Below are 72,089 nucleotides of genomic sequence, written 5' to 3' on the forward strand. Positions count from 1 at the left end.
GAGCGACATGCAAAGACTATTTATTGGCGCAACAATTATAAAATCCACTGGCATGTCAAACATTTCATTAAGAAAAATTATAAAGTGAGTATGAAAAGGGCCACAGCTCCAATAGCCAAAACTATGCCTATTTACCCTTCTCAACATGCATAGCTTTTATCTCCCTTCTGCATCTTTCTCTCTACTTAAACACTAAAGGTGCACACGGTTCGGTTTGAACCGGATTGGGAGTGTTTTGGAACCAAACCATTTATAACGGTTCCACTATTTTGGAAACCAAACCGAACCATAATACTCATGGAACCGAACCAAACCAAACCAAACCACAAAAAACCGGTTTGGTTCGGTTCAGTTTGTCAGTTCAGTTGATTTCCTTTTTATTTTATTTTAATTCAGAGGAGACAAAGTTAAAAATAATAATAATAAAAAAAAATTCAACTAACATTGATATAACAGGCAAAAAGAATAAATTTAAGAAGAAAAAAGGAAAGAAAATTGAGATATATTTGAAAAGATAAATTTGACTTTTTAAAAAATAAATTTAAGGAATTTAAAGAACAAAAGAAATAAAAAGTTAAAATAATTTTAGAATTTAAAATTTTAAGGGGGACACATGAGAAACTTGATTTAAGTTTAGGGTATGATATATATATATATATATATAACATAATAACGGTTCGGTCCGGGTTGGTTTGGTCCAGCAGAACCCTAAACCAGGACCGGATCGAAAAATTACGATTCCATAATTTTGGGCCCAGGACCGGACCAAACCGCTATACAACTAGTCCAAACCGCCCAATTCAGTTCGGTCTGGTCCGGTTTTTCGATTTACCGAATTTTTTGAACACCCCTATTAAACACCGCACAAATTCCTCACGCCTCTTCCCTTCCCTCTATTTGGACTTCTCCTTTCTTTCCATCCTCTCTTTTACTTCCCCACTTCATTCCCCCATCCTTTTTCTTTCTTCCTACTATCTTCAACCCCAATATTCTTAGTTTACATTTTTCTTGTTTTAATTGAAAGACATTTTTTAAAGACAATGTAATTAAGCATCGTGAGAGGGGTTCTTTTTTCAGCTAGTGAAGAAAATATATTGAGTAAAGGTCTTGACTTATCGTTAAGGTTTCTGTATTATAACTTGGAAGTCACGAGTTCTAAACTGAAAATAATCTCTCTCCGAATGTGAAGGTAAGAACCCTCTTGAAACTTCTTTGTGATTAGAGTCTCGTAAGTTATTTTAACAAAGAAAATATACATTCTCCACATGAAAAAATATATTTTCCTTATGCTATATGTTCACTCTACACATAGGCACTAAATTTGGCCCAAGTCCCATGGACCAACAGGGAAGGTCATTCTTGCTCTCGGCATTCAATTGCTTACATCTAAAGGACCGAATGCAGTCCCTTCAAGAGTTTATTTTGTTGGACCAAATTTAACCTTGGTAGAACCCAATGAATGAATTTGAATTGGTCTCTATGAGTCGTAGCACGCTCATATATTGACTATCGTCCCTAGGTCAATTTTTGGGCAGAACATTAAAAAGGTTGCAATTCCATATCCCAGCCACAATTTTCTCTATGATTCTTGAAAGAGGTTCACCTTTATTCAGATCCCCTTTTAGAAGTTATGGAAAAAATTAAACATTAATTCTTGACTTAATGGATGTGGCAGCCGTTTGAAATTATATATATATATATATGTATGTATGTATATCGGTCATGGAAAAAAAAACTAAAATATATACTCATTTTGCACCTAGAAACTTGAATCATCAACCTTTAACTTTAAAAGACAGTAGATATACACTAGGACATACCCTAACAAAAAAAAAAAAACTTGGATACGTCCAAATATGTAGTCTCAAGCAAGCTATGTAGTAGGATCTGTATCCAATGTCCTTGAAAGATAAACTGGTGATTTCCAGGATTATCGTAATTTTGCATGATTGTCTTAACTGATGTTTAGTTTCTGAATTTGTTTTCAATAAGGATAAAATTTATATGGCTGTTCTAGGAAAGTAAACACAAAAATTCATCATATTCTAAAACTAGCTTCTAGTGTAAGAATGAAGTGTCAGTTTTGACATATTATGCATAATATTTTGTTTTCTATACAAAAAGCGATAACAATGTAAAATCCACATCACTCCTTTTAGCAGCTATGTTTTTACATTTCATCTATGTTTTTCCGGATGGTAGCGTTTTGTAGAGAAAAATTTTGAACCTTATTCACTTGCATCAAATGTTTATATACTATATCTAGATATATAGAATAGAAATAACATTTTTTTTTTAATGCATAATAATAACTCTGGATTTTTTTAATGGAATTTATTGTCAAAGATGAATAACAATTGTGATTTTCTTTTCTTTTCCTTTTTTCCTTGCGGCCACATTTTCTTTGTGGGCCTCTCTTAAATAAGGGAAAATGTAGATGTGATATTTCAAAAATTCCGTGGGATGTCAAATCTTCCCGAAAAATATTTTAGTTGATTATTTGTTTTTTATTTTGTTATTATTATTTTCTTTAATGGGCTTAGGTTTTATGAGAACCTATATCATCTTTGGGTTTCTGAAGTTTGTGTTTATTATTCTCTAACCAGCTGGTTTAAATGAAGGAATTATTCTAAATTTGTATCGGGTACTTAGCTTAATGTAGCTCAAAATAAATTTATAATGGAACTCTCCTTGTACATGGTAGGACTTCCATACAAGTAAACATGGAGAGAACCACCCCGTAAAAGAAAGAGGCTTGTGCCTAAGGACCAAACCAGAGTGGAGAACAACATTGATATCTCTTAACCTCAAGGCTTGTGCTGCATTAATAATAATAATAATAATAATAATATTAAAGAAAGATGATTTATACTTTTAATTGTTGCCATATTACAAGTGTAAGTCATTTTGTTTTATATATACATTTTCATATAAATTTTTTTACACTTCTTTATAATTATTAGTATGTAAATAAACTACTTAATGTCATTAGTGCACCAATAGTTTAAGTTATCTCTAAATTAATATAATACTGAAGTTGAAGAGGCCTCTCTAATTGACATTTGAAGATTATATTACATCTCTCATTTACTAAAATTATGAGTGGAATATTAAACACGGCCTAAACATGTTTATCATTGTGAAATTGTGAATGAAAAAAATATCTATATGATTATCGTATTAGGTTTACAATTATCAGTTACTTTATTTATTGAGTATTGTCATAATTTGAATGTAACCTTTTACTTAAACCAACTACCTTTTAAGAAGTTTTTAATAATCATTCCTCATCTCTTGCATTGTATATATATTTTGACTAATATTATTATCTTATATCATTGTATATTCACACGTAGGTGCACGTTGGGCGAGGCCCAGTCCAACCCAAAAACTTAGATTGGTATTGAGTTGAATTCACAATTTTAGATGCTTGAGTTCGAATTGGGTTGGAAACTCTCAACCTGAGCCCACAACCTCCTATAGAAGGAAAATCGTGGAGGGAGGGAGGGAGAGAGAAATATTTTTGTAGATAATTAATATTATTAATTTTGGGTAATAGATACCATTAATTCTGAACAGAGACAAATTCTCACACGCTCACATATATATATATATACTCCATATATTTACTAAATTTGAAATATATACACTGATTATATAAAGCTATTGTATAAGCCTACCAAGTACCACCTCTGGCGCCGCTGTTTTCCTCCTCCTCTGCCACCGCTGTCTTCCTCCTCCATCTCTGCCTACTAACGTGTGTGGGAGTGGGTGTTGGGAAAAAAAAAAAAAAATGATGTAAAGAAAGGGTGTTGTTTGGTTGTGAATTTTTTTTATTTTTTTAATAGATCTTTAAATTGATTGATGCCGAAGAGAATTGAATGATGCAGAGAAGTGGTTGTGTTGTTTGGGGTGAGTGGTGAAAGAATAAAAATTTTTATTTGGTCAATTGTTTTTGAAACTCAAATTGATGATTTCAAGTCTTTTTATTTTTTATTTTTTTGGAAGAGTAGAAAAAGGGGCTTAATGTTTTTGGGGTTTGATGAGATCCTTTAAATGTTTGGACGGTTAGAATTAAGCTATAATTTTATTTGAATGGTCAATTGTGGTGCATAGGTGTAAATACATAGGTAAGAGAGACATATTTTAAAATAATAATAATAGTAATAATAATATGTCAATCCAATTAATTCCAAATTAAAAAAATACACACTGCCTTTTCAATATTTAAAAAATATCTGCAATATATACATATTCCGCATCTGCAATGATATTTTAAAAATCTTTTTTAAATTAAATTCAAATAGTAAAAAAGGGTAGGAAAAAAATTAGGCCTATTGTTTTGAAAAAAATAAAATGGATTGACCTGAATAACCCATTCAATCCGTGAATATTCAGGTTGAAGTCCATAAGTTGAAGCCCAGATTTGTGTTACTTCGGAACGGCCCAACCCAACCCAAAATCGGGTTGAAGTCGGGTTCAGGCTAGGCTCGGCTGGGCGGTTTCAAATTGCATCCCTACAGTAGTCACATGGATATATATATATATATATATATAATATAATAATAGAAAATATTGAGAGGAATAAACATTTATATTGTTTTTCCTACATGAAAACGCATTTAATTTTATGTCAACTTTTGACACAACCTAGAAAACATGGGCGATATGTGTTGTCATGTTAAACATATTCCCGCAAGACTCTGATTAAGAAAAATACGTGTCCAAAATATAAAGGGCCAGTACAATGGGAAAATATGTGTCCAACAATATTTATCCTACATGACATGGTGGCCCCTATTTAGATGCAAACCACAATTCTTAATTCCATTTATATCTCAGTCCCCTAACTCTTTAAATTCATATTTGCAACTCAGATTCAGATTTTGAGTTAGACATGGGTTAATTCGGGTTCATCCAAATGATCAATTTCCACACTTAAAGTTTAATGTATTAATTTTATATTGAAATATTCCTAACCACAATTTTTTTTAAAAATAATAATAAAATTGCAAATAAATTCTAAAGAAATTAATTTGTTAACATGCAATAAATTGAGAATTAAACAAAGGAAATAGAAAAAGGTAATCAGATTTTGAATATTATATATAACATATTTAAAATAAATTAAAATCTAAAATAATATTAAAATCAAGATTCGGTTAGGTTCGTGTTGATGACACTTGACCAAAGAGAACCCTAATTAATTTTGAATTGATATTTTTCAATCCAATCACAAACGGTGACCCAAACTCGTGAAAATCAGACGTTACATAAGTTGAATTTAGGTTGACTGATCCAAGTTGCACCCTTACTTATGTTCTATTATACGTGGCAATAGAACATGGTGGCACATACAGTAAATGAAATGTATATAACACTGCTAGTGATCTTTTTAATGAAAAGGAATTAATAATAATTATAAATGTAGAAACACTACTGATAAAGTTGAGAGATTCATGCATGCCAAAAGCACAAATACTCGGTAATTAAGGATTGAAACCTTAATAACCAAAGGATTTAGGACCACTATAGATGTTATATATAGATTATTTGTATACTTCAATATATTCACATTTACCTTTATAAAAATAATAAATAAAAAAAACTAAAGTAAATTTATGTACTTTTCTTGTTATTTAATTGAATATAGTTTTCTTTTCTTTTCTTTTTTTTCGCTTCCTTTGCTTAGCGGAAGAAGAAGCACATGACTGCATGACCGCAAGATGAATACTTCTCTCGTACAAAATTTTTAGGAAACAATTCAAATAATTTTTTATAAATGTTATGCAAGAAATAGTTATCAAACATGTTTTGTTTCGGAATAAATTATGTCAAAAAAAAAAAAAAAATACTCTTTCTGGTTCATATGAAATAAAAAATGAAAAATAGAAATGATTGTTAAAAGTATGAATTTATGCTTCAAAAATTTTTTTGAACATCATTTTGTTATAAAAAATTACATCCATACCATATGACCTCTGATTACCGAACCATTACTAAATTTTTATTTTTTTTGCTTGGTCTATTGAAATTTTTTTAGTTGTTAACAGGGGCATAATAGGTATATTTTCTCACAGTTTCACATTTGTAGCGGTGCGACGGTGGTTGGGAGGTGAATTCAAAACACGTGGTAAAACAAAAATCACTCTTTATATAAGATAGACACGTATCACAATCAAAATAACAGCTGTCAATGTGTCCATAAACTTAAACAAACAGCTGTCAGTGTTGTAGAAATCGGAAAGATGATATAAGCATAAAATATTATCCCAATATGATACAGTACAAAAATCTCTCTCCCCACTTATCTTCACTCTTACCGCTTACACACCAGTCTCAGCCATGGCCTGTTCTTCCTCCATCACAGGCGTCTCTTCCGTCATCAAAGCTACCACTCCAGACCTCTCTGGAAGCACCAACGCTACTACTCCACCACTTAACCAAAAAATTGAAGAGTTAAGATGTAAAGCAGACATCTCACCTGAAAGAGAAAAGATTGCCGAAAAGAGAACCAATTCTCAACCTGCTGATATAAAAAGTGCTAGTAGTATCTCTGCAGCTGAAGCATGCAACATCTCTCCACCTGGAGTTGATATCACCATCTTTCCTGATGTATTTCCTTTATGATCAACAAAAGTCTAATCCTGATGATAAATCTCAACTCCCACACGACTCACCGGAAAGTGGAGACACCCCTTCTACCACCACCACATCTGGTTGATGCTTCAAAAATAGTTGTATATATTTTTTCTATATGTTTTTTTTTTTTTTTTTCAAAGTGCTGTATTGTGAAAAATCAATAAAGAATACGTCTTTTTATATTTTTAGATCCGAATTGATCGTTTAGGATATGCTTGGTTGGAGTGATGGGAGGAAAGAAAAGAAAAGAAAAAAAAAAAAAATATATATATATATATATATAGAGAGAGAGAGAGAGAGAGAGAGAAATAAATTTGATGGTATACATGTTATACAAGTGACATTATTATATCATTTTTTTATGTTAGAGAGAAATAAATTTGACGGTATCCATGGGAAGGTGAGGAGTTCCAGTTTTAGGCAAAAAGTGTTGTTTCTTGTTAATGTAAAAGATAATACTACTAATAATAATAATAATAATAATAAGTAAGATTTAGTGAATATTTTTTAAAAAAATTCACAAGTCCGAACTCAACAAATTTAAAAAGTCAAGAAACGTGTTTTTCGGATTAGGATCTTGAACTATTTTCAGTTAGTTTTTTCAAATAAAAAATTAATTAATAATTAGATTAAACCAAATGAAAAAGAGAATCGTTCCCAAGGACCTTCATTTTTTCAATAATTCAAATAAAAGAAACTACAGTCTGGGGAAAAAATAAATAAAAGAAACTAACATAGCACGTAACAAGTCATACAAGTTCAATTTGTACCAAAATTCTTGAGATTGAAAATAAATAAATAAATATTCTTGCTTGAATGAGCTCTGCTTCTTCCTCAGTCATTATACTCTCTTTATCAGTGCACAAATTTAACAATGTTGGATTCAAAAGTTTCTTTTATATGTTCACATTTTGAAAGTCTGAGAACTTGAAATTATATCATATGAAATAAACAAATGATATAATTTTTAATATTTTCGAAGGATATTTTTTCAAGTAAAGACATTGTTTCACAAACTGACAAGCAAATTAAATCAAAGAACAATCTAGTCGATAATATTTTATTGGAATAAATGAAATGAAACAATGCCAATAATTGTATGATTGCACCAAATATAGTAGCATGGCCCCTCATGAACCGAAAACACAATAATAATAATAATAATAATATATATTTTTTTTCTTTCCCCTGGCAAGAAAACAAACGCCGTACAACATTTACAGGCAAAAACATCTAGCATACCATATCACCAAAACACATGAAACATCATCATTGACAAAACCATCCAAACCAAACTAACACCCTATAGTCAAGATCAGAGCTTGACAAACTAACTAGAAAGTGTTAGTAATGGTGGGAGTACTAGCAATCACAAGTAAAGTCAACCGAGTAGTAAAAGACTGAAAAGACTCGGAATGATAGGAATCACCATGGGGAGTCCTAGATTTGCCAGATGACTCAAAACGCAACCCGACCTCGACACCAACAGAGTCCTTGTCAACAGCGATCGGCAAAAAACTGTCAACCAAAGCTTTCTATTTCTTCTCCCCCCTCAAACGGCCTCCCTATGATCCTCTCGAAGAAGACTGTCGACGCTTACTACCTTTACGAGCCGGGGAAGAGCCCTGACTCTGAGAAATAGCCGAAGAGTCGGAAGTCGAACCAAACATTGGCTTCACATGACTCTTCCCTTTCTTCCATGCTTTGGACATCTGATCCCAACGTTGCAGCGGAAGTATCCGACCCTTAATGGGAGAAGTAACAGGATCAGAAGCCATAAGTTCCTCATTCTGTACTGATGCCACATGACTTTGGGAAGAAGAACCAGGTATGAGGCCCCCTTCCATCGGATTAGCAAGCACATCAATAGGACCATCACCCTTACCACTCCCTATATTAGGTCACGTAAAATAGTCCCAGTTGGAAAAACTCCCTGACTAGAAGAACACGCACCAATACCCTCGCCAATATCCAATTTTGACTGTCCACCAACACTAGACAAAGCAACCACATCATTAGCAGATAAACCTCCCATTTGGAACCTTGAACCGAGAGGCGGCCCATCAACCAGACCACAGGAATTTGATTTCTATATATTAAAGTGACGCAACCCAGAAAAGGACTTAGACCCCCTAGAAATAGCCTCACCATCAACATCCATCACCCAAATCAGACGTCTCACGATCAGAGCTCCAAAGATCTTTCCTTATATAACCTTCCACCCCCAACCAACTCCCATACTCCATTAGATCCCCAGGTTCCAAAGAAACCCCCAACATACATGATTTCCAATGATGTCCAATGATAACACAAACAAAACAAAAGGTGGGAAGTTTCTCATACTGTATTTGCACCCAAGACTCCACTCCCAGTGGATCTGTTAAAAGAAGATGGCGCCGAAACGGTTTGGTTATATCCAACTCAACTCTAAGTCAGAGAACACGGTTGTCAGTGCCCAATGCTTCTATAACATCACCTAAACCTTTATCACGCAACTTTACTTTCAAACATTTACCAAAGGTACTACCAATCCTTTGCATATCAAGAAGCTGAATCCAGAAAGGAGAAACTTGAAAAGGTTTGTCTGAACATAATAAACCGTCCTTCCACTCCTTAAGCACCACAAGATGCCCATCAAAAAGCCATGGACAGCCAGCAATAATGCGTTATCAAATACTGGCATCAGGGATAAACAACTAAAACAAATTACATGCCACTTTGAACACTTACATCCTCTTTGCCATAGACTCCTGTTGTTTTTCTTTGGACCACAGCATATCAATAATAAAAAATTGGATCATCTGGTAATTCAATATAAGTTTATGTGTGTATAATTATATAGTATTTTTTTTTTCCAAAGTTAGTTATATAATATTATATACTTATTAAATAAATAGCAGCAAAAATGCAAAAACAGATACATATATAAATGTTATACATACAAAATTAACACTTCTCAATTTTTAAATCCTAAGATTGTTTATTATGATTAAAAAAAATTTCTCTCTAGAGTTTTTCTAGGGTTTCCTTCCCTTTTCGAGGGTTTTCTACTCTGGTTTCTCCTTTCGGTGAAATTGAGAGTTTCTTCTTTCAATCTTCTTGCCTTGCACAGGGGATTTGGATTCTTGGGTTCTTGATTTTTGTCAAGTTGGTTTGTTTCTTATTATGGAGGATCGTTAGCCAATCAATTGGATTTCTATACACTCTTCGCAGAGGAAGAGCAAGAAATCGTGATTACCGATTCGGTCGCTTCTGAGGGTCTCAAGCTCTGCGCTCACAGTCTGGTTGGCAAACTCTTCTCTCATAAATCAGTGAAGTTTTTTGGGATGCGGAAGGCACTAAGTGAAGTATGGGATTGTGAACGTCTTCAACTGTATCAGATTAAAAAATTTATGTTTCAATTCCTTATTCCTTTGGAGGAAGATAGTGAGCGTATTTTGCACAATCAGCCTTGGAGTTTTGACGAGGACCTTATTTCAATCCAATAATGGTTTTCGGAGTTCCAGTTTTATCCAGATTCCCTTTAGCATGTTCCTTTTGGATCTGGATCACCAACGTTCCCTTAAATCTAACTACTGAGGCCCCGACATAGGAATTTGCTTCATCCTTTCTATCTTGTGAAAAAGTAGAAGTTCGGGATCTTGGTTTTACTGGTGGAAGATATCTCCATATTCGGGTGGGTGTTGATGTCTCCAAGTCATTTCGTCGCGGTCTCAAAATTGTTCATGAGGGCAAACAGAAATGGACAAAGTTACGTTATGAACGTCTTCCTTCCCTCTGCTATTTTTGTGGCCGGGTCGGCCATGCGGTGCGAGGATGTCCATTTAAGCTTGATTATGATCCAATTGAGGATCATCAGTTTAGCTGTTGGTTGAAAGCTTCGAGCTTGGTAGGGAAACTCATTAAGGCTCACTGCGGTTCTGGATCTACTAGCTCTTCATCTGGTCTGTCACCACGATCTACTGCTATAGCCCCAGTCTTTTTGGTGCCTGACAAACCCTCCAGTGTGGCCAACAGTGCTTATAGTGACTCTCTCAGTTCTTGTTCCCTAGTGGTTGAGCCAATTCATACCCCGGATAGGTCTGTGCTCTTGTCTACTGTATTGGGGGTTGATCCTTCAATTACTAAGGCTCCATGTTTGGGAAGTGGGCTGGTCTTATAGGCTGATCTGGTCCCGGCCTATTGGACCTCATCTGATATTCCAATCTTTGATGGGTTTCCCTCTATTAGGCCTCGGGCCTGTCCTATTGTTACAAGGCCTATCCCAAGTGAGGTTTCTTTGCATCAAGGTCAGGATCATTGTTTTTCTCTTATTCCAGACCCAAGCCCACTATTGTATCCTGCAACTATCCCTAATCTTCACTTACCAGAGTCCTCCTTACCTCTTTCAATTTTGCTCGATCATCATTGAGCTGGTGAGCCGGATACAGGTGCGTCGGCTACCAGTTTCTCTTTTGGTCTTTCTCCCAGTTTTGAAGAGCGTCCGGCTTCGCCCAAACCTTCGTCGTGGAAGAAATGAGTTCGTGCAGCCAGTGTTCCTTATAGGGATTCTCTCACTCCTTCCCCCAAGTGTAAGTTTGCCTCACTTACGGTCTCTCCTCTGTTAGCCTCGAAGAAAGCTAAAGGGGCGGTCTCTATTATTGCTATCCGGAGTTCTTCAGTTGTTCTCTTAACTCCCGTAATCCAATTAGGTGATGGACGCCAGCCCTAAATGGCCCCCAACCCCTCAATGAAGGTTCTGGTGTGGAATTGTCAGGGTTTGGGGAACCCCTTGACAGTTTCCCAGTAGAGGAGGTTAGGAGGTTAGTTCATCTCCCCCCCCCCCCCCCCCCCTTTTAATTTTTCTTTCAGAAACCAAAAATATGGGTGACAGGGTTAAAAAAAAATTGTGTTTTATTGGACGGTTACAAATCCTTTATGGTGCTTTCAGTTGGTAGAGCAGAAGGCTTGGCCCTCTTTTTTGTCCAAAGAATGGTCTGTTTCTATTGTGGATTTTACCGATTTTCATATTACGTGAAAGATAGTAGGAGGCATGGGGGATACCCCTTGGTTTTTCACTGGGGTTTATGGGTTATGTACAGAAAAAGATAGAGCCTTCCAATGGCATTATATTCATAGTTTACAAGTTCAGTTGGGTCAGAATTGGATTGTGATGGGTGACTTTAATGTTATTTTACATCGTGATGAAAAGAGGGGTAGTCATCTGAAGCAAGGCTGGATGTTAAAGGATTTCAAAAATTGTGTTGAGGATTGTGCTCTTTTTAACATTCGGTTTAAAGGCTTCCCCTTTACCTGGCGAAATAATAGAGAAATTGATAAACTTATTTTAGCTCGCCTAGATCGTGCTTTAGCTACTGATTCTTGGTCTTAACTTTTTCTTTGTTGCATGGTTCATCATCTGACTGCTCTTATGTCTGAATGACTCTCTCTCTCACTTTCGGCGAAATTTTTAAGTTGACGCTCGTTGGGTGAAAGAAGACGAGTTTAAACCACTTGTGGTCAAAGCGTGGGAGTCTCCTATCCCTAATGCTCCCCTTCCTCGCATTCAAAATAAACTCTTTCACTGTCAGTCTGATATTCTTCTTTGGCGACGGGGTAAACATAATAACTCCCAGTCAAATATTCATCGTCTTGAACAGGCTCTTGTTTGGTTAAAGGAAAGTGTTGATGGGTTTGATAAACATGTCTGCTTTTGGATGGAGCAAGAATTAGGCACTGTTTGGCGTGAAGAAAAGATGTATTGGCTTCAGAAATCCCAAATTTATTGGTTGCAACAAGGCGACAGGAATTCTAAATTTTTTCATTGAAAAGCCAAAGTCTGTCGCCGCAAGAATGAGATTTTTGGGTTGAAAGATTCTATGGATCAGTGGTGCTATTCAAAGGATGATATTCATCGGGTTGCCGAGGATTATTTCCAAGACTTGTTTGTTGTAGTTCCTGCTTTGGGCGATCACGAGTTTTAGAGTACAGTGCCCCCACTTGTTACCCTGGCCATGAATGTTATTTTATTGCAAAAAGGTACTTTTGAAGAATTATAGGTTGCCCTTGCTTGTATGGGTCCTTATAAAGCTCCTGACCTAGATGGTTTGACTTCTTTATTCTTTCAGTCTAATTGGGAGGTTCTGAAGGGCGATCTTCTCCAGGGGGTTCAATGATTTTGTTAAGGGTGGTTCGATGCCTCATTCTCTTAATTCAACCAACCTTGTTCTTATCCCAAAGGTGCCCCATCCTACCTCTATGTCTCATTTTCGCCCTATTGCTTTGTGTGATGTCTCATACAAGATCTTTTCTAAAGTGCTCGCTAACACTGAAACCTCTGCTCCCTCTTCTCATTAGTGAGACTCAAAATGCCTTTGTGCCCAACCGTCTCATTCATGATAACATTTTACTGGCTCATGATCTTCTCTATGTTCTGAAGTGCAAAATGACTGGGGATTTATATTTTATGGCCCACAAGTTAGATATGGCAAAGGCATATGACAGGTCAGTTGGGCTTTTCTGGGAAAATTTCTTAGTCACTCGGGTTTGATCAGCGTTGGGTTAATTTGATGATAGAGTGCATTAGTTGTGTCTCGTATTCAATTTTGATTAATAGTGAACGGGGTGCTAATTTTATTCCCTCCAGAGGTCTTTGGCAGGGGGATCCACTGTCTCCGTTTCTTTTTCTCTTCTGTTCTGAAGGTCTTTTTCCACTGTTCAATGTTTCTGCTCGGCCTTCTCAATGTCTGGATCTTAAGGTAGGGAGGGGTTGTCCTTTGATTTCTCATCTCTTGTTTGCGAACGATGCTCTTATGTTTTGTTGAGCTAGAGATATCGAGGTTCAGCGGGTCAAAATTATCTTGGATCCGTATACCGCTTTGACTGGTCAACTGGTTAATTTGGCAAAATCCAGCTTGTTTTTTTCTCCTAATACTTCCTCTTCCCAGAAGGAAACCTGTAGGCTGTTGTTGGGTATTCACACTGTGGACTGGCATGATACTTATCTTGGTTTACCCTCCTTTTTGGGTCATTCTAAGACGGTGGCTCTTAATTTCCTCTCTGCAAAGCTTTCTGCCAAAACAAGTTTTCTAAAGGGTTCAATGATGTCTAAAACAGGTCACGATGTCCTTCTGAAATCCGTTCTCTTAACTATTCCAGTCTTTTCCATGCAATGCTTTCGTCTTTCGAAGAAAAATTGTTAAGTCTTATCTAGTCAGCTTCTCAACTTTTGGTGGAGTGGTGTGGAGCGGTCAAATAAAATTAAATGGATTAGTTGGTCTAATTTGTGTAAATCAAAGGATAAGGGTAGTTTGGGTTTTCATGATGTTGAAGCCTTTAATATGGTGCTTTTAGCCAAGATTGCTTAGCGAATGGAGATTGGCGATAATTTGATGATTTTCAAGACCTTAAGCCTAAATATTTAAAAAACTGTAGTTTTGTGGAGTCCATGGCTCGGTCTAGTGCTTCATGGGTTTAGAAGAGTATTTCTTCGGTGAAAGAGGTGATTCGGAAAGGGATGAAATGGCGCGTTGTAGATGGTGCGAGCATGAATTGTTGGGTTAATAATTGGTTGCCAGACCCTTTGAATCCTGCTGTTTCTTTTCAGCAATGTGCGCTGAATTTTTCTTTGGTTACTAATTTGTTGTTACCTTCCCTGCAAGGTTGGAATGTTGAGTTGGTGGACCGCTGTTTTAATCATCAGGATCGAGACTTTATCCTTCAAATCCCATTGAGTTCTTTTCGGTGGAGGGATCATAAGGTCTAGGGTGTCTCTTTGTATGGTGGCTTTTTTGTCAAAAGCACCTATCAAATTGCCTTAACTCTTCTTTACCATCAGCCTTCTATTCCCTCGGAGACCTGTTCCAGCTTTGACACCATTCTGGCATTATGTGGCGTAACGTGTGGAAAATTAAGGCTCATCGTAAGATCATTCTATTTCTATGGTAGTGTATGCATGATCGAATTCCGGTTAATTCCCAGCTTGGGATTCGGGGTGTTTCTTCTCCTCCTGAATGTCCTCTTTGCGGTTCGAAGGTGGAAACTATGAATCATCTACTATATTCTTGCGCTTTTGCTTGTTTGGTTTGGAAATTATGTACGCTTCGGATTGAATTCTCTTCTTCAGCTCCAACTGTGTGGAAAGAAAGATGGTTTAATTTATGTGCCCGTTGGACGCCATCTGCTGTTTCAGTTGATTGTACGAGTTTGGTGGCATTTGTCTGTTGGTTTATTTAGAAATGTCGGAATGATTTCGTTTTTCAGCGAAAACATTGGGATCCTTTTGATGTGGCACAATATGTTTTTACTGCCTTTCAGGAAGTTACCAGTCAAAATATTCTTCTGTTGTTGTCGGTTCCTACTGTTTCGGTCCCGCATCAAAAATCAGTGTTTTAAACTGATTTTTGATGCGGCTTTTAATTCATCTCGTCATTTTTGTGGGGGTGGGGTGATTCTTCGGGACCACCTTGGTCAGCCTATTAAAGTTGCTTCTTTTTTCATGATGAATATGTCTTCTCCTTCGTTGGCTGAATATCTGGTTTTGAGGGCCTCTCTCTTACTTTTGCATCGTTGAGGTTACAAGAATGTGGTGGTTGAATAAGATTGTAAAACTGTTATGCAGTTACAAGAATCAGTGGAGTTAGGTGATGATTTTTCATGATATTTGTCCTTTGCTTTCCTTTTGTTTTGGTTCATCTCTTATTTGGGTTCCTCGTGAAGGAAATGGTGTAGCTCATCTTTTGAGCAAGAAGGCTCTTGAAACCGAGTGTGGTGATTTGGAGTACAGTTTATGGCCCCCGTGGTTGTTAAATGCTCTTCTCCCTTCATGTTCATTTTCTTCTTCTATGGTCTAATCTATTTGTTGTCAAAAATAAAATATAAAACAAAACAAAATTTAAATCCTAAGATGCCAACCTAATGAATCATACGAGTAAGGCTTATATATCATAATAAAACTTACTGAAGGATTGGAAGCTATACCTTATTATTTTGACTTTGACATCTACCATCCTCAAACCTCCTCTACTTGCAAAAGCTTGGACGATAGGTGACTGTATTAAATCCTACATACGTTTTACGTTTTCTTTTGGGTAATAAACCTTGAACGCAGTAAACTCCTTTTCGGTTGGATGACAACTGAAGACATCTTCTGGGGTGAGCTAGTAAAGTAATTGGGTTGGAATTGACCATGGAGTAAATCAATTGTACATGAACGAGCATTAAATATTTATTTTCTTGCTAAGTCCGGAGGTAAACTATGTGAGATATTATTTTGTAATTGGCAATTATTGGAAACAAAATAAGTCCCTGTTGAGTTGTAATTCGAAGTTACTATATCAGGATCGATAGCGACTGCGGAATGGAAAGGTTGTTCCAAGTTACCATAACTGAGATTACTCGAGAAAGATAAAAACAACACATTGGGAAGGAATTTTAAAAGGTTAGGACACATTCTACACTTGGTATTTATTTCAAAATCTTACTATACAATGTTTTCAGCCTTAGTAAACCAGGAAGTTCAAGTCTAGCATACTTGAACCGGTTCAAAGTCTTCAGTTGGCCTCGAAATAAACTTATGTTATACTTGAACCAGTTCAGCCCCTCTGAACCGGTTCAAGGAATCATGTTCACAGTACAGTTTCTGTTTCCTTTCCTGATTTGTTTTCAAGTTGTTCTACAATTGTACCAAGTCCTATGCACGTTTTTTTCCATATTTTCAGAGGGACTAGGACATTCTAAACTCTATACAAACCTTATCATACAAATAGGTTTATTTACAGCTTTTGCATTATCAGTTTATTATTTTTAAAAGCCTTAGGAAGATTTTTGTCTCAGAAAATCTTAGAGATTTTTCCGTTTGTCTTTCTAGAAAACACATATATTCACATAGTGATTTTAGAATTGTGTTGTTCAAATCCTGATCGTAATCATACAGTTGCATCTAAATCGATCAGACAAAAGCATATCTACTTCTACATCAAATCCAGAAGTTGAAGAACAGAAGTAAAAAGCGATTTCACTTTAAAAGGGTTGAAGCATTCGAGGAGTGTTGTCTGATCTACCTACTACTTTTCTACAAAGATCAAGCATAAGCCTGAGGTCAAGTTGATGTTGGACAGGAAGTCGTAAAACTAAAGGATTGTCAGCAATTGGTGTTTGGTGGAACGATAGCGTGTGAGCCAAAGTCAAAGTTCAGTGTACTTTGTTTCAAGTATGGTGGATCAGTTTACTTTGGATTACGCAGTCCACGAGATTTTTCCGACACAAACAGTTAACGTATTTTATCAATTAGGGTTTTCTCGCTAAAAATCTTAGTGTCATCTCTAACTTTACTTTACTTTATTTTATATTGTATGATATTAATTTATTAGTTGCTAAAATAGAGAAAATTAGAAAAACACAAGATCTGTTTTTAAATAATCAAAACTTTCTAAATATTCCGCTGCGTACGACGCACAAACTGGCATTTATCATGTTGAGCTGGACTAGTTATAAACTCTTTCTTCATAGTGAATTTCTTGGCCGAGCCAAGTCCTGAAACTTTTTGATTTACCATTGGGGTAGGTTTTTATTCGTATGAGGTATGAAAATCTCTAACTCATTTATTTTACTGCACATATTAATCGTTTATTTATGCTATGCGATTGATATATGCTTGACTGTTTATTAGGGATGGCAATTCGTGTTCGTATCGTGTCGATATAAATGTATTATAGTAAATAGGTAAACCCAAACCCAACTCATTTAATAATTGTGTAAAAAATTCTTAATATTAACCCAACCTGTTTAATGACTTGTTTATCAAAATGAGACATTTAATATTTAATCAAATACTAAATAATAGGAAAAATTATCATAATTAACCCAAATATTTAAAATAAAAAGAAAAATCATAAGACATAGACAAGGTTTATGTTGAAATGACTTAACTATTTATAATAATTGAGTTTAAATAGGTAACATATTACATAGGTCATATTCACGATTATAATATGTTGAGTTAAATGGATCATAAACGGGTTACGCGGTTTGAACCCCTCAACCCTAACCCGATACGGTTAAGTAAATGAGTTAATCGTGTCGACCCTTTTATGACCCAAATCCGTTTATGGCAAATCCAAACTCTTTTAACTCGTGTCGTATTGTAGTGTCGTAATTTGTCAGCCCTACTGTTTATCATTAAATCATCTCACATATGAGCTTGAATATTTAAAAGTAATTAATCAAATATAACCTATTTTTAGATAAGTGGCAAAATCAATTAGGGGCAGATTGATAGTTTATTTGTTTGTTTATCAAATTTATTTTAAAAGTCGGGTGCTTTGAATCAATCATTGAATAAGTATAATAAATTCACCAATCACATTTAAATTAATATATGTGTGATATATTATCTTTCGTATTCAAAAATAAAAAATAAAAAAATTACTTTTAAACATTCAAGCACAAATTTTTAAATCTGATTTTATTTGTTTGCTTATTAAATCAAATAAAAAAGTAATTAGGAGTAGATTGATCGTTTATTTGTTTGCTTATTAAATCAAATTTGTTTGTTTATTTATTTAAATCTGATTTTATTTATTTAAGAGTCATGTGTTTTAAATCAATCATGAAATACAAAACATGCTAGATTCACCAATCACATTTGAATTAACATATTTGTGATAAAAGAATTGTGTGAAGTTATGTAAAAGTCAGAATAAGCCAAAAAGTGAGAATCAACCTATTCAACCCCCTCTCGGTTATATATATATCAAGATCATGTTCGATACGTTATTGATTGTGACCGGTTACAATCTTAATTGAGATCTATTCAGGATTCTTTGTGAAACCCGTGATGGAATGGGGATGCAACTTTTGATCCTTTATCGTGTGGAGGAGGTGGAGGAGCAGTTTTTCGAGATTCCTCGGTTTCAATAAAGTGGCGGTGGTTGGGCAATTTCAAGCTCAGTCCAATTGTTGCTGAGGTGGTGTGCTTGAGGAATGCAGTAAACTGGGCATTGAAGACAAATAAGGTGATGGTGTGGTCTGAAGGTGATTCATTGGTGGTCTGTGATGCGATTGGAAATGAGAAGCAATGTCCCGTGATCATCCAGGCCATTGTTTTTTATATCAAGGCAGGGCTCAGGAGATTTTTCTCATTCGTGTGTTAGTCATATTCGTAAGCATGGCAACGAGGTCGCCAAAACAATGAAAAAATTCTCCAAAAGCCATGTGTGTGATGATGTTGAGCTTGTGCACGTTCCAAATCACATTTTATCGCTCGCTTTGAGGGACGTTCTTGAATGACAGTGTGTGTTTTGTTAGTTTGTTTGCCAAAAATAAAAATAAAAATAACCTAATACTAATGACAGACCTTTGCACCAGGCTGCGTTCTGTGTCATTTATACTTTGCTTCTGTGGTAGTTACGTAACTTCCCTTCTGAATTTGACTATTCGTGCATCACAATTATTGCTATAATTTACGCAATTACTTTCCAATGATAATCATATGGTACAAACACACTAATTACTAATTTATTCTAAAACAGCGTGAACTTTCAATTTCTTTTTGAACTCCCGAACCCTCCTTTCTGGAGGCGAGTTTGTACCAGCGGAGCGGGGATTATTGTCCATTCGATCATTTTTATTTTCTTATAAATCCATAAAATTATAATTTTACGAGAAGCTCTCTAAATAAAACTTGCAAATTTCCCCTCTACGTCTAATTTATGTTAAAACACCAATCCAGAATATTTTCATGACAACCATTATACCGTTTTCTAAATCTTTTATGTTTTAAAATTTATTATTCAAAATCTGAGGCCACTTTCATAATTTCATATTCATTGGGTTATTTGCCAAGTTTTGAAAAGTTGAGTAGTTTATGAAAGTGTCAAAGTTCTGGGGATAATACATGTGTAGGCAATATTCTAAACAATATTATCAAAAGTTCTTTCCACATATATATACAGACAACTTGAGCACGTATTTGATTCATGTATATGTGTCTATATATATATATATATATATATGTTTTCCACTGGGAAATTACACATGCACCCACTGGCCCCTACTACTAGGCTTCCTACGTTCTATGTATTTTCCTCAAGTAACAGGATAGTCATAATAAATACAAACGAATTTCTGACTTCAAAGTTGGGAGTATTAACTAGGGGTATAAACGTATTTTTCTACACACAGACTTTTTTATTTATTTTGGAGCCAAATCCACTAACCTGGTGAGCCGCCATTCCAGACATCCATTGACCTTATCCTCTGATAGAACTATTCTCTGTTCGCCTTCTATTCCACTGTCCGTAGTTTGACATTAATTATCACCTTGTGCTAAAACCATTGTTGGAGAGCTTCAAAGAAAATAGCCCATCCTCGTTACATTGCGAAGCAACGAAGACAAGAAGAAAACCCTAAAACACCAACATAGCAGCAGCTACTCTCCACAAGAAAACAACGTTAACCCCCCTCCACGCCTACCGCAAGGTTAGATCTCTCTTCTCAGTCTACATTCATTTTGAAATTTCGTAACATTTGTTAGTGTCATGGTTTAATAATGCAAGTGGTAGCTAGGTTCCAGTTGGTCAAACTGATCAAGGATCTGTACCATTATTTGCAGTTGAATTTCAAGGCTTCTGCTAATTAAGACCACAATTGGGGAGCTTAAACCAGTTTGTGCAAAAAAAATTTAGCGAGGGATGACAGAAACCGATATGGGTTTTCTGTTAGAGAACATGTTGCAGCTGATAAACTCTGACAATGAATTGATTCTCAAGGCTTATGAGGAGAGAGTGGTGGATAAGGAACACATCAAATTGCTTTATGTGGATATGCAATTCCTACTAAAGTTTCTGAAAGATTCAGAGGGAAAACGAGATGAGCATAAAAAGTTGAAGAGCCTCGTGGCAAAGATTAGAGAAGTCAGTTGCAGGGCAGAAGATATTTTGGATTGGTTCGTACTCAATGTTGTGTTGCAGAGAGATGGAAACATTACTGATGATTTTCCTCTCTACTTCAGTTCTTCCAAAAGTATTGTCCACCTGGTTCGAAAAATTTCTGACTGCCTTAAACCATTGATGACCGATATTGCTTCTATGAAGAAATGCAAGAGAGAGATGATGGATATTCTCTCAAGGTTTGAGTCTCACATGGCTGGCGAAATTCATCCATATCTCTATGAAGATGTAGTTGAAGATATCAAGTTTATGATATCTATCATCAAAGAGGCGGTCGAGATTCATGAGAAGGGCTCTAGTCTCAGATGGTTTGAGTTGTCTCCCGAAGTTAATTGCCTTAATGGTTTGTACCATAAGGTGCGTTTCGAGGCTGAGATGCTTTACCGATCTGAGATAATTCACAATTGCTCTGACCATGCCAGAGAATATTTCAATCCTAAGGAGGCACAAGTAATGGATTGTTGGAAGGGATTGAGGCTCACGATTTTTTTATCCAGAGACTATTATCTCCTCTTCAGAAGGCTCGAAGAGATGGTCGACATGGCAAAAAAAATTTGTCATGCGTTACCCGGTGTCACAAAAGAGATCAAGCTCATCAAGACTAAGGTGACAAAGATCTATGAGAGGGGGTCGAGTGACACATGGCTTAATTCTCTCGTGACTCACGAATTCAGTTACTTCCTTAGTTTGTCTGAAGAGATGCTTGACCTTGGTGAGAAAAATTTTCGTAGCTTTGATGGTGTCATAGAAGAGATTAAGCCCATCATGATAGAGGTCATGAATATTAACCAGAAGGGATTGAGGCTGTCGTGGCTTGAGTCTCTTGTAGCTGATCAATTCCGTCAAGGGTTTGGTATTATCACAAAAGAGATTGAATCCACTAAGAGAGAGGTGATGCTGATTTATAAGAAGATGCATGGCATTGGCGTTTCGAAAATTAGAAAGTCTTCCCATGGAGCTTTGTCAAAACCCACTAGCTCCATCGTCAACGAAGATATCGTAGTGGGCTTTGATGATGAAACAACAATGGTAATAGAACTGCTTACTGGAGAATATGCAAAGACTCTCAAAGTTATAGCGATTATTGGGATGCCTGGACTTGGTAAGACAACTTTGGCAATGAAAGTGTACAACGATCCTTTCGTTAAATATCACTTTCATATTCGTGCATGGACCTATGTATCTCAAGTGTACCAGAGGAGAGATTTGGTGATTAACATTTTGAGTTCTGCAGATATCCAGCTTAGAGGCAAATTTGATGGAATGAGCGAAGAAGAGTTAGGCGAAGGACTATACAAAAGTCTGAAAGCTAAGAAATATCTTATTGTCATAGATGATATATGGGAGTTGAAGGCCTGGAATGGTTTGAAAAGATATTTTCCGAATGACAACAACGGAAGCAGAATTATATTTACCAGTCGACAAAGAGCTGTAGCTGTGGCTTTGCATGCTCAACCTCATTGTTTGCGGTTTCTAAATCCAGATGAAAGTTGGGATCTATTGCGTCATAAGACATTTCGAGGAGAAAGTTACCCTCCAGAGTTGGAGGAAATTGGAAAGGAAATTGCCAAAAAATGTCAAGGATTACCACTTGCAATTCTTGTAATAGCTGGAGTTCTTGCAAAGAAAGACAAAGTAAAGTACTGGTGGAGGCAAGTTGCTGAAAGTGTAAGTTCATACATTGTTACTGACCCAGAGCAATGCATGGACACACTGGCATTGAGTTATGATCACTTGCCTTGTCACTTGAAACCATGCTTCCTCTATTTCGGAGCATTCGTTGAAGACTCCGAAATTTCAGTTTGGAAGTTGATTGCATTGTGGATTGCTGAGGGATTTATACCACGAAATCAGCCAAAAAGTTTAGAGGAAGTGGCAGAGGATTTCATGATGGATCTAATTGATAGAAGTTTAGTGATTGTTTCCAAGAAAAATTCTAATGGTGGAATCAAAGCATGTCGTGTCCATGATCTTTTGCGTGATTTATGCTTGAGAAAAGCGAAGGAAGAGAATTTTCTAAGCATATTTCGAGGTATGGACCCAAATGCATTTTTCAATGCAAAAATGTCACGTCGCATTTGCATCAATCCTCATTTTCAATATTTAGCTTCTCATGCTCACCATAAAGTTGATATATCTGTTCATTCAAATCATGCTACTGAGATCCGCTCTTTCTCCTCAACTTTGAAGTTATCCGAGTCTTTTGTGTCATCATTTTGTGGAGTCTTCAAACTTCTTAGAGTGTTGAACATATCATTCATCAAAATATCCTCCTTGCCTGAGGAACTACAACTGCTAGTTCACTTGAGATATTTATCATTTTATGTTGAGGAGCAATATTTTCAACCATTGATATCCAACCTCTGCAAGCTAGAAACATTTATTGTTGAAGGAGGACCAACAGGTTGGTTATCTTTTTCATATGATATATGGAAGATGGTGAAATTGAGGCATCTGTATACGAAGCGGTTTATTGAAATCCCTTACGTATTCAATGATGACCATCAGTTTGTATTGGATGACCTACAAACCATAAGTAAATTAGATCTTTGTGGTCTTGGTGAACAAGCCTTGCGATGGATTCCAAATCTCAAAAAACTAACATGTTCTTTTATGGAGTCATTGGGTGGGGATAATATTTTTCCTAAACTGAATTTTCTAATACACCTTGAAACTTTGAATGTAAGTTACGGTGGATTCAGAGGACATCTTGGAAAATTTCCCCATCTGAATGAGTTTCCCCCAAATCTCAAAAGCTTAACTTTGTCGAATTTTCGTCTACCTTGGGAGGAAATGTCAACCCTTGGAAGTTTACCTAATCTCGAGGTTCTTAAATTATCAAATAAGGCCTTCGAGGGACCACGGTGGGAAACAAGTGATGGGCAGTTTCGTAAACTCAAATTCTTAAAGTTTCAACGCCTGGATATTAAGCAATGGAATGCTTGTAGTAACCACTTTCCCAGCCTCCAAATATTGGTGTGGGATGACTGTAAACAATTTGAGGAAATCCCATATGGTTTAGGTGAGATTTTTACGCTGGAGATGATTCGGCTATGGTATTGTAGCAGCTCTGCAGCATGTTCCGTTAGGCAAATCCAGAAACAGCAACGAAGCATGGGATATGATGGACTTAAGATCCTTATCCACCCTGGAAATAATTTCGACAACAATGAGGATGATGAAGATGACAGCAGTTGACGCTGATGAGGATGATAAAGGATACAATCTGTCAATTATTATTATTCTGTAATACTAATAAACCACTTTTGAAGACCCATAGCATTGTAGGTCTCCATTCATTTTCTTCCCTTTTGTAGTGTATGTCAATATTGTCAATTGGTCATGAATCCCTTCTGTGTTAGTTTGACACCACGAATTGCATAAATTATAGCCGAATAGAATCCCAGTACTCCGCAAGAATTTATGACAATAGATTGACAACGACAGCTCAAAAAAGGATTGACAAGGATTGTTATGATGTCTTTAATTGTGTCCTTAAAACATACTAGAGGACGGTGCTTGATTCATACTAGAGGGAGACGTACTATGACAAAATAATCAGAAAATTATTGGCAAAATATAATGGTTACTTGAAACAAAAGTACCTTGAATCTTGTTATGGCACACGCCGGTTTACTTCTCTTTTTGCAATCCTCAAACTAGTATGACTTCCCCTTGCACAAATTATAAGGGTTGTTAGTCATTTACATCCTCTGAAAACTGGTACCAACTACAAAAGTATGTAGCAAAGAATATAGAATTTGAGCCTCCTGTCCTGAAATAAGGAAGTTCCCCCCAGGGTCTGGAAATGAGACTGAATTGAATATGAGTATAGCTAATCATACCTTTCGGAGTCGATATCCACTATGGGAAAGGTTCCCCAACAACAAGAAGTCAAAAAACAAAGGGAAAGGCTCTATTTTCCGTTGGACCTTGGTTAGCCGCCCACAGTAAATAAGAATGAACTCCCCTTCAAAATAGCAGAAAGATAAAAACTACTGCGATCACCCAACCGAAAGAAAGGTTTGGCTGATGTAACGAGGGAAACTTGCAGGAGGTTAAACACTTGAACTGCAATGAAATACACCTAAAGCCCAAAGCATTAGGTGATTTGCTAGAACCCTTGATGCATGCTTCCACCCTTAAGGCAATACACATATAAAATTTAAACACTTTTCCAAATTTTCTAAGAATTACTAGTAGAAAACTGTACTAATTAACCACTGATCATACCTGAGGGCTATATGGATCAGAGAGTTATTTTTCAGCTGTAAAGCAAAAATCTAGTTTCAGATAATGGCTTAAAAGGGCATGCTTGTGAATTGATTTCCTAAGGAAATGAAATTCAACATGGGTGTTGAATACAAACAAGCATGTAAATTGATTTTCAAAACCACAGGAAGCTTAAGAGTGACAGTTAGCCTACATTCAATCTTGTAAATGGAAAGATTTTCACAGGGACCGAAAAAAAAAAAAAAAAAAAAAAAAACCTTAAATAAAAATCATCAATCTGACCTCATAAAGCTCATTCAATGAAAATAGACAGCAATGCAAACAAAAAGAAATACATCAGTTTTATGACTTCATACCTGAGGATCTACATTGTTTCCTTTTTTTAGAAAAGGAATAAGTAGAGAAAAAATAAATAGAATCAAGGGAGTAAAAATGGAACACTTCAATGACTTTCTATGCAAAGAGAAAAAAATGCCCAAAACCCCAATTTAAAAAATGTGAGAGAAAAAATTGTAGAAAATAGAGACAATATTCAATCATGTAACGATATTACCTGTTTGGGTGGTAGTTGCATTAAGCCTTTTTCTTTACCTTGATGCAGAATCAACTCAAAAATCTAGAGAGCTATGTGTAATTATGTGTATATATTTTGCCAATGTGCTAAGGGTATTTCGAAAGTAAACCAAGAGAACTTAAGGGTACAAGGTCCTTCTAAAATCCATATGCATAAAGGATCCAGAACAACTAGGATAACATATAAATATAAATAAAATAAAATAAAATAACCATCCTTCTTTTGTAATAGAATCCATGCAGAAAATCGCTTCGGCACATGTAGCTTCCTTCTTTCCCTCCTGGTGCCATCAAAGAGCTTAGGAGTTTGACTGTTTGAAAAGTACAATTGTTAACCAGTAATGCCAATTAATCTAGTTTGACTGTTTGAAAAGTACAATTGTTAACAAGTTTCAAAAGTACCACTATGTACACAAATTTGTGTTCTTTGTGTGTGGTGTGTTTACTTTCCAGTCAATTTCTTGATTGTTATTGGATCGCAGTATTTGATACAACATGGTATTTGTGAATTACTATAACTGAAGTCCAATTATGAAGGGGTCCCCATTAATGAAATTTGACCAAATTCTTCTGTATTAATATTTTAAAGTTGGAAAATTTATATAGTGTGATAATGTGAGATGATTATAATTTTTTGGATATCTCGCAATAATTTCAAGATGTGTAGCAGCATTACTCTTAATGGAAATACTTTGTCCTAAATATATTGTGAAACATATATTTACTTTAACTCAGTGACCAATTAGAATTGATTGTAAGCATAGGTGACAGGCTGACAGCATTACCATGTGAGAGTAGAATAAATAATCAACCCAGTAGATATATCTGCAATTATGAAAATGTTGACGCTAAAATTGGCTAACTGGAGCCAATCTCAAATTGATGTAAACCGGAAGTGCCAGAACCAAATATATGGTTCAAATGTAAATTGTCAACTATAGTCCCTTTGAGAAAGTTGACTTTCAGGTGATTGCAAGGAAAAAAGGGAACAATAAAAACTCCTCTTTGAGTTCAGAATTGGACTTTATTAGTGAAAAATTATAGTAAAAGATTGAGAGAATAGAATGGGAGAAAATATAGATATGAAAAGTGATAGGGAGAAGAGATAGAGAGACAGAGATATAGGGAGAGAAATAGAACGAGACTGAAATAGAGAGGGAGAGAGAGAAAGATAGCAAGGATGCTATTTGGGGAAAGTGCGTGAGAAAGCAACAATAATAATAAAATAATTCTGAGGGTGCTGGACCTCTAGTACAGCATGCCTCTTTGTTTATTTATAGAGAAAATAGTAAAACTAATTCCTAAATACCAGCATTCTAGTTGTATTATAATACAACTAAATCAAACTAATCCTAACTGAATACTAATTCTCAACTAAATTTAAATACAGGATAAATTTATAACTCTTATCTAATGCATTTAAAGTTCAAAAATCTGCTATCCGATTTGCAGTACCCTTGCATGTAGCTTTGTGTTTGTATAAAATCTGCCATGTCACCCAAACCAAATCCTATCTACTGATCTTTCAAACATAATTCATGTAAAACCCAATCTTCCTTTTAACTGTATCAAGACTCTTCCAAACGAAGCCCAAGTTAATTGTTCAGTCCAAGTAGGCTAAAATATTTCACAGCCCAAACTCATTACTGCATGTCTTCAGCCTAATACCCTCTCGGCCTAAACTTTCACACATCATCATTCATCAGGCTTTATGTTCTCGGCCCATATCACTATGTCACTGTTCATCAAGCCCAATTGGAGCCCAAATCCAATTACCAAAATGGGTGTCAACAATGCCCCCCAATTTTGGTAGCCGTTTTAACCCTTCGGCTTCCAAAATTTGAATACATCCATTTTATTTGAACATTGTATATATCATATAACCCCTTGAGTTATATCAGGAGTGGATTTCCCAAAAAATGCCGATCACACTAAACAATCTTATCAACCATTAATTGCGTTGTAACAATCCTTTCGTTTTCCACTAAAACACGCCTCTTCTCTCACTTGCACCACATTCTGTAAACACAATTCTCTCTTTCCCTAAAGTTCTTCTCCACCTGAAACTCTTCTGCAACTAAAACTTTTGTTCTTGTGACCATGGCTCTAAAATCACAAAAACAAATTGATTTGACTTTAGAAACTCCCTTTCCCGAAGCAACAACGCATACCCAAATAACGAAATCTGTAATCAAAACCCTAGTCCAAACCGAACTGGACACCACCACTTTGATCAATATCACAGAAAAAGCTAAAGGACTTGGCCCAGCATTCCTTAATCGATTCCCTCCTTTATTATCTCTGATTTACCCACAAGCCGAACAACACCTTCCTTTCTCAAAACCTCTTTATCTAACAGCGGAAGGAGATAGACCAACCCTCTCCGTCAGAAATTGGCATGCACCAATACCCAATGGAACGATTGGGTGGATCGTGTATCAGTAGCGAAAAGGGAGCAAGGGAAAAGGATGGGTATCTTTGACATCATCCAACTTAGTAAGATCCCTCTTACCTTTGACCGAGCGTTGTTCTTTGCTTCTCTGCACTTTTGGTCTCCCAAAACCAATTCACTACACTTGCACTGTGGCATGATGTCCCCCACATTGAGGGATGTCTGCTTTCTAACGGGTTTGAAACCTAGAGGAGATGAAATCAATTATCTCCTCCAAGATGAAGAAACCTCCTTTAATTTTCCAGAGCAAAAAGGGTCTAAACCCTTCGTACAATCACATGGTCCCTTTTTAAAGGAAATGTTTGGGGAAGACGGGACTGAGGTAGATGAACAGGAACACATAGGTTTTTTATTATTGTAGTTGTGTAGATATTTGTTGTGTGCCCCGGCTATTCAGATCACCAAAGACCTCACCCAATTGGCCATCACATTATCCAAAGGAAAACCCATGGCCTTAACTCTATTCCTTTTAGCTTCCTTGTATAGAGGTTTATCCGATCTTATTACCTCCAATTTCTCAAGATCTGGAGGCCCTCTTTGACTTTATCAATTCTGGCTGCATGCGTACTTCCCTGAGTTAGCTCCCCCCATTCGGCTTGCTACTAGTGATCCCTTACTGTCATTTGGGTATGCCAAAGCAAAGCCCAAAGATCACTCATTTAATGATTGTTTTTAGTTCTTCTATCACTAATGTAAGATCAGAACTCAATCCCAATTTCTTCCCTTTTCAAAATGCCGGCTAACTCCTTCTTGGTTACTCCCTCCTACTACTGAGTCCTCGGCAGAACAAATTGAACTTCACAACACATCTTGGGGCCATTTCCTGGTTGCCAGGGACATTCCCTGCAACACAGTTGCTCCTTATCTTGCCAAGAGCCGAACTGGGGTTGAATTTTACAACCCAGCCCAATTAGCCCGACAATTTGGATTGACCCAAATGATTCCAGTACCTCCCCACTTTTCCTATAACAAGAACTATCATCGACGAGTGAAGCTTTCAAACAGTGAACAAGTTCAGAATGTATCTAATCGATTTACTCAGCTCCTTCAAGGGTTTCAGTATAAATCCTTCCTTAAAGAACCGCGTACTGATCCAAGCTTCAAGAATTGGTGGGCATCCTATATCACTTTTACCAAGACCGTAGATTCCAGTTAACTTGTGTGCAATCTTCTTGGATCCTACAAATTCATTTCCCTTAATTTTCAAAGTGTGGATTCCATTGAACCCATTGTCCTTTCTATCGCTCCTGAACTAGAGAATTCAACAAATGTGACACCAACTCGTCCTCCTCCCACAGCTCCTGCAGGTAGGACCAGATCTCGCTCTCGGCAGAGTAAGTTTTATATCTTCGTCCTTTCCATATAAACTTTTATTTTGTTTATATGCTTACTAATCATAAATCCAGGCACACATTCCAATGCATTAGATAAATCCATACCCACCAAGTTTGAGGAAACCCAAGTTGATTTTTATGTCCCTCTCCAAAGTATACCCCCATCTTCGATTACTCAAGTAACACCCATAATCAAACCATATATTTACTCTTTTGATGCATGCCACTTTTCTTGCTAATACTTCTTTTCCAGAAGACAAGAAGAGGAAAACTGTAGGAAAGAAACCTACTAAAAAGTCAAGAGCCAAGAGACACTTTGAATTGATCGATGATGATGAAGTGGATGAGGATGAAGTTATATCTAAGAAAAAGAAACCTGCTGCTGAATCTCCCAATGTAATTTCTTTTTGCCTGATTTCATATATTACCTCTTTATTCCTATAATATAACTAAATCGGCATTATTTTCAGAAAGCTCCACTCTCTTCAGACCAAAAATCAATCCAAGAAATTTCTACAGACCATGTTGAAGAAGAAAAGATTGAGTTATCAGTGGGGCAGAAACAAAGGTCCCTGGTGTCTTCTCCACACCTGGCTGCAACTTCAATTAATGAGCAAATTGGAGATTCTGATGAAGTGACTTTTGATTTTTATAACCTGTTCTTGTAAACTTGTAACAACTGTGATTAACCCAAAATATTTCAAGTACAAAAAGACTCGGCTACTCCATCCATTCCTGCCAGCGTCAACCCAAGTTCTCCATTTGCAGCCCTTGACTCTTTATTTGATTCGGTGTTTAACTCTCTTGATCCCGAACCTCCTGCAATTCCGAGCAAGAATACCACTGCAGCTCCATTGGAAGTGGTTAAGGCTGTGCAGATATTACTCCAAATGTTTCAACAGGACTTGTCCTTAATCCCTTCCTTCAAGGAAGAACTTACTGAAACCCTTTCCTTCCTGAGTAGCTATCTAGGATTTCCTTTGAAAGATCAATCCTTTTTCAAGAATGTTCAACTTCAAGTTCCATCCATGATTACTGCCTATACTGAATCAACTCAAACCATTAACCAGTACACTGCTCAAATCCAAGAAAAAGAATTGCTTTCCCAAGCTTTGAAGGATGGAAGGGAATTGCATCTGTCCTTGAAAAGAGAAGCTGCCGAACTAGATGCCAGAGAGAAGAAGCTTCAGGCACAATTAGCTCAGCTTCAATAAGACAAATCCCAACTCGGCAATAAAGTGGCAGAACTGAAAAAACAAGCAGAAGGTGTTGCCCCCAGGTTTAAAGTACTACAGGCTCAGACGCCAAGGTTGGAACAATCCAGAAAACAAGCAGAAATGAAGCTTACCGGCACCAAGGCCTCATGGGCAGATATGAAGGCCAAATTTGAATATTTTCACCAAAGTTTTAAGCAACCTTGAATACTTGTGGTTTTATGAACAATTTGACATTTTGGGTATGTAATATGGGTTTTGAACCATTTGCTATAACTGCTTTCGGAACTTTATTTTGATACATCTTTATTCTAACTACAAACTTATAGCTCCAAAACAACTTACATAAAAATCGAAACAATACAATCCAAACTATTTTTACTTAGTGGAGGTTTTCTTTTCCTCCATAAGTTCAAAAATAGTTGGTTTATATTTCTTTAGGTACCTTTCGTTTATTGGTCTCTCATGGATTTCACCATCTACATCTTTCAACTTGTAAGCTCCTCTATGTAAAACTTGGTGAACCAAAAACAGTCCCTTCCATGTAGGTGACCACTTGCCATAAGTTCTATCTACTTTTCCAGGTGGAAGAATCATTCGCCACACCATGTCACCCTCTGCAAATGACTTGAACTTCACCCTTTTGTTGTAAGCCCTCATTACTTTTGCTTTATGGACCATAAGGCGGTCTAAAGCAAGTTTTTGGACTTCATCTAAATCTTCCAACTCGGCAAGCATAGTTCGTTGTAATCGGCAAGTATAAGATTGTGTTGTAAAGCTACCCTTGCGGATTTTACATTTAACTCCATCAGCAACACAGCATCATGGCCAAATTTTAACCGATAAGGAGTTGTTCCTGTACTTGTTCGCTTCGAATTTCTGTAAGCCCACAAAGCTTCTGAAAGGGTTTCATGCCAACACCTTGGCTTATCTTTTATCATCTTCTCAATAATTTCAATAACAACTTTATTTGAAGCCTCTGCTTGGCCATTCCCTTGAGCATAATAGGGTGTTGAAGTTACCATTTTCACTTGCATATCAATGCTGAGTTGTAATACTTCATTTGCTCGAAACACAGATCCCTTATCGGCAACAACTGTTTCTGGTAAGCCAAATCAGTGAAAGATATGTCGCTTCAAAAACTGTATAACGGTATTATGAGTTACCGATACGTATTCCTCGGCTTCTACACATTTGGTAAAGTAATCGGTAGCTAAAATAATACAATGATGACCCTTTAATGAAGGAGGATTAATCTTGCCGATTAGATCCATGGCCCAATCTCTGAAAGGCCATGGTTTAACTAATAATTGCATCTCTATTGCGCAAACCCACTGCATTGGACCATGCTTTTGACAGTTAATACAACCTTTTGCATAAGTCATACAACATTTTCTCATTCCAGGCCAATAATATCCATATCGGCGTATCAAACACCTCATCTTTATGCCGGCTTGATGAGCTCCACATATTCCTTCATGTACCTCGGCCATAATCTTCAAACCCTCAAACTTACTAATGCACTGAAATAACAAACCATCATTAGCCGATCTTCTATAAAGATCTCCATCCATAAGTACATAATCGACTGCACTTCTTTTTATTCTTCGATCAACTTCTGGGGTTGGATGTTGTAAGAACAAGATGTAAGGGATCCGCCAATCATCATCATCTAACTCAGTAACATCAGTGGCAAAGACTTCCTCTATAATTTGATTTCTTGTGACAGCCGATGGAAGAGATCGGCATGTAATTTTCATTACCCTTTCCTTCATTCCACTCAACACCCTGATTCCTGAAGCAGTCTGTGCTAAATCATTAGCTATTTTATTCATGGCCCTTGGTCTGTATTCCAAAGTCACAATGTGAAATTGGTTGACCAATTGGGTTGCCAACGAATGAAATGGCCTCAATTGCCAATTCAAACATCTAAAGTCTTCTGAGATTTGATTAATCACCAAACTTGAATCTCCCACAATGTGGACGTCTTTGACTGCCATTTCTAGCAGAATTTCCAAGCCGATAATTAATGCTTCATACTCAGCTTGATTATTTGAGCACCTGAAATCCAAAAAGAAGGAAAACGAAATTTGGTTCCCTGTTGAGGATATTATTACTATACCAGCTCCTAAGCCTTCACTGGTACTCGACCCATCGAACATTAAAGTCCATGGAGTCATGAATATGGATGCCGAGTCAAGCTCATCAAACACTTGTGACTTAATTTCAGGCGAAGAATGATCGGCAAGAAAATCTGCCAATGCTCTCCCCTTAATTGCCTTTTGTGGAACATATGCAAAGTTAAACTCCATTAGTGCCAAAGCCCACTTGCCAATCCGGCCTGTGATTAATGGCCTTGATAGCATATATTTTATAAGATCTGTTTGACAAACAATATAAACCAAAACAGGCAACATATAGACTCTTAATTTCATTACTGCAAAATACAAAGCCAAACATAATTTTTCAATCGGCGTATATCTACACTCGACTGGAGTTAAAACTCAGCTGAGATAATATATTGCTTGTTCACTTTCTGCTTCTTTCTCTAGTGCCAGCATAACTCCAATGGATTCTTCAGCAGTCAATAAATATAACTTCATCGGCCATTTCTTCCTTGGTGGCATCATGACAGGAGGACTCGACAAGTATTTCTTAATCTGGTCAAATGCCCTTTGATGTGTATCATCCCATTTGAAGTCTTCCATCGGCTTCAGCTTGAGTAGCGGGAAAAACACATGTAACTTGCCAGCTGTATTGGCAATGAATCGCCTAAAATAGTTCACTTGCCCAAGTAACCTTTGCAACTGTTTCTTGTTTCTCGGCGCACTAGCATCAATAATTGCCTTAGCTTTATTCCTATCGATCTCTATACCCCTTTGATGAACCAAGAAAACCAAAAATTTTCCTGTCGATACTCCAAAGGCACACTTTATTGGATTCATCTTTAGCTTATGAGCCCTCATCCTCTCAAAAAATGCTTTGAGGTGAACTAAGTGCTCCTTCTTCGTTGCTGATTTCACCACCACATCATCAATATATACCTCCATAAACTTGCCGAGCATATCATGAAAAATAGAATTCATGGCTCGCTGATATGTAGCACCAGCATTCTTCAACCCAAAAGGCATTACCACCCATTCAAAAGTTCCAATCGATCCGGGGCACCTAAAAGCTGTCTTTGGAATATCCTCCTCGGCTATATAAATCTGATTATAGCCAGAGTGTCCATCCATAAAAGACATAATTTCGTGCTTTGCAGCCGCATCAATCAGTTGATCGGCTATCGGCATTGGATACTCATCTTTTGGGGTTGCCAAGTTTATGTTTCGGAAATCGACACATAGACGTAATTTTCCATTCTTCTTGATAACAGAGACTACATTTGATAACCATTCAACATACCTTGTAGTTCGAATGAAGCTAGCATCCAACAATCGTTCGATTTCCACCTTTACTTTGTCTACCACCCTTTAGACATTCGACGAGGTGGCTGTTTATATGGCTTGTAGCCATCTTTAATAGGCAGCCGATGTTCCACCAGATCTCTGGATAAACCCGGCATTTCCTCATAATTCCAAGCAAAACAGTCACTGTATTCCTTTAACATGCCGATAACCTTGGCTTGCAATTCCGGTTCTAACAGTGCACTAATGTAAGTTGGTCTAGGCTTTGCGTCAGTGCCTAAATTCACCTCCTTTAATGAATCCTGAGTTTCTGCTTTAAGATCATCAAGCTTAGCCGGTGCCAATTCCAAGTCTTCCAACTGAATAGCATCCAACTTTTCATTATCGATTTGATCGACCTCAGCAAGATTAACCGATGGTCCTAGCTCTATTGTTGCTTCTTTTTCTAGCCGTTTTTCGGCTATGTATGCTTGTAACCTAATGCAAGCAACCCTAAAGGCCTGCTGCCGAGCTGCTTCTCTTTCAAGTTTCGCTTCCATAAACTTCTTCTTCAATTATTGTAAGCCGGGGGAGTTCTACCTTCGGCCTTGAATTCTCCTACTGCAACTCGCCGATTTCACGATCGGCAAGACTTCTTCTCGTGGTTGCTGATGTGGGTCTCCCATCAGCTCCTGTTCCCACGAATCGAATATGAACACATTCTTTGTCATACAAAACAGCATCTGCCGAGTATACTTTTGCCACAAATGGCTTGTCATCAGCATTCACTATTTTCACCTTATCTCCATCCCAAAAAATCAGCATCTGGTGTAATGATGATGGGATGCACATATTTGGATGAATCCAGTCACGGCTTAATAACAAATTATAGGAAGCCATGAATTCAATAATAAAGAATGCCACAAAAGATGTCCTACCTCCAACTTCAACTTCTAAGGGAAGAATCCCTTTAGTGCTAGTAGAACCTCCATTAAACCCACAAATTGCTACATCAGTGGGAAAAACATCTTCCATACTCTTGCCGAGTTTCTTCAGAGTATTAGGTGGAATAACATTCAAAACCGAGCCATTGTCAACCAAGACTCGGTTAATAGGCTGGCCTTCTACCCATACCTTAACATACAAAGGCCTTAGCTGCTGCGTCATTGCTAACAAAGGTTTCTCAAATACTACTTTTTCTGCCGATTCGGAGGAAAGAATTGATAAATTCTGAATCGGCTGAGTTCTCCTCTCCTTGCCTCTACTTTCATCTTTTGTTTCCTTTCTATTTTTAGTACTTGCATTTGATGCCGATGGAGCCTGGAACATTCCTTGTAATACAAATGCCATATGTCCTCGGCTGAGTCTGCCCTTGGTTTTGCAGTTTGTATTTTATGCGAATCGGCTCCCTTTTGTATCCAAATTTCTGACTGAAGTGGCAACCGCCTTTTAAAACTAGGATGTCGATTTTGAGAATGGAATCAGCTAGACGTAAATACTTGCCGATTCTGCTTTTCTTCCTTCACATGACTGCTGCTAGAATTATCTTGCCGAGACTCTTCACCAGGCTTGATTGGGAAAGTCAACCTCTCAAGAATTCCTTTCTTCTTTGGTTGAACTTCTATTGGCTCTGCTTCCTTCATTTTCTGCTTTCCTATGCAATTTGGACAACAACGCTGGTCGATCAAGCCAATTGGGCCTCTCTTAATTGTCTCTGCAGTTCTGCCATCTTTTCAGGTGTCGCAATTGATGAAAGGAACTCACCTGATATCTTCTCAGCCTCCTGTCGATTCTCTCGCTTGGCTAAGCTTATCACATTTGTAGATGTGATTGTAGGGAATGGATTAGTATCCGCCTTCATGGTCTCTGAAGTTTTCTCCTGGAATTTTAAAGTACCTTCGTCAATAGCTTTCTGCAATACACCTCGTAGAACAGTACAATCATTAGTAGCATGGTTCCAAGAGTTATGATACTTACAGTACTCTTTTCCTTTTAGGTCACTTGCCGATGGAATCTTATGCCCCTTAAGCAAAGATATCATCTTATCGGCCATCAAATGATCAAAGATTTGATCTGTTTTCGACAAATCGAAAGAATAGCTTTTCCCGGTATCGGCAGGACCTTTCCTTGCTGCCGATGTTGATGTTGATGTTGTATTGCCCCCCGTGATCGGTTTAGGTTTAACCAACGCCTCACAAACGTATGGCTTTTTGATATTGACCTCTGCAACGTCAACTTCTAATTCATCTCCAACATCTGCCGAAAATACCTCATAATCAGGGTCCTTGTACCAAGTACCCTTAGAAGAATTCTTCCTCTCTCTCTTCTTTTAGTATTTCCTCATACCGAGAAGCCCTGTCTACTAAATCGAAGAGATCTTGAAACTCAACCCCATCAAACCTCTTGCGATGTTCAATGTCTAGACCATTCAATGCCAACTTGATGTATTCTAGTTCTGGCAAACTTACTCGGCATTTGAGTTTAGCTTTTCTGAACCTGGCCACGAAAGTTTCAACCGATTTGCTCGGCAACTGAGATAAACGGGATATGTCCGCCAACATAGCTTCTGTCTCTGTTCGGTAGAATTGGGTATGGACAGCTTCCTTCATTTTATCCCAAGTTTGAATAGAATTGGCTGGTAGGTTGCCGTACCATTCAAATGCCACCCCGACAAGAGAACTAGAGAATAATCTCATCCTCAACAAAGGACTTGGGCCTGCTTCACCACATTGTGCTGTGAACCTCGCAATATGTTGCACTGTAGAAAAATTCTCTTCGCCACTATACATAGAAAAATCGGGATACCGATAATTTCTAGGCAACTCATGGGCATCGACATGATCAGGATAGGGCTTTCTGTATATTGGCCGAGCACGTCTGCGACCCTGTGCTACTTCAGCTATTAAAGTCAAAATCTGAGCCCTATCAATCCTTGCATTTCTTCCTAGAGGATTATTTGGGTGCCGCGGAATGAATGGATTAACCCACTTTCTTTGTGGATCGGCATTTGCTTGCCCCCCGGCAGTCGCTGGAGGCATCAATGGATTAGCCCTACCTTGGTTTAGGTTGCCTACCACTTCTTGCTGATCTCTCACTGGTGGAATCAGCTGTATTTGCGGACGCTGCATAATTTGATTATGCTGATTATTCACTGGTGGCTGATACACCGGCAAAATAGTTACTGCCGGCGGATCTGATAAGATTGGTGGATTCCCCATCGGCATGTCGGGAGTAGGATTCGACACATTGCCGATTGTAATACAAAGTGTTGTGCTTGGGGGTGTGATGCCTGTTGATACTGTGCGAGGCCCTTGGGATATATGTACCAATGGTGCCATCATACGCTAAAATATGAACTCATTGACATAAGACGCTTCAGCTTGATCATGTCGGCTTTGATTAGCCGATATACTGGTTTCAAGTTTCTGATTCATCTTCTCCAACTGAGCGTACATCATTTGGTTTAACTCCCCAGTCATCGTCCTCATCTCATGTATTTGAGAAACCAAAATCTGATTTGATTCTCCCATTTGGGATCTCACCTCGCCGATCTGTGCTTGCTGGGCATCAATTTTCTGCATAATCGATTCCAATACCCAACCCAAAGGAAGATCGGATGGAATAGATGAATCAGCATCATCGCCTACGCCGATCTATTGATTCTCTTCGTCAGTGTTATCACCTGTAGTCACACCTTTCGAATTTCTTAGCTTTAGAGGCATCTTTACTATAATTTGCTCACTTTATGGGGTCCCACCGGGGGTGCCAAAAATGTTGACGCTAAAATCGGCCAACTAGAACCGATCTCAAATTGATGTAAACCGGGCATGCCAGAACCAAATATATGGTTCAAATGTAAATTGTCAACTATAGTCCCTTTGAGAAAGTTGACTTTCAGGTGATTGCGAGGAAAAAAGGGAACAATAAAAACTCCTCTTTGAGTTCAGAATTGCCTTAGTTAAAAGGACTTTATTAGTGAAAAATTATAGTAAAAGATTGAGAGAATAGAAAGGGGAGAAAATATAGATATAGAAAGTGATAGGGAGAAGAGATAGAGAGACAGAGATATAGGGAGAGAAATAGAACGAGACTGAAATAGAGAGGAAGAGAGATAAAGATAGCAAGGATGCTATTTGGGGAAAGTGCTTGAGAAAGCAACAATAATAATAAAATGATTCTAAGGGTGCTGGACCTCTAGTACAGCATGCCTCTTTGTTTATTTATAGAGAAAATAGTAAAACTAATTCCTAAATACCAGCATTCTAGTTGTATTATAATACAACTAAATCAAACTAATCCTAACTGAATACTAATTCTCAACTAAATTTAAATACAGGATAAATGTATAACTCTTATCTAATGCATTTAAAGTTCAAAAATCTGCTATCCGATCTGCAGTACCCTTGCATGTAGCTTTGTGTTTGTATAAAATCTGCCATGTCATCCAAACCAAATCCTATCTACTGATCTTTCAAACATAATTCATGCAAAACCCAATCTTCCTTTTAACTATATCAAGACTCTTCCAAACGAAGCCCAAGTTAATTGTTCAGTCCAAGTAGGCTAAAATATTTCACAGCCCAAACTCATTACTGCATGTCCTCAACCTAATACCCTCTCGGCCCAAACTTTCACACATCATCATTCATCAGGCTTTATGTTCTCGGCCCATATCACTGTGTCACTGTTCATCAAGCCCAATTGGAGCCCAAACCCGATTACCAAAATGGGTGTCAACAAAAATTTGAATTAGTTATATCTCTTTGCAATGTAGTATACAAAATTATATCTAAAGTCCTGACCAATAGACTGAAATTAGTTCCAACCAACATTGTAAGTGAGACTCAGGATTGCTAAAAGACTTACAATAGACAATATACTCATCACTCGTGAATTGTTGCATTTCATGAAGAACAGAGTTTTTCGGTGGCACTCAAATTGACTTTGAGCAATGCTTATGATAGGGTAGAACAAGGTATTTTGGTGGCTATGCTTAGAAAACTTGGCCTTAATACTCAATGGGTTTTTTGGTTAATGGCAATTCTTGTTGATTCTTTAAATATAAGGTTTTTCTGGTCTCAAAATACGCAGAGGAAGTCCACAATTTTTACACCTCTTTTTTGCTGATGACTCCATTATTTTTTGCAAGGCAGAGGTTGAGGAGGTTCAGAGGCTTAAGTGAATCCTTAAACAATGTGAAGATGCTTGAGGGCAACTTGTCAACCATTAGCATTCTTCTTTTCAAGAAATGCACCATTGGATGACAGCAGTTTAGGCAATTGGTTGGGGTGTCCAAAGGATGGAATGAAAGAGAGGTACTTGGGATTGCCTTCAATCATTAGGAAGTCAAAGAAGGATTTGTTTGGCTCTATTGCTCTCAACTACTGGTAATGAAGTCTTGTTGAAAGCAGTCCTTACAGCTATGCCCTCATAGCTATGTCATAAAGTGATACATTACTTTGACAAAAACCATGTCAAATATTACACTCCATTGTCAAATGTTTCAAGAAGTTTTGGTGGGGTCAGACAAATGAGGGCTCAAAATTGCACTGGATGAGTTGGAAGTCTCTATGTCACACAAAGGAAGAATGGGGTTTGGGGTTTAGAGCTCTAGAGGCTTACAATAAGGCACTTCCTGCAAAATATGGATGGAATTCTCAAGTAGAACAGCAAGGGTTATGTTACCAGCTTTTTAAAGAAATTTTTTCCAAAATCCTCTTTTATGCAGGCTAGGCCGAGGACCAATGCTTCTTGGGCATGAAAGAGCATCATATCAATCCAATCTTTTATGGTTTTAACGTGAATAAATGAAAGGATAGGTGGATCCCATGGGAAATTAATAACATTCAAATTACTGAGGCTGCCACTCATTTGCAGACTGCACTAATAGAACCAGGAAGGAAGAACTTTTAAAGCCTCATTTACAACCCTTGCAAATACTATCCTCAAAATTTCCCTAATCAGGTCCAGAACTCTAGATTCTCAGTCAACTTTGCCTATCACCTAGCTGCTGCTTCCATTAAGGCAGATCAAGTGATCCGGAACAAATGTGAATCAAGCTCCAACTCTGCTAATTGTCACGTTCTGATTCCTAACGACGCCATGAGCATAGAAGACACGCATCCTGGTTGGCTAAGAACATTCATTGACTGGGAATGGTTACAGGGAAGGGGCGTGCAGGACCACAAGATGGTACCTCTTCAGAGTTCAGACAGGTCGACTCGGTTCAGTTCGAGGTGCTTGTCGCTAGTTATGGACTTGACTATGAAGAAAGGAGTTGGCCATCTCTACACAAACTGGTCGGGAGCTGGAGCCGTTCCCCTGACGAGGCCAAAGCTGGCCGAAACCAGTCAGTATGTATCCTTGGGAGGGCAGGTCGTGGTGACTGACCAGGGCGCTTGCGCGAGCTGAAGCAACGCCTTGGTGCCACACGGGCCGTGCCGCTGCGCCAAATCTCCAGGCCCGTGACAAATGGTATCAAAGCAGGACTTGGGGTAAAGCACAGAGGTGTGCCCCCTTGTCGATCCAGGGGTCTTGAGAATGAAGTGGGTGCACTAAAGCGTCGGTGGGCAATCAATGTTGTTGGAGGAGAGCCTCCATCTCCCCATGGAAATGCGTCCTTTGAAGTCGGAGGGCCGCGCGCATCGGATGGCCGGAGGGCCGCGCACACCAAAGTTCTTGCAAGTTCAAGAGGCGTGCAAACCGTTGTGTAGGGCGGGTATCAAGTCAGCCGGAGGGCCCTTGTTTGCTCGGAGTGTCGCGGAGGCGGCATAACGTGGGGTTGCGTCCCGAAGAAGTGGGCGTCCCTTTAGCCCGAAACCCTATCATTGGGCGAGTGCAGCCAAGGGTTGTACAAGGAAGCGATGGTGGGCAGGCGAGCATACCACTTGGAGGAGAGAGACTTTGGGACGAAGCAACGCCTTGGTGCCGCATGGGCCGTGCCGCTGCACCAAATCTCTAGGCCCGTGACATAATGCTAAGTTGGGAAAAGCATTTTGACTTGTCATGCTAAAGAAAAGACTAGGCACTTTCTTAGGCTTGAGTTTAATTCTCTGTCTTGCTCATCTTTTGCATATTGGCGACTTTTCTTAACCCAGAAGTGGTGTAATTCTGGTGAGAAGGACAAGTTGTTGAGTCTTGCTGCTTTTATATGCTGGTATATATGGAAAGGCATGAATGCTTGTTTATATGAGGAGTTCTGGTCTACTACAACTTAGTCTATTTGGGTAGCAATATCTAATTTCCATGAGTTTTTGGAGGCTAAAGGGTGAATTACCAGGAAATGGTTGAAGCTTGTTTTGGGTTCAGTAGAGGAAGCTCTAAGCACTGGACTCCTCCCCATCTTGGTGTCATCAAAGGTAACCTTGATGCTCCCAATTATCAGGTTTCTGGAGAGGGGTTAATTTCTTGGATCCCGCTTGAAGTACAAAACCATACTGTTTGTGATTGTAATCCTGATTGAATTAATGAAAGTTTATTGTTTGCCAGAAAACAAAAAACAAAAAAATAAATAAAATAAAATAAAAAATATTTATATAATTCCCTATCCATCTATAATAGATTATTATATCAAATAAAGAAGCAAATATTTTATTGAGAATCTATAATTTGAGAATTTTTGGGAATTATAGCTAGAGCATAAATTCCCATATTAGCCAACACTGTCGACACAAGTTTTCAATCTTATCAGAAAATTCCATCATTTGAAAATTAGTGGGACTTATGGTGAGGGAGAAAGAGTACAAAATGATTACACAAGTTTTCAATCTTATGAAAAAAAACATACATTGAGAATTAGTGGGACCTGTAACAAGAGGGGAAGATTTCTATAAGATCCCATACATAACCTTCTAAAGTTTTCAATATTAGGAGAACAACAAAAGAAATGCTAAGAGTGAATAGAAAAGAACCATAATTTCTCTAATTCGTTAAGTTATGTAGCAAAGAAGATCAAATTAGAGCCTCCTGAGATGGGAGGTTAAACACTTAAATTGCTATGAAAGACACCTAAAGGTCAATGGATTAGGTGTTTGGGCTAGAACCCTTGATGTTCATGCTTGGACCCTTACTTTATAGAAACTTACGGTCATAGAGTTATATACAACATAAATAAATTACATAAATATCTTTTGACTTGTATTTAGGAGAACCTTTAATAACTCCAAAAACCCAAACACTAATCCGAAGGCCAAAAGGATTCGAATCATATTCTGTGGCATATAAAATTGAAACTAATTTGAGTACGGTACATGAGGAACAAGACAATCAAAAAGAAAACACCTTACTGTGAATAGTTCAAAGAAAAAGAAAAATATCACAAGGAGGTTAATTCAATGAAGATTCCAACTGATATTGCACAAGCACATTAACTCCACTACACACATGGATTTGAGTAAGGCTTATAAATCAATAATAAAACTGACTGAAGGATTGGAAGCTATACCTTACTATTTTGACTTGACATCTACCATCCTCAAACCTCCACTGCTTGCAACATCCTTGAGTAGGAAAAAGCTTGGACGGTAGGTGACTACATTAAATCCAAACGTATGTTTTCTTTTCGGTAATAAACCTTGAGCGCAGTAAAACTCCCTTTTTCGTGATTATAAGAAATTAGTAGAACATCATCACATGAAAACAAGATCTCTCCATTCCTCCATAGTGTAAGTGGGAAAATCTTAAGCACCCCCGGTGGAATTGAGCTTTAGTCCAAGATTCAGCTACTCCATAATCTTCCATGGACCATATATGAAGATAATCACAGGAATTATGATATATACAGAGACAATTTCTTAACACCCCCAATCTCATCGGAAGCCCATAGGTGTTTATGTTTCTTAACTCAGGAGGAATTGGGATAGGATGGACCTTCTCTTCATCAATATCAAACGAATAGATACTTGTAACCCTCACATCCATCCATTGAACAGCACCATTGAAAGTGACATCACACCACTCAATTCCGTATGTCGCGAACGGTGAATCCCCAACATTTCTCCATGTATCAGTTCCAAGAGTATAAACCTCAACGTCCGCGTAACTAAATCTTAAGACTTTATAGTGCCCTGTTGTGGGACTAAATCCAAATATGGCCACTGAAGATTCTTTTGCCTCTGTTTTGGGAAGTTCAACGCATTCTCCCAAAATGGGATTGCTTATGTATATAGCGTCTGTAAAGTAATCAACCAAACAAAACAAGCCATTACAAGAACCCAATAATATTAAATTTTGCTTTGGGGTGTTGTTATATTTGATTTTTAACCTAATTGGCCAGTGAGGTCGATGAACATTATTAGAGTCTTCTCCCAGCTCAAGCAAATAGACAGAACCTTCAACAGGAATCACAATATCATTGACCGATCTCGCAAGTCGAATTTTAGTAAAATAAGGGTCTCGCAAGATTGAGTGTTGCCAGGTTTTAGAAACGCACCTGCATCTCAAGAGAGTCCTGGTTGGAAGTCTCCAAAGAATATCGACAACGATGGAGGATGGAAGATCAACGACACAGCTTTGTTTTTCTTCTTCTTAGCAATTGCAATTGGTTGAAATGGTTGTCGGTACACTTGCAGTTCTGAGTCTTCTTCTGCGCCTTTCCATGGCTTGGGGTGAAAATTATTGTAGCAGTAGAGAAACCCTAAAACACAAAGCTCTGAAACGTTCTCTCCTGGGTAGAACTACCAATTTATTGTTACTACTGCTCTTCCCACATGTTTTCAAGTAGTAGATGCCAAAGCACGCCCTTTATATTCGTGAGAAAAACATTCTAAGAGCATCCCAGTGCGAGGGTTGCTTTACATGCCTGCGAGGGTTGCTTTACAGTCTACCCTTCGCAAAAAGTGTTGTGCCGCGTCAGCACAGACGTGGCTATATACTTGTTTCAAAGATTTTAAAGTTACACTTTATGATATACAATCACTTTTACTATTTTATATACACAATTACACCACAACACATTATCACTTTTCCATTTTATATACACAATACTGACCTTTTTGCATCTGGCAACGCTACTCAGTTCTACACATTTGGAGTAGCAAGTGGAGAATGTACAGTGGAGATTCAGTTCTACACATTTGGAGTAGCAAGTGGAGAATGTACAGTGGAGATTGCAAGTATACAATCCGCACAAGAGAGGCATTGGTTCGCTACAGGTCCGATATCATTTTTCTTATACAAATAGAGCATGCACCAGGATGCTCTAATGTTTACATTTTGTGCAAAACAATACCCTATCATTTATCTCGTGTATACAGAAAAATAAGCAAGGAACAAATTGAAATCACTATTACGATATAAAGTCCAAAAACGTCATTATTTTTTAAAATAATGCCTTTACGAGGAATGTTAATTGTAATTGCAAATGCCACTACCTTTAGACTGTCACAGTTTTGATTGGCTAAAAAAACAGGTATAATTAATACATTGCTCCTATTTTTATGAAGTATTAAAATCTAATTTTGTAAGGTGAAATTATCTTCTTTCTTGAATTTTATTGTGGGTGTGTGTTTGTGTATATATACTCTTTCTTTTTTCTTACTTTTTTTAATTGTCTTTTTAAACTGATTCATTTCTTCTCTTCTTTCTTTCTTTTTCTTTGTTTTTTTATTAACTGTCGCGGACCTTTGAATCAGATGGGTGCTCATGATCCGAAAGTTGAGGAGGAACATTTGTGCAGCCATAACTGTCGCGAACATTTCTCTCATTTCTCAGTCATCAAATTACAATAATCTTCTCTTTATCCTATTTTAGATTTTTTAAAAAAAAAAAGAAAAAAAAAAAAAGAAAGATAGCATTAACAATTATTCAAAAATATATTCTTTGCAAGCCCCCAATACTTATGCACCAGCAATTATTAAAAAACCCCTCGCAATATTTTTATTAATTTTCCATTAAAACATCTGTTCATTTACAAGTCGGTTGGATTTATAGAATGCTCTAGAAATCAAAAAATTGTGTGCTACGTAGTATTTTTTATTGTCTATTTAACAACAATGAATTCACCACCCAAATCCATTAACTTTTTACAAGACATTGATTTGCAGCAACACTCTTGCTATGTACAACAGCAATTAAAAAGCTATTCAACACCCAATCTTTCTTGATGATAGTAAAATGCATAAACCCAAAAACATACTAATTTCCAATCATTGAAATGTAACTATCTAATTAAACAAGCAATCAATCAACTTTTTTTAAAAGCAACACTTCACTGCAATGGGACCAACTATCAACGGTACTAAAAGAAACATAATATGCCAAAGATAACGATTATCAAAGCAATTATACATAACATGATAAATTCAAACCATCTCATGAATAAACAACAAAATCATAGAAACAAAACCATAAGAAGTGTATACAATGTATAAAATTTTGTTATTAAATTATATCAAATACAAAAATATAATTTTATATTCACAATGTAACTTTTTTATTTTTTTTAGTAATTCATCAAATGTTCTTGCGCGGTTCTATCTTTTCTCTCATTTTCTCTTTTAATAATGGAGGTGGCACCCACCTCCACATATTTCAATGGAGTTAATACACATTTTTCTTTTTTTATATGTATATATTTTGTACTCGTCCTTCATTTTCTTTTTAGAATTCAAATATGTCGATATTCCGTAGAAGTTAGGTGTAACACATTAGTATTGCTTTGCAAAAGTTTGTAGTATTTTACTGTATTTATTTGCTTTAAAAGTTATTCGTAACATGTTTGTTGGAAAAAGAGAATTGTATGGGCCTGTTTGGCAAGTGTTTTGTTTTGTTTTAGACTTGCTACAGTAACCTCTTTCAAGCCCAAAACATGTTTGGTTGGATTTGTTGTGTTTCAAACAGTTATAAAATATTTTAAAATTTGGGCCCAAAATATAAAACACCAAATTGGTGTTTTTTGTTGTTTTGGGCCTATTTGGGGAAACAATTACTATAGCGGGAGAAGCAAAAAATCATCATTTTACTGTAGCGGATACAACAATTGTTTGACGTATAAAACGAAAAAGTTGCAATAATCCTAGGGTTTGCGTTTGCTCGTTTGGTCTGACGATTCTGGGCGACTCTTGGCGACAGCGATTCCACTACTGTTTTCAGCCGATCTGTTCTACAATCTCTAACCAGGTGCATGCCTCTCTCTTGTTTTATCTTTTCCAAGCTTTTGACTCTTAATCGTATGATTGGCGTTGGAAGTATGGTCGTATATATCTGTATGTATATCTGTATGTATTGTGGGTTTTTGAAATCTGCCTATGTATGCTCTTTAATCGATGATCAAAATCTCTAACCAGAAGGAGAATCATTCGTCGCTCGAATACAATCCTTAGGTAGAATCCCTCCAATGGCTCAGGCCCAGATCCGAATTTAGCCGAGGAGAGGTCCCAAAAAATATCAATTTTACTAGAATCTGCTTCTAAACTTTTTTATCCTTTCTTCTTAGAGAACAACCAAGGTTTTATATCAACCTTACAGAGGCATTGATTGGTGTTATCATCAATCCCCACACTAAAGCCTTGACCCATCAAATTCTTACTCCATGACACTGTAATCAAGCGTCACCTGCCACGTAATCGACATTGATAGACACAAGAAACTAAATTTTGAGCAGTTCTACTGGTACTAGATGAGAAATGAGCAACTTGAACCCCACTTTCACCGAAACAAGAAGGAAAATCCTTCATTCTGACACCAAAAGAACTTGATTTCCCTTTTCTATTTCTGTATCTGGTTAATTCACAGACAGTTGGTGTTCACTTCTAGTCTTCTACAAACAATATGAATAGAGCTTAGATAATGAGAAAAGTAGGACAAACATAGAGAGTTAACAAGGGAAGAGCCACATACCTTAGTTAATCAGAGATAAACTCAAAGACCCATCTTAGAAATGCTTCAAAATCTGCCTGGCAAGACTTGATTTGGTCTCCACATTTAGTTTGAGATGCATATTTTGCACAAACAAATAAATCTAAGTTCAGCAAAGCATGAGGGTCCCTCCAAGTTAGAGACAAAATTGGGGAATGTAGATGGTGAAATATAATTTTAGAGAGAGAAAGAGACAAAAAGGAGAATACTCAGGCTAATTTCACTGTCAATGCCCTTAGCCAAAGACCAACTCTAAACACTTAAATAAATACGGATGTTTAAAAGCCCATAATTTAAAATTTATAAAAAAAAAATAAAAAAAAAAATAAAAAACTATACTGCTATTATTTAAATGCATATTGACGGATATATAATGCGAGAAGTTCATGTTTTACACACACCCTAAATTCCCAAAACTATGCCAGTGATGCCATCTAAGACTACAAATATGTAGATCGTATCTGTAAACTCTTTCTTGAAGGAATTTGAATTTGAGTAAACCCTTTTGCCTTTGTACGGGAATATGAGTTCTCTAGCATCACAGCTCAAAATTTTACCATTATACCAATCAATAGCCCAATGCTGATTTATGGATATGATTAAAAGATCAGGCCCCTCTCTCTCATTCTTATGAAAAGCGAAGCTCTGACTCTTCATCTTTCTATTTTATTTATGTACATAGTACAAAAAGTATATTAACACCCAAAGTCCCAGTTTAGCAAAAGCTAGTTGTTATCACATTTTGACTAATAAAATACTTGACACATGGGATCCATTATGACAATTCAAGTTCTTTTAGGGCGGAGTCAAAGTATTGAGTTAACCCTATTTAAACAACTTTGCGTTGGGTTTAATTATTGAGTTTTTGAAATATGGAAAGCTCTAAAAATAAAAGTTTCAGATCCTTCTCATAGTTATCTGGCTTCTTCCCAAATTGGGTCCATTAGTGTCTCTTTTTTTTTTTTTTTTTCTTTCCGCCTTCCCCTTTGATAGGTAATGAGGATTGAGACATGGTCACGGCTCCATGCAGATCTCTAATTTTAGTACTAGGCAATGAAACTATTTATCTGGTCCCTCTAAAACCTTGAAAGAATGGAACCACAATAGTACCCTTATTGGTATTTAAGTCAGATAATGCTACCACAATCGCATAATATAAAATAACTAAATTGTTGATATTTTATCCCCGGATATCAGAATAAAAATGAAAAATTCTGGCTAACTTTAACTAATCAGTTATCAAAAGGCCAAACTAGCCATCACTCTAAGAAGATAAGAAACCAAGTAAGAACTTAATTTATTATTATCCACTTTTAGTTAGTTAAGCTTCTCCTGAAAAGATCCATTCAACTTCTGTTCCTCTAAGAACAAAAATAGAATATCAGACCAGAAACTCAAGATGAGAATATGTATATGTCCACAACTAGATCATAAGAAATAGGAAATACCTTGTAATTTTAGCTGCACATTAGCCAGTTTGGTACACTCTTTCTCAAGTTCCATCCCCAATTGTTTTACTTTTAACTCATGAGATGCTTGATTGCTGCTAGAGATCTATTTTTCTCAAGTTCCATCCCCAATTGAATTACTTTTAACTCATGAGATGCTTGAACTTATAGGGCTTTGAGTTATTGAAGTAATAGTATGAGTTATTGAAGTAATATATATTATTTTTATTGTTATTAATTATAGTGTTGTTATTAATCTGTTAGATGGATATCAATGTTGAGAATGTGGAACAATGTGGTGAATATCTAACAATTGAAGACGAAGGGGGGACTGAAGTTACGAAAGATGGAAAAGTGGTATGGGATGACTCACTTACTGAAAAATTCTGTAATATTATGGAGGAACAAGTTAGAGCTGGCAATCGTACTGACACAACATTTAATCCAAAAGGTTGGACTACTATGGTAAAAGAAATGAAGGTTCAAACAGGGATAAAATTTGACAAAACCCAACTTCGGAATAAGTTTAACCAATTGAGGACAATTTATATCGAGTTTAAGAAATTGTTATTGGAAACTAGCGTGGGATATAACCATGAGACGGGCATGGTTATAGTTGAGGAAGAGAGATGGGGCAGGTTGAGTAAGGTTAGTAATTTAATTATTAGTCCTAAATAAATAATAAAATATCGTATATTATTTGTTATGAGGTTAATATTGTAACAAAATTTGTAGGTTATTAACGGTGCAAATAAGTTTCGTAGACATGGATATAAGCATTTTGACAAGATATCGACTATATTTGGGGACACATATGCAACAGGAATGCATGCCCACCCCTCCACTGCAGCACCCCCCGCAATCATTTTGCCCACTCCCAATGATGACGATGATGAGGAAGAGGGTTGTCACGTCAGTCCCCCACCTTTACGTAAAGGTAAGAAAGCCAAAAGAGATAGTTTATCTCCCAGCATGGCTGCACTCTTGTCAGGCATAGATGAGAATTCTGCGAGGAGAACTGAGAGAATGGAAGCTGCAATAGAGAAAGCAATTAAAGTATCTTCTACTTCTACTCGTGTATCTTCATGTGAGAAAGGAGATGATGAAGTTCTCTCTCCCTCTAAAAAGGATAGAGATGATGAAGTTCTCTCTCCCTTTAAAAAGGATAAAGATGATGAAATGTTTGAAGCCTGCATGCTCCTTTTACAAAAAATACCTGGAATTGAGATGGCCCAATTCGCTAAGGTATCGAAGTTGTTACATGATTCTGAGAAGTGGCAGAAATTTTTTCTCAGTTCTCCTGAGGAGATAAGAATTGGTTGGGCACTGAATGTTTGAGTCTTTCTTTATGGATGATTGTGTTTTGTTGTTTGTTTAACTTATTACTATCTCACATTTGGATGACTGTAATAACTAAATACTTTTATTTCTTGGATGACTGTACTGCTCTTATTTAAATGTTTTTCTTATTAACTTAAATATTTTATTTATTACTTAAATGTTAAGCTTATTAACTCAAATGCTTTGTTTATTATTTAAATGTTTTATTTATTATTTAATTGTTTTGCTTATTAACTTAAATGTTTTGCTTCTATTAAATCTTTAAATAGGGTAATGGATATGTGGAACCATATAAGAAGAATAATTCAATTTTATGACGATGAGGAGGACAATGAGAGTGTCTTAATATTTGCTACTCTTTTAGAAGAGCAGAACTTCTATCAAAAGAGGCGTTGTAGTGATTCCATTTTATAAGGGGAAACGTATGTTATGGAGATTTTAAACGGCCACAGAGAAAGATGTTATGAAAATTTTAGGATGTACCCTGAAGTTTTTAGAACATTGTATAGTACCCTAAAAGGTATAAGGCTGAAAGATTCTAAATTTTTAACTGTTTATGAACAAGTGGCAATCTTTTTGCTCACTTTATATCATAATCAAAAGAATCGTGCTGTAGCTGAGAGATTTCAACACTCTACTGAAACCATTTCCAGACACTTCCATGCTGTGTTACATGCAGTATGTCAGTTGGGCACCCATATCATTGCCCCTCCTGATTTTTCTATGATTCTGAATAAGATTAGAGAGTCTTCTAGGTTTTTCCCTTACTTCAAGAATTGTGTGGGAGCTATATATGGAACCCACATTCCTGCAACTCTGCCAGCAAGTACACAACTTCCATTTCGTGGTAGAAAGGGTTATACCACACAAAATGTAATGGCTGTATGTGACTTTGACATGAGGTTCACATATGTGCTAGCTGGGTGGGAAGGCTCTGCTAATGATTCGAGAATCCTAAAAGAGTGTATTGAGAATGAGGCAATGAACTTTCCAGCTTCACCAGCAGGTAATATTATTTTACAAATTCACTTAATATATGGTTAGTTTATCATACTGTATATATCTTTATGTATTCTAAACATGGCAGGTAAGTATTATTTGGTGGACTCAGGATATGCCAACAAGCCTGGTTATTTGGCCTCATTTCAAGGTCATACTTACCACTTTCAGGAATATCGTAGGACTAGACAACCTCGTGGTCGGGAGGAAGTGTTCAATCATAGGCATTTATCTTTGAGAAATATAATTGAGCGATGCTTTGGGTTGTTGAAGATGAGGTTTCGCTATTTTGAGGGCAATGCCTCCTTATAAGTTTTCAATACAAGTATTGATTGTAATGGCTTGTTGCACATTACACAATTTCATCAGAAATCAGCATCAGCCTGATGATTTATTTGATGGTAACGATCCTCCTCAAAGTGATGGGGAAGATGATGAGATTGTTGAGCATGTGCCTTCGGCTCAGCTTAGAGAAATGGATCAGTTGCGTAATACTATTGCTGATCGAATTTGGAATTCTCTTTAGCACTCTTGATCCTTCTGAAAGTGATGGTATATTTTTTCTTTTATATGTCATATATTTGTTGCTATTGTAAGCTTGTAATATATATATGTAATATAAATTATTTTTGCAGATATATAATTCAACTTAAATGCTATTATTGCAGATATGAAGTGTGTTGATGCTCCCTTAAAGGCCACATGTGCTGTTATGAAGATGATGTGTCGTTGCCATTGTCATCTACTTTATGAACTTCTTATCAATTTTTACTGACAACTATGTATTGTTAATGCTTTGTTCCAAACATTTTATGTACAACTTAAACTTGTTTAATTTGTTGGTTGAATATTTAAAGACTTGTAAATGGTATACACTTTATTTCAATTATGCTTTCAGTTGGGTTTGTTTTTATTTTAATGTTGTGGTGGACTATACAGGTAACAGGATAATAAAATTGAAGTAGGTTATTGTAAAGAACTTGTAAATAGGTTATTGCTAATTTTTTTTACAAATGTTGACTCTCATGTAGTATAGTAAAATGTGACTAGAAATATTTTTATTTTTAATGTTGTGTTGGACTATACAGGTATAATGATAATAAAATTGAAGTGGGTTATTGCAAACAACTGGTAAATAGGTTATTGAAAAAATTAATATATATATATGTGTGTGTGTTTGTGGGTTCAAATTTCTCCATATCTATTAAAAATATGATAACTATTTATAAATATACATAAAATTTATAAAAACAAATTAAAAACAAGGATAACCAAACATGTTTTTTTTGTTTCTATTTTATTTTTATTTTTACAACAGTTGGATTGACCAAACATGTTTTGTTTTCAAAAATTTTGAAACGTATGACTTACTAAACATGTTTTCCATGTTTTTGTTTTCGACATTTCCACATCAAAATATCTTTCCCAAACGAACTTTCGAATTTTTTCCAAAACACTCTTACAATAAAAACACTGTTTCTGTTTTAGCTAAAAACAAAACGCCAAAAACAAAGTGCATGCCAAACGGCCCTATGTTTGTATTTGATACAGAAAAATTTAGTAAAAAATTAAAAATAAAAAGATATTATAACTCTGAACTGGCTTCACTAGTTGAAACAGCAACAGGAAGAAGACTAGTTTCAGACATGGTTGCCACGTGGTCGTCTCAGTCACGTGACCAGAACGTGGAAGCCGCGCACTTTAGTCTTTTCACCTGAAACAATTCTTGCTACCGTTTTTGCTTTCCCGCCAAACAACACTACAATCCAAATTCCAATTTTGAATCAAACACCTCTCTCTCTTTCCGAAGTTTCAAAGTGCACATTAGCATATTAACTGTGCAACCAAACTTTCCTTTCCTCCGATCACCAATTCACCACCGGTATTCAATCCTCAAAACACACACACTCTCTCTCTCTCTCCGGCGCACGTTAGCATATCACACCGCAACAACACTTTCCTTTCCTTTGATCACTACCAGCATTCGATCCTCAAAACTTCAAATCTCTCTCTCTCTCTCTCACACACACACACATATGGCAGAGCCTATTGACTTCTCGAAAACACAGCGCATAGTCCTCCTCATAGACCTCAACCCACTCCTCCACCTCCAAAACCCTAGCCCATACATCACCTCCGTCCTCACCACTTCACGAATCCTACTCACATTCCCTTCTCTCTCTCCACCTCTCTCTTCGCCTTCAAGCTCTTCTTCTCTTCTCTCTCTCCTCTCCGCTCCTCCTCAGCCCTCCATCGCCTCATCCCCAAACCCTCCGCTTTGTCTCTCTCCTTCAACGACCCTCCCGAAACCCAAAATTCTCTAACCGCAATCCTCAATTCTGTCTCCATCTCCACAATTTCTCCCGAATTTGCAAGTTCAACGCCCCGTGCTTCGCATACGGCCAGCTCGTTGGTTCAGCTAGTGCACGATTATGCTTGGGAGTCCCAAATTGAAAACCCATCAGGTACATTGAATAACTTTCCGATTGTTCGATCGAATTTGATTATTTTGCTTTCTCCAATACCTAGATATTTGCAATGTTTATCTGAATTTATGAATTTGGATATAAACGATGAGGCCTTCAGGCAAATAGATGCATTTTCTAAGAGATTTGACTATGATTTTGCTGCTGTGAATGATGCTTATGTTGATAGAGATATTCATTTTAGCTGGATAGATATTAAGTATGAATTTGATTGCAAAGAAGAGAAGAATGAGGTAGATGAGTCTATATTGCAATTAGGGTTCTTTGAGAATGGGATTAGGAGGTTGGGTTGGGGCTTTTGTTCTACGGCCTCGATTGTTTTGGGTTCCGCTCTGATTCCTTTTGGATTGATTTATCCGAGGATTGGGCTTTCTTTTAATTTTCTGGATTCTAGTAATCTTCATAAGAAGATTCATGCACAATTGGGTCTTCAGATCTCTGATGTTAGTGGGCAGCCTTTGGAATGCAAGTGCTGTGATCTTGAATTGCTGAATATCAGCAAATCATCTGGGATTAGATATGATGATATTATGCATTCCTTGGAACTTAGAAATTCTGAAAGTGAAGGGTTTGATCAATTTGAAAATACTGGGGTCATTTTAGTGATGGAATTATTAAGCTGCGTGTGATGGGAGTGAAGAGGTATGATGAGGGTGACAAAACCAAATTGTGCTCACACAATCACATACTAGTGCGAGGAATGTTGGGAGAAACTGGGAAAAGCAGAAAGAAATGCTCCAGCCGTTTTTTTGCAGATATGGTTCTTGAATTACTATCTAGGGAAACAGGGGAGTTCATTCTGAGGGAAACCCCTATCTGGCAAATTCTGCTGAGTTTTCTCCACCGGGAAGGTTTATTGGCTCTGGTTTCCTTTTCAAATGGCAATGGAGATTCCTGCATGGGTATTCTAAAGCCTTTCACAGAATGTTTTGCTCTCCTCTCTATTATAGAGAATCAAAATGTGCATAGTTCTGTTGGTTTGAACTTTGCAAAGATAGGTGACGAGATTTGCAAACATCATGCTGATATGAACAACTTAGTTGAAACAGTTGATTCTCAACTTGGGGCTTCGTCATCCAGAAATAATATGTCACTGGGGGATGTTAAAAGGAAAAAGAATATGAATCATTTACAACAGGACCTCACATGGAGCTCCTTCCATAAGGCAGCATTTGAGTGCTCTGAGTTGGAATTGGAGAAGGTTTACTTTGCCAGAAAATCTAATAACTCAAAGAAATTGAAGTTCTTGAAATGTTGGATGAAACAGGTCAAGAAATCTAGCTATTATTGCCTAACCATACCAGATGGATCCAATTCACATCGGCATGTTACAAAGGAAATAGGTCAAAGAATAACCGGGACAAACCAAGAAAGTGAAAGACCTGTAACTTCAAATAATTATGTGGTGATGATTTTGCTTGATTTATTGCAATGTTTCCTTAATAAGCACAAGATATGAACTGCAGATTTTGCTCCGGATGGAGATACCAAGATCAGAGGTTTCACAGAGTATTGAAGAGCCCGTAAAAAAGAAGCTTTTGAAGCAAATTTGCTCACTTTTAGAAATCATTCAATATCTTCTGGAAGGAGGCTGTCATGGTCATGTGAGCCTCTATGATTATGTGGAAAGGACCGTAACAAGCAGGTACATGTTGCTGAGTAAATCCTTGCCTTTTTTGAGATTAGTATGCTACAGTACTTTGGGATTTTTGCCTTTTTACTTCTGAGTGAGTTAATGTAGTAAAGCATCTCTTATTTATATATATTTTTTATTGCTTAGAAACATCTTCGACTCATTAATAGCTTCACTAATTGATTCAATAATGGAAAAATTAACTAAAATGAGGCTGCTCTCACTAAGCTCGCGGCTGACGCAGTCTCTTGATCCGACGGCTATGAGGGTGCCGACTTGCTCTCTAATAATAAACAAATTTTTAAATAAAAAGTTAGTAGGGACAGTTACCAAATTTATGCAACTCTAGGCAACAGTAACAGCCTGTCAAGAGTTTGTTGCTAAGCCTGTGTATTGTTATTTAACAAATCCTTTGTCTTGATCTTTCTCAAATTTTCTTTCTTCCTTGTGCTTGAAATCACATTGATGTTCTTTCATGTGTATGCGATTACTGTTTCAATTGCACTGAGGTTCTTTTTACTAGATTTAAAATTCTTGTAGCTTTTTAGTGAAAAATTTAAAACATATACTCCGTAGTATACTTCATCACCATATTTTGATGGGTTTGAAACCTTTATTTATTATATTTTCCACAAGTGGCTGAGATACTTTGGAATCTTGTTTTGTTGGATGATACCATATTCATAGCTAGGTTCAGTAGTTACTAAGGCTGCATTTGCTGAAATGCACCGTTTTTGGTTTGTTAATTGAAGTCGTGCAGAGTGCATAATTGTCTTTTCACTTTTTCTGATGACATTTTAAAATAAAAACAAAACCTTGAAACACCCTTGGCGTGGGATGGTATGTGCAAACAAATCTTCTTGGCCATTTATCTCATACATTTTCATTATCACCTGAAGAGAAGAATGAAGAAAAGCTGGATCAGAAATGATTCTAGAAACTGAAGCTTCTATCATGCATTAAAAAATATTAATATATTTGTTCATAAGAAAGAGATTACTTTCACAAAGACTGGTCTATCTTCAGTTGTGCAGGTCTTACTAATTTCATAAGATGCAAATAATTTTATTATAGAGCACGCTTTTATTACAATTCTGATTTATTCTGTCATTGGTAAAGTTCTTCAGACAATCAGAGCCTAAATGAGGTTTACTTTCTAATCTATTCTTTTAAAATGACTATGAACTTTTTCTTTCTGTTTTTGTAAATTTGTGTGCAAGCGTCTCATTATTCCCTGAAGGGTAGAAAAGCAGTTCAAGTGAATAATGTCGGAATGCCTATATTTCCAGGTACTCCCATACTTCTGAAGATGTGATAGTAAGAATCCAAGCCCAAATGGGTTTGTTACCTTTTGGCAATGAGAATGACTCCCCGAATCTCCTACTCAACAGTGAGGACAGTAACCAATCTTGGAGACATAAATCAGAGAGAGATGAGATGGGTGAAACTAACAAAATTCATGAATCAATCACAATGGAAGACGAGTCTTCCCATCCAACAGAAAACAACGAAGAGAGTCCTCAAGGGATCAAGAGAGAGGAGCATGCCCACAAGTTAATTGAAGCTAAGGAGAGAAGAGAGAGGGCTCGGAGATTTGTATCTTTCACCAGTTGGGTGCCAGATTTGCAGAGGGTTTGGGCTCCAAAGCAGCAGCCTAGAGCAATGGGAACAAAGTCTGAGTCTCTTCGGAAGCAATCAAAAAGGAGAGAGCGAAGAAGAGCAAGTTATGATGTCGTATGTGAGACCCCATTGACCAGTAGAAAACGTTCATGTCCTCAAGGAAGCAGTATTGGTGACTCTAGTTCCGTTTCTAAAGCTTTGTTTCAAGATAGCCTGTGATACAAGGTCCACCAACATAGGTTAGCAGCTCCTTTAACCTTTAATTTCACCAATTTAGAATCTTATATGTAATAAGAAAAAGCTTCATGCATGTGCAGTGTAACATTGCAAGTTAACACAACAATTCAACCAAGTGAATGAAGTGATGTTAACCATAATTTTTGTCTGTTGGATTTAATAAGATATGTTAACCATAAAGTTTGTACTCTGTTTCTGTCCCTTTTTAATATGATATTATTGTAAAATGTTATATATTTTATTTTAACATCGAAGTGTTAGTATCACTAAGTTCATAAATCATATTTCAATTTCTGTTAGTTTTACTTGTTTCAGAATTTTTATATTGTATTTTGATATTAAATTCATTTTGCAGTTCAGTTGTGAATGTTTTACTCTCTCCTTACTCTACGTATAGCCCACTCTTATACATATATATATTTTTTGATAAGTAATAATAACATAAAAAAGGCGTTCAAAAGGGGAACGTGTCCCATATACAGAAGTGGAACCGGGACTAAGGCCCTAAAGAATCCAAAAAAATAATTAAATCGTCAGAAAAGGTGCAAGAGCTCCTCTTCACATAATTGAAAAGAGAACGAAGAATGTGAAGTTTCACCATTGACGTAGACGACTCTTTCCCTTCGAACATTCTACTATTTCCCTCCTTCCAAATGTACCACCATAGACAATGTAGGACAATTCTCCAGAAATCGCGTACATCCCTTCTCATACGACATCCTCTCCATACATGAATCAATTCCTTCGTAGATTGTGGCATTACCCAACACATGCCAAACAACCCAAGAATAAGATTCCAACAGTCGGGCAATGCATAAGGAGGTGATCAACTGACTCCCCATCTTTCTTGCATAGACCACCAATTAACAATACAATTACCCCTTTCCTCAAGTTATCAATTGTCAGAAACTTTCCCTAAAGAGCGGTCCAAACAAAGAAAGCCACCCTATTTGGAGCCATGGACCGCCATATAGTCTTCCACAAGAAGTCACGATTATCAAAATTAGACAGACATAAGAACAAGGACCTTACTTTGAAACGATTGTGGGAAGAAAAAACCCAAATCAAATCGTCATTATCTCTGCTAACACCCTCCTGCCGATACAGAATATCTAGAAAAATACATACTTCATCCATCTCCTAATCCTGAAAAGAGCGTCGAAAGTGCACATCCCACGTAATCCCACTGCTATCAAGCCGATAACAGTCAGCTACATAAGCGTGTTTATCAACTGCAATACTAAATAATCTAGGAAATGTACGAGATAGTGGCTGATCACCACACCAAAGATCTTCCCAAAACCAAACACGACGTCCATCACGGACTTTGAATTTGATATGAGCAGAAAAGGCATCCCAATCCTTCCGAATAGACTTCCACATCCCTACTCCTCCCACAAGGGTAACCGGACGTGTAGACCAGCCTCCATCCTCTTCCCCAAACCGACAAGAGACTAACCTGCGCCAAGGACGATGTCTTTCCCTCCCATATCTCCATAACCATTTACCCAGGAGAGCTTGATTGAAAGGAATTAATCGTCTTATGCCAAGTCCACCCAATTTCATAGGCTTGCAAATTTGTTCCCATTTGACAAGGTGACACTTGAACTCATCACCCCTTTCTCCCCATCAAAAGCAATTAATTTGCGTCCGACCAAATTATTTTTCATTTCATATCTGTAACCGAACAGTGAAATTGGAATAATCATTCATTCACTTTGTCCTAAGAATTGATAAGTTGGTTGGCTACGTCAATGTGTAAAAAATAAATTGGCAACATACATGGTGAATATGGATCTTAGGTGCAGCATATGCGACTATTCTTTTACATCTTATTCTATTACCGGACACATGGATTAGAAAAATTCCTAGGATCCACCATGAGACACCTCACCGTTTCAAATTCGCTTGGCAATTACCAGAAAAATTCTTAGAATAGTCCCAAGGACTTAAATGAGAATCTTGCATTAAACTATTCAGGCTTGTGTAACTACATATATCAAACATGTCAAAAGTTTTATAAACCCCAATTTCAAAACACCGAACAACTAATGACAGCCGTTACAAACCCAATTCGTAGAAGCTATGTGAACAATCATTTGTACCAAGATGCTCTTCTCGAGTACAAAAACATGTCTAGCTACAACATTAGTCCTGATCATTATACTTACCCTTGTGTCTTAAAAGCCTGTTCCGAGTCGAATAATTTGCCGGTTGGGTTCAAATTTGCGTTTGTTCAATGAAGTATTTTTTGTATGCTACTGCTGCTGCCTTCTCATAAGCCTTGTGATAAACAGTTTTCTAAAGCAGAAATCTCGCAGCTGAGGCACCAAATTCACTGTTACAACAAAATGCTTACCGTACAAGCTGATTCTAAGAGGACATGATAATCTTGATCGTGATTTGGATTTTTGACTTGATATGTATCTGAAAAGGAATGTAGACCAGAAATTCTGAAATTTCCAACCAAAGGCTTCTGTAATTGCACTCAGATAAAGCTTGAAGTCAAACATCAATAATGGATTCAGAAATCAGATTTTTTGGTTTTTAAGCTAATGTGAATTTGTGCACTCATGAGCATCACACAGAATATCAGTTCAACAATGGGATCAACTTACAACTTCTCATCAGCAAAGGTAATGTTTTAGGTACTTGTATAAAATATTAATTTTTGGAAAATCAGTTGTGTAACTAGATAGTCATTTTTTTTTATTTTTAGTATTTCTCTCACAATTTGAAATTTGTCCCAATGGGATCAACTATCAGCAAATCAGTTCTACGGTACCAGGTAATACTTTAAGTGCTTGTAGAATTTATTATTACTTTACAAAATCAATCATGTAACTAGATAGTCATTTTTTGTTAATAGTATTTCCCTCACAATTTTTAAATCGTCTCCATATTTGTTTTTAGAGGAGACACTTCATCTATATGCGTTTTCCATGCATTTTTTTTTTTTGAAATAATTCAGGAGGAAGAGGTGAGTATTGTATGGTTTGCATCACCTCTTACCTCTTTTCATTTTGGTTGCCAGAATATCATGGGGGAAGGGTGACTCAAGACGATGTATTATTATTATTATTATTTTTTGGTCAAGTACACACAAGTTTCACGAATTGGTCACTACATGGCTGGAACCCCTCACCTCTCCTTTGAGGGAGGAGAGGTTATACCATCGGAGTAATGGCCCATTGGTGACTCAAGACAATTTTTGAAAACTAATACTGTCCTTTCAACTAACAATACTTTTCCAATTTTTCAATATATATATATATATATATATATATATATATATATATTTTCTTCTATTCCATAGCAGAATCTCTGTTCACTGAAAAGAATAGTCCAACGCTCCAAGCTGTTGTAGACGCGTACAGTCGTCCTAGACATTGTGCACCATTCTTGTCCCAGAGAACTGCTGCTGCTTGGTCTTTTTCTCGATCTTCTCCGTCAAAGTCTGGATCCTGCTAGCGGGCTTTGGAAGCTTACATATCTTGTGCCTGCTGCCATTTACCTTTACATTGGATGGTACTCTCCTCAAATATTGTGTACGTTACTTCCTCGCGACATTTATCTATCACTCTGATGATTTATTCACAGTTTTGTCACCTTCAGCATTTCCTATTATCAATCATCCAAATGAAGGAAAATTGCTTCAATTACTAATTTATTTGTCTTATAAAAATTGTCCCACAGATGTGTTACTTCTTCCAATATAAACTTTGTATCTTTTATATTTTCTAAATAATGTATTATTGATATTTTGTAAATTATGTAGTGTTAAAATTATTAAGTGTACTAAATAAGAACACAAAATTTCCCAACTAGCTACATCTGATAGTGACTCTTAAATTTTATAGTCTACTTGAAATTAATTTGTTCAAAAAAGGAATGTATTAACACCATTTTATGCCTAAAGAGAAACAAGTGTTTTCTTTTTTTAAATCAAGAAACTAATTTTAAGTGATTGTCACGTGTCTTGCTATCTTTTAATGTTAATTAATTTTGCTGGAGTGTCTAAATTGGTTATTTAGCTATATTCTCTATTTATATAAAAAAATATTTGATTTAAAAGTTAGTTTGAGTTATTTTTTCAATAGTTTTATATAATCTTACAATTCTCGATCCGATCCTATGAACCTCTCATCTATCCTATGTAGAATCCTAATTCTAACAACCTTGGTAATTATAAATGTTGTCGGCAATTGGATAAGAAAACTGGGAATTTCAAAATGGTCGTCTTTCGTTGCTTAGAAATTGTGATTACTGTGAATTTTTCTCAAGTATAGACTAAGTCATTGGAAATTGTGGAATCAAGCAAGAAGAATTCTAGTCATTAAAAGCACCCCCCACACACACGTAAAAAAATAAACAGTCTATTAATTCTTTTTTCTGATTCAGTATTACAAGTCATTTCTAATTTAATTATGAAGTTTCTTATTGACAAATATTTGTTTCACCAAACTAACTTTTTTTCATGTGGTCATTTAGGATAGATTTGAGACTTCTCATCACAAGCTAACGCTAAGGAATGAATCAATTCAAAAAAGAGTTAGTGCTATATGCAGCGAGCGAGCTTTGTCCTTTGATATTACGAAAGACCGAGTGCACTCAACATAATGAAAAAGGAAAATAATTCCCAAGCTGAATTTCATGACATATTTGTAAGGCAGAAGGATTTTTATCTAATTAATGTAGTGAATGGAACTCACATAAATAAGAGTAATTGACTAGATTAATAGGCGTAGATATCATTACTCAATTTGAAATTCAAAAAACACACTTAACAATGTGACTTTATTTAGTGGATACTCTCGATCTCATACACGACTCACAAATTCGAAGATTTTGATTAGTCATCACTATACTCAACATCTCTCTCCAGGCACACTTATGTGCCTTTGTGTAATTTCCAAGAAATTTCCATGCCTCTGGAAGACAACTATTGTTTGTGAAAAGTCTGCCATATCAATGCCTTGTAGGAAGAGTTCGAGGACCACCTTTTGACCAATTTAAAGTAGGAAAATGATACAAGGACCCAATGTGTGAACCAAATAGAAATAGAGAGTCAGATTGGTTCTTATTTTTCATGGGACTGTACTTTATTTTTTAAGACAAGAAGTCTATCAAAAAAATGCTTTTTTTACATTCATACGTGCCAAGTCAAGACTCGCACGTGAGTCTCAATCAATCTTGCACAACTTAAATAGAAACTTAACTTTATCAATTAATCTTTACTGATTTTTCTAATTATTAAATTTTTTTTTTCATCATGAAAGTGGAACTTTATAATAAGAAAAGAGATGAATAAGGTTTAAAACATGCTATAGGCATTTTGAAGGATTAAAATATTTAAGTTACACCATCTCAGCCATTGTTAACAAGGTAAAGGAACTAAATTTCAAAGCCGAAAAGGCAAAATACTTTATTGAAATAGAAAAAAAAATGGAAAATTCAAAATATTCCACAATTATTACAGATTAACATTTCAGGTGGAATTTTACTAGTGAAGGAATTGTTTTGAAGGTCTAAATAGTCCAAGTCAGTCAATCGGTGACAAGATAAGGTGAGATCTCGCCGGAAAGAAAATTATTGGATATGAAAAATAGATATATCTTGGACAGATTGGACAGGGACAAAGGTAAGGGTCTGGTAGGTGAATTCATAGAAAGACTCAAGAATGTGAGCTTAATGCATAAGCCAAGCTGAGAAGGAACTGTAGAATTCAAGTCATTCATATCTAGAAAAAGTAATTGAAGCTTTCTGAGTTGGCTATGGAAGAAGGAATATCTTTCCTTGGAAATTTACTCAACTGTCTGTTTTCCATTGTCAGGTAAGGTTGCTCTCCAGAATGTATAATGCTGATCCTATCTAATGAAATCATAGTGTGTGAATTGTCTTTCCTGTGTATAAAAATTTATTTATGATACAAACTGAATACAACCTAGAATGATGTATACAAAGTTAATTTTCGCAACATCTAGAAGAGAGTGGCACCAAACTGGACAATCCTCAACTCTATAATCCAAAAATGCTGAAACTTCCAGGGGATGTCGTTGTAGATGGACATTGATCTTGACATCTTAATTCGAGACTGGTTCAGGGCCAATATTGGAATGAGCTAGCCCGGTCACTCTCTCGGTTCAGTTCTACATTGAAGGCATACTTGCCCAAAGCTCCACAATGTCCATTCTATGAGGCGATGCTATCCCAACTATCTCTCTTTGATTATTTTTTGTGTTCAATTTTATAACGTACAGGAAGGCATATCAATATTATACCTGATCGATGTGCATGTCTCAGTTTCTTCTTTCCATTAAGACCACTCCCAAGTATAATTCTTCTATCAAAAGCAGTGTCTCAATTTCCTTCTAGATATGATTATATAAACTCAGTGCATTACATGAGGCTGGGGGTCATATTTATGCAGTAGCCTTACCTCTGTATGCATGCGGAGAGATTGTTTTCTTGTTTCAAACCTTGTAATCACAGTGAAAAAACCTTATAGTTGTGCCAAATACTCCCCTTCACACACACACACACACACACACACACACATATATATATATATATATATATATATAACATACAAATTGTTTGCTATATTGCAGTAATAACAATGTGGTGGGATCCACCACTTATGTGAGTATGTGTCAGTCTATGCAATAGTCAAGCATTTTATTATTATTATTATTATTATTATTATTATCATCATCCTGGCGAAAAAACCATCATACCATACGGCATCTATATGGCAAGAACATTATATACAAAACAAAAAAACACATACACAGACAATAATTCAAGACAAAACTAACACCCGCTAACGTCAAGATCACAACCTTAACAACAACCTAAAATTAGAAGGTGTCAGCATAGCCGAAGATCGGGCCCACCAGCAAACAGCAAATACCGCAGCACCTAACAATGCAAACTATTTTGTTTTTTTTTGTTTTGTTTTTTATTTTTATTTTTTTTATATATATCAAAATAGTTGTTTTTATTTAAATTTATAAAAAAAGATTTATACTCGAAATTTGGAGATTCTAAAAGCAATTTGTGTTGAGACATGGGCTCCACCACTAAAATCATAGTAATCTCATGCAATGCAATGGGAGTCCACAAGCATCTCCGAATTCGATGTATGATAATTCTAAACTTTAAATTTATATGTTATTATAATGATTATATAAGATAAGATTGTAATGAGTATGCAACACAAGCCCATGTATTATTTTTGGGTAAAAAAATACCAATAGAAAAGGAGTCGCCCCATAAAGCACGCCGAAATCATGGGCCTGCAATATTCTCAAACTTATTGGATTAGTGTAAGGGGTGGGCGCTTGCCCATTTACCCAAAAGCTCAAGCTATTGTGTAGAGCTTGAGCATGTCCACCCATTTATACCCGATCACTTTCCCATCTGGATCCGATATGAGACAAATGACCCTTGTTACATTCTCCCCCACTCAAACTCGCAACGCCTTCGTTGCGGTTCAGGCCACTCTGCCTACTCAGGGTGGCTCACCCGAACGCTTGGCGTGGTACCGGATTAAGGATTGGGTTTAACTCTGATACCAATTATAATGAGTGGGCGCTTGCCCATTTACTAAAAAACTCAAGCTATTGAGTAGTGCTACATATCCATCTATTTATACTCAATTACTTTTTCATCTGATTCCGATGTGAGACAAATGACCCTTGTCACAATTAGCTTATTTCACATACAATTAGCTTATTGAGAGACACTCACAAGTGTGAGCCGTTTGATTTAGTCATCATGTCTTGGTCAAAGAATAAAGCAAATCCATTAACTTAACATGTACGCATGTATGAGTTGTATATAAGTTGACATTCACCTTATTAAATTGCAATAACTGGTGGTCCAAGTCCATGAATAGACATGTTAATGGATCGGATTTTGATCCGAATCCAATCCGATTAGTCGGATATGGATTGAACAAAAAATCCGATAACCCGTTTATGATCCGAATCCGATAACCCGTTATCTTAACAAATCGGATATGGATTTTACTGATCCGATCCGATAATAATCCGATCCGAATTAAAATTATATATATATATATATATATATATATATATATATATATATATATATATAAGTCCAGCCCAAAACCCATCTCCAAGCCCACTATTTATTTGCAAGCCCACTTCTTATTCCAAGCCCATTCCTCCTATAATCTATCAAAACCCTAACCTATATCACATAACAACATTATCTCTTCTCACTCACAGTAGCCTTACCGCAAAACCACGATTTCCCCAAACACTCCCATGTAGTAGAGTTGCAACACAAATTAGAAAAATGAACCCATCAATCGGCGACCTGATGAGCGTTGAAAAGTACGTATTTAAACCCCTTAAGCTTAGGCATTCTAGTACCTTTATCTATCTTAATCTACTATTTTAGATTGATTTCGAATTATTTCCATTTTCAGGCACTTATCCTGAAAATAAGCTAACTCAGCCAAATAAGAGCTTAATTGGAGCAATTCTGGGATTAAACAAAGAAAGGAGCAAAGTGGAGAAAGAAGGAAACAAATGAAGCCAAATGTGGGAAGCAGCAAAGTTCGATCGATCCAACTTCAAGGTTCGATCGATCAAACACTGATTGATCTCAGTACTTCAAGATAGATCCAAGCCTTGACCAAAAGCAGAAAGTCCAAAGTTCGATCGATCCAACACCACCCTTCGATCGATCGAACACTTTTGTCTTTATCCAAATGATTAATCCTATCCATAGTTGTACCACCCACTAACCACTTTTGTCCTTTTCCCAAAAATATCTCTCAAAATATCTCGGATTTGTCTTTTCCCAAAAAGCTCAACCAGTTGGATCAATCCAGCCTCAGTACGATGGATCTCAGCAAGTTTGATCGATCCAAGTCCAAGGTTCGATCGATCGAACTTCCTCCAATGCGAAAAAGTTAAAAAGCCAGCTTATTCAATCCGTCCTCTATCCAATCATTAGAGAATATTCTTTGCACGACCCTAGCTCATTTGGTGTGTCACTTGACCTACCTATAAAAGGAATATGATGCACTTTTTGAGAGGGAGATTTTAGCATTTGGTAGATACAATTTTAGAGGCTATTTTTAGTGTAGAAGAAAAGAGGAGGAGGCTAGAGACACCATTGGAGTTCTTTATCAACAACGAGCAGATTTCAACCATGGAGTTAGCCCTTGAGGGTTGGAGCAACATCACCATGAGTGGCTAGACATCCTCTTGGGGCAAAAGTTAGCCCTAAGCATGCTTTCTATATCTTAATCTTGTGTATTGTTGAGGGATTAGTGTTATAATTAATGTTTTGACACTTGGATATATATAGATCTTGTTTATTCAATGATTTATATAGTTTAATGCTACCAATTGAGCATTTCATTCTATCCATATGTCTGTGTATGCTAGAATAGATGTTCATGTGCTTGTCTCTAGATTTTGTGTTATTGATGCATGTCTATGTGTATTGATGTTATAGATTTAGAAATTGTCAAAACATAATACTTGAAAGAATGCTCTTGTGATTCTCTTGATGGTTCATACTTATTCCTTGATGGATTGTGTCTCTCCCCTAGTTTATTTTCATGCTAGTAGTGTAGATGTAGTGTAGTTGTAGCGTAGTGTTAAATGGGAGGACAATCCATGCTTGTTGTTTGATGATCCAAGCTTTTGAATGCAAGTAGCATATGTCTCTAACCTTGTGTTGTATTTGGATTGTGAGCTTAATGAAATGATTAATGACTTGTTTTGATCTATTGTGCCTTTCACATGTTGTTTAGACAATATATGTTTCATTGTTTAGATATATTGTGCCTTTCACATGATGTTTAGACAATACATGCTTAACTAGTCATCCTTGTGTGTTGAATCAACCAAACACACACACACCAATATTGCAACACACCATTTGCCCTCATTAGTCACTTGTTAACGGTATAGAAATGCATTGTTTGGTGGTGATCTCTAAACCCCAAGACCCTTCTCTCTCTTACTTACTCTTAGTTGCATTATTTTGTTATTACTTAATTCAATTTAGTTGCTTTCTAATTAACCAACCAACCAATTGTTTGATCACTCGACCTACTAGCCCTAATAGCAATTCCACAACCTTATCCGACCCTCACAATCCCTTGGAACGATCCCTACTCGCCCTAGCTATATTTATAGTGAAAGGTAATAGTGGCTTTTATAAATGTAAAACTCTTGGCCTTCGCCTTAAATTTCACACTCTCAAACTTGGTGATAGTGCGGCCTCCGTCCATCACGACCGCTGCAAAATATTACTCCTCTCAGGTTAGTGTTCTTCCTTTCTCTCTCGTCCGATCTCACTTCTCTCACTCTTCGTATTTTTTTTTTTTTTGAAAGTTAAAAAAAGGAGAGGTATTTTGAAATACCTCAAAGTAATCTGGGGTGTAATGAAATTTTCCCTTCTATGTGTAACCAGTTTTGAGCCTTGCCTGTGGTTTAAGAGTTAAGCTGTGATGTTTCCAATTTTCAGTATTTTTCTTTTTTCTTGGAATTTTGTTGACACAAGGGCATTTTCGTCTTTCACTGTTTTACGTACCGGACAATACGAGGCGTGCCGGTCGTGTCTGAGAGCTGTTTGGAACATTTAATTGAGTCCAGGACTCTTTGAAATGTAAGGGTGATTTTTCTTTCCATTTTTCAGTTTTTCAGGCCGAACTGTCCCGTATAGGACCCGCTGCCGGTATTATTGCATCTGGGGATTTTGATTGGGTCCATTTGCAATCCATACATTTTATTTGATGTGTCTTATATGCATTTTATATAGTTGTGTATATGTATATGTATGTGGTGTAAATTCAAGACAAAAGAAAAAGGAAAAATAAAATGAAAAAGGTAGGACCCACCACTTTTGCATAAAAAGGGCTAGAGACCACTTTTGGTCTCAAATTTCTTCAATTCTCTCTCTCTCACTCTCGCATGTTCTCTCTCCCCCTCATTTATTCTTCTTTTATTTTTCTTTTTTACTTCAATTCTTTGAAGTTAGATTTCTCTCTCTATATTTGGTATTTTTAAGTGCTGTTTGCTGCAAATTGAAGAGCGCATCGAGGGCTTCGAATTGATCGGAGCCAATCTCTTTTTAGCCATCATTTGGAGAATTTCTAATTTTAGGGTTTGAGAAGAATTTGGGGCTTTTCATCCAATTAGAGGTAGGGGTCTCTAATTCACACCTTTCTTGCACTTTAGTGAGTTATTCTCCTATATTTATGGCTAAGCATGCTTAATTTAAGTTGATTGCTTGTTTAAATGATTTAATTGTGCATATAAAGAATGGATCTATGTGTACTTGTTGATTTACATGGAGATCATGCTCAATTGTTAATTAATTGTGCCTATTGTGTTTGTTAAAATTACTAGATGATGTTGTGAGCAAGCATGATAATTTAGTGACGTTAAATCCTCCATTTTATAATATTGTCAAAGCATGTATATGCATTCAAAGCATCGGGCATGAAAAATGGGTGAAGTAGTTTTTGAAAGGAACAAAAAAGGGGATTTAGGGACTACATTTTGAGAAAATGTTTTTGAGAAAACCCGGTCGCCGCGGGGGTACCAAAGGGCCGGAGGGTTAATATAGCCTAGAGGGAACTAGGGAGATTGCCCTAGCGTGTTGGAGCTAGCTAGGCCCAAAATGACACCGTGGGGGTACCAAGGGTCAGGGACACTAGCCAATCCTTCTCTCGTGTCGCTGCGGGGTCACCAAAGGGCGGGTTATATTAACCGTTTGAAAGTGATGGTTTTGAATGATGAAAATGGGGAGTGACATTGGCACGCATTACATTCCGTTGCATCATATTGTGTATACTTGAGATTGAATGTTATGTGATATTATCCCGACAATGTATGAGTCCCATCTCCTATTACTCTATTCTTTGTTTAGATTCACGGGGCTGCAAGGGGTGTGCCTTAGGCGTTACCTACTGAGCTTTATGCTCACCCCATTATTTAATATTTTTCAGGAACCGGAAAAGACGTAGTAGATGCCGACCTTCCACAAGCATGAGGATGACTAGGAGTTTATCTTATATCTTTTGTATATTTTCCACTCTTTTGTAAATTCATGGCCATGTAATTTAATTAAGACATTTGACTATATTTTGATGTTTAATGGAAATCATGTAATTGCCGTGTTGAATGGAAGAACAATGTTATCTTGTTGGAAAATTTAGTGACAGCTATTCTTGTATAATGATGAGTATTTGTCGTGAATCCAGAATTTCAGTACTGATGAGCGCTGAAAAGTGCGCATTTAAACCCCTTAAGCTTAGGTGTTCTAGGACCTTTATCTATCTTATTTTTCCGCTTTGTATTGATTTCATGTTATTTCCATTTTCAGGTACTTATCCCTAAAATAAGCTAACTCAGCCAAATAAGAGCAGAAATGAAGCAATTCTGGGATGAATCAAAGAAAGGAGTAAAGTAGAGTAAAATGAAGCAAAAGGTGGAATTTCAGCAACTTCGATCGATCTCAAAAAAACTTCGATCGATCTAACTTTTATCGATCTCAGCACTTCAAGATAGATACAGGCCATGATGTCATTTTCAGAGATCCTAAAAGTTCGATCGATCCAACTTCATTCTTTAATCGATCGAACCATCTTGTCCTTACCCAAATGATTGATCTTATCCAGCTGTACCACCCTACCAACCACTTTTGTCCTTTTTTCAAAAATATCTTCAAAATATCTCAGATTTATTTTTATCCAAAAAGGCGCCGCCATAGAGGATCGATCCAGCTTCAATTCAATAGATCTCAACCATGTTCGATCGATCTCACCACAAGTTCGATCGATCAAACTTCCCAAATCCCGAGAAAATCCAAATTCCAGCTCATTAAAAGTTGTCTCATATCCAATCACTAGAGGATTATTGGTGTACGAGCCCAGCTCATTTGGGGTGATATTTGACCTACCTATATAAGGAATATGAGCCACTTTTTGATATAGATAGATACTTAGAAAGAAGAGAATTCTTAGGGAGGAAGCAAAGGAGAAGAGGAGGCTAGAGACACAAGCTTGGAGTTCTTCATCAACCAAGGAGCAAATTTCTTCTATGGAGCTTGCCCTTGAGGGTTGGAGGACATCATCCATGAGTGGCTAGACATCCTCTTGGGGTTAGAGTTAACCCTAAGCATGCTTTCTACATCTTGATTTATGTATTTTTGAGGGGATTTGTATTGTGATACACGTTTTGATACTTTTATATATATAGATTTTGTTTATTCAATGATTTATGTGGTTTAATGCTTCTAATTGATTATTTCATTCTATCCATATGTCTATGTATGCTAGAATAGATGTTCATATGTTTGTCTCTATTTCTTATGTTGTTGATGCATGTCTATGTGTATTAATGCTATAGATATAGAGATTGTCAAGACTTAGTGCTTAATGGAATGTTCTTGTGGTTTATTTGATGGTTCATACTCATTTCTTGATGGATTGTACATCTCCCTTAGTTTAATTAGTTTAATTTCATGTCATAACTTAATTGTAGTGTAGTTGTAGTTTAGATGTTAAATGGGAGGACAATCCATGCTTGTTGTTGATGTTCCATACTTATGAAAACAAGTAACATATATCTTTAACCTTGTGATGTGTTTGGTTGTGAGCTTAAAGAAAGGATTAATGGCTTAATTTGATAAGTTGTACTATCCACCATGTTGCTTAGACAATATATGCTTAATTTGTCATCCATGCTTGTTGAAACAACCATACACACACACACACTTTGTTGCAATATATGTTTTCCCCCTCATTAATCATTCATTAAGGGTGTAGAAAAGCTATGCTAAGTGGTGATCTCTAAACCCCAAGATCTCTCTCTCTTTTTTATTCTCTTTATTGTATTATTGCCTACTTTAGTTTAAATTGTATTTTAGTGTAACTCAACCACCAACTAATCTTTTGATCACCCGACCTCTTAACCCTAATCTTGATTCCTCAACCTAGTACGACTCCACAATCCCTTGTGACGATCCCTAATTGCCCTATCTATATTTTTGGTAAAAGGTAGTAGTGGCAATTTCTAAATGTAAAACTTGGCCACATTCTTCATAGCTCTACACCACTATCCTTTTTGGTGGTGCAACAAACCGTGTGGGTTCGGGAGTGACGACCCCGGGACCCCCACCAAGTACTTAACAGGTTCATTGTGGGATTTTTATGCAATACACACAGACAATATGCATTCCAGTGAGTTTAATTGCAGGTTAACATGTTTTGGCCTGCTGATCTTCTCCATCAGTCGACCGAAACCCCAGGTTCGGCCGACCAAACCCTCATCGTCAGTCGATCGGTGCCTTGCACAATCAAAGTCCCGAGAGCACTCATTTCTTCTCATTGTTTTGGCCGACCGACCATGTAGGTCAGCCGGTCGACCGTTCCTTGTCAGTTGGCTGATGAAGGTCCATTAGACTGTTGACTGTCCCTTTTGACCTGTAATGTTGACCAGCATTGTAAGCTTGCACCCTTGAGTATTCTGAGCTCCGGAGTGAGTTTTATAACAGGTTTAAACATAGGAAATGGGGTGTATGACCTAGATGACCTCGGGTTCAGGCAATGACCCGGTAACGGTCAGGATCCACGGATTCGGGTCGTTGCAAAGTTGGTATCAGAGCAATGGTTCGAAAACCTTTAGGATGACGGGTAGAGGCCTACATAGGATTGCATGGGACGTTGATTGCATTGTTTATATGACTATTTGCTACTTGCCTATTACTTGAAGAAGCATGCTTAACTGCTTATGTGCTTAAATGTTATGTTAAAATGTTTCTTGTATAGTTATGCATGCTAAGTGTCGTTATGGCATCATTTCACGTTAAGTCAACCACTGTAGACCTTAGTGTCTTGTTATTGAACCGTTTTCTAGTTTTATAGCACGATGTCACGACGTGAGGAACCCAGGGAACTTGGCCCTAGGTCGACTAGGGGTGATGTTGGCGAGAGCTCCAGCTCCAATCTGGAGGAGCTGAATGATGAGGATATGCTTCTCAGAGATTTGATTCCCCCAAGAAATGTCCCCACAAGGAGGGATAATGTTGAAGCACCCGTAGAAGTGGGTGAAGGTTTTGCGGCACTAGAGTTGAATCGTTTGTTGCAAAGTGCCTTGAGAGCAACCATTGCAGCTCAGTCACAGTCGGTACCACAACCTACAGTTCAAGTTGAGGAGACGCCAACTCAGAAGTGCCTTAAGATCATTAAGGGGTTTTCTTAGTTGATGCCGGTTATGTTTGAGGGCGGTGCGGATCCAATGGTAACAAACTACTACATGGATCAAGTTGAAACTTAGTTGACCTTAATTGATGTGACAGAGGATCACTTGAAGATCATCCTAGCAACTTATAAGTTTGCTAAGCTTTGGTGGAAATCAGTTACGAATCGACATAAAGTGGAAGAGATGAGTTGGGACAAGTTCAAGGAGCTATTTTACGAGAAGTATTTTCTGATTTCCAACAGATGGGAGCTAAAAGACCAGTTTCTTAGCCTTATCCAAGGTAACATGTTAGTGGCAGAGTATGAGAACAAATTCACTTCACTTTCTCGCTTTGCTCCAGAAATGATGAGAGATGAAGTTGACAAGACTCAGAAATTTATTTCTGGTCTTCACAACAGAATAAGGCCGTTGATAATAACACAGTTCATCAAGGTTTTTTTAAAGCAGT

The 72,089-nt window shown here is 36.9% G+C and overlaps 3 protein-coding genes, 1 long non-coding RNA gene and 1 pseudogene across 6 annotated transcripts; 4 read left to right on the plus strand and 1 right to left on the minus strand.

The window, feature by feature from the left end:
• Nucleotides 1-19,833: 19,833 nt before the first annotated feature.
• On the plus strand, nucleotides 19,834-44,235 carry LOC132295295 (putative late blight resistance protein homolog R1B-16). 3 transcript variants are annotated; one of them, XM_059793496.1, is made up of 3 exons: nucleotides 19,834-20,100; nucleotides 20,234-22,602; nucleotides 43,778-44,235. In XM_059793496.1, the coding sequence occupies exons 2-3, from the start codon at nucleotides 20,313-20,315 to the stop codon at nucleotides 44,056-44,058; spliced, it is 2,571 nt and encodes an 856-aa protein (XP_059649479.1). In that variant the 5' UTR covers nucleotides 19,834-20,100; nucleotides 20,234-20,312; the 3' UTR covers nucleotides 44,059-44,235. The 3 variants fall into 3 exon arrangements, with proteins under 3 accessions (XP_059649479.1, XP_059649478.1, XP_059649477.1); XM_059793495.1 differs by lacking the exon at nucleotides 43,778-44,235 and having other exon boundaries at nucleotides 19,836-20,100; nucleotides 20,234-21,672; nucleotides 21,805-23,873; XM_059793494.1 differs by lacking the exon at nucleotides 43,778-44,235 and having other exon boundaries at nucleotides 19,836-20,100; nucleotides 20,234-23,873.
• On the minus strand, nucleotides 25,407-43,551 carry LOC132295296 (uncharacterized). The gene is made up of 3 exons (XR_009478425.1): nucleotides 43,193-43,551; nucleotides 42,206-43,091; nucleotides 25,407-25,687 (listed from the first exon to the last, which is right to left on the minus strand). It is a non-coding gene; the product is annotated as an uncharacterized LOC132295296 (long non-coding RNA).
• A 4,094-nt stretch (nucleotides 44,236-48,329) lies between the features above and the next one.
• Nucleotides 48,330-49,403, plus strand: LOC132296400 (uncharacterized). Its single transcript, XM_059794604.1, has 2 exons — nucleotides 48,330-48,713; nucleotides 48,801-49,403. The coding sequence occupies exons 1-2, from the start codon at nucleotides 48,330-48,332 to the stop codon at nucleotides 49,401-49,403; spliced, it is 987 nt and encodes a 328-aa protein (XP_059650587.1).
• A 432-nt stretch (nucleotides 49,404-49,835) lies between these two features.
• Nucleotides 49,836-50,931, plus strand: LOC132296401 (protein ALP1-like). The gene is made up of 3 exons (XM_059794605.1): nucleotides 49,836-50,412; nucleotides 50,494-50,683; nucleotides 50,775-50,931. Exons 1-3 carry the CDS (start codon nucleotides 49,836-49,838, stop codon nucleotides 50,929-50,931), a joined length of 924 nt encoding a protein of 307 aa, XP_059650588.1.
• A 1,324-nt stretch (nucleotides 50,932-52,255) lies between these two features.
• On the plus strand, nucleotides 52,256-54,557 carry LOC132296402 (uncharacterized; annotated as a pseudogene).
• The last annotated feature ends 17,532 nt before the right edge of the window (nucleotides 54,558-72,089 follow it).

This window comes from Cornus florida, unplaced genomic scaffold, assembly GCF_030987335.1.
Source record: "Cornus florida cultivar Cherokee Brave unplaced genomic scaffold, ASM3098733v1 CherokeeBrave_3.0.0_Hap2_Chr02, whole genome shotgun sequence".
NCBI classification, from domain to species: domain Eukaryota; kingdom Viridiplantae; phylum Streptophyta; class Magnoliopsida; order Cornales; family Cornaceae; genus Cornus; species Cornus florida.

Coding starts and splice junctions, on each gene's coding strand:
- LOC132295295 (XM_059793494.1), top strand. CDS start 20,313: ATGACAGAAACCGATATGGGTTTTCTGTTAGAGAACATGTTGCAGCTG.
- LOC132296400 (XM_059794604.1), top strand. CDS start 48,330: ATGGATATCAATGTTGAGAATGTGGAACAATGTGGTGAATATCTAACA. Junction 48,714..48,800: donor GATGGGGCAGGTTGAGTAAG/GTTAGTAATTTA, acceptor CAAAATTTGTAG/GTTATTAACGGTGCAAATAA.
- LOC132296401 (XM_059794605.1), top strand. CDS start 49,836: ATGGAGATTTTAAACGGCCACAGAGAAAGATGTTATGAAAATTTTAGG. Junction 50,413..50,493: donor CTTTCCAGCTTCACCAGCAG/GTAATATTATTT, acceptor TAAACATGGCAG/GTAAGTATTATTTGGTGGAC. Junction 50,684..50,774: donor TTTGGGTTGTTGAAGATGAG/GTTTCGCTATTT, acceptor CAATTTCATCAG/AAATCAGCATCAGCCTGATG.